General features: G+C 34.2%; 2 protein-coding genes across 3 annotated transcripts; one reads left to right on the forward strand and one right to left on the reverse strand.

Annotated features, from left to right (window-relative positions):
- The first annotated feature begins 6974 nt into the window (after positions 1–6974).
- LOC149530437 (sulfate adenylyltransferase subunit) lies at positions 6975–31343 on the forward strand. 2 transcript variants are annotated; one of them, XM_089810330.1, is made up of 3 exons: positions 6975–7303; positions 30200–30424; positions 30581–31343. In XM_089810330.1, the coding sequence occupies exons 1-3, from the start codon at positions 7109–7111 to the stop codon at positions 30986–30988; spliced, it is 828 nt and encodes a 275-aa protein (XP_089666456.1). In that variant the 5' UTR covers positions 6975–7108; the 3' UTR covers positions 30989–31343. The 2 variants fall into 2 exon arrangements, with proteins under 2 accessions (XP_089666456.1, XP_089666457.1); XM_089810331.1 differs by having other exon boundaries at positions 6981–7303; positions 30193–30424.
- Positions 31344–44348: 13005 nt separating this feature from the next.
- Positions 44349–45477, reverse strand: LOC149530438 (ATP-dependent DNA helicase PIF1-like). Its single transcript, XM_089808199.1, has 3 exons — positions 45390–45477; positions 44646–45277; positions 44349–44558 (listed from the first exon to the last, which is right to left on the reverse strand). Exons 1-3 carry the CDS (start codon positions 45475–45477, stop codon positions 44349–44351), a joined length of 930 nt encoding a protein of 309 aa, XP_089664325.1.
- Positions 45478–72089: the final 26612 nt, after the last annotated feature.

Genomic DNA, 72089 nt, shown 5'->3' on the forward strand with positions numbered 1-72089 from the left:
AAAATTCTCTTTGAGAAGAGGCTTGGTGAATATATTTGCAATCTTCTCTTTAGTGCTCACATACTCCAATCTGATTTTCTTTTCTGCAACTTTCTCTCTCAACATGTGATACTTAATAGAAATGTGCTTGGTCTTAGAATGCAACATTGGATTCTTAGACATATTTACTATGCTTGTGTTGTCACAATGTATGACAACAGGTTCATTGATTTCTATCCTTATATCCTTTAGCATCTACTTTATCCAAATAACTTGATTGCAATTATTTGCTGCTACAACATACTCTACTTCCACTGTACTTTGTGATGTGCAATCCTATTTCTTGCTTAACCACGAAACCAATCTACCTCAAGAAAGAAGGTTCCACCACTGGTGCTTTTTTTGTCATCCATACTGCCTGCCCAATCTGCATCAATATAAGCACTTAGAGTAAAATCATTAGATCTTTCATACGATAATTTGAACTTAGATGTTCCCTTCAGATATCTAAATATCCTTTTTATTGCTGCATAATGTGCTTCTCTAGGATCAGCCTGGAATCTTGCAATAATTCCAACTGCATCTGCTATATCCGACCTTGTGTGAGTTAGATATTGCAATCCTCTGATCATAGATCTATACCTTTTCTACTCAACAATAGGTGTCTCATCCTTTGTAGATAACTTGTGTGCAATTACCATAAGTGTTCCAATGGGTTTGCATGTTTCCAAACTAAACCTTTTCAGTAAATCCTTCAAGTACTTAGTCTGAGAAATAAAGATTCCTTCTTTATTCTATGCAATTTGTAATCCTAGGAAATATTTCATCTCTCCTATCATACTCATCTTGAATTCTTTCTTCATCTCTTCAATAAAATTTTTACTTTCCTCATCATTACCTCCAAATATGATATCATTAAGAAATATTATCAAAATCATTAAACCATCATCAATTTCTTTCTAATACAAATTGTTGTCTGCCATACCTTTACTATATCCAAGCTTTGTCAAATGTTTGTCTAACCTTGCATACTAGGTTCTAGGTGCTTTCTTTAATCCATATAATGCTTTCCTTAGTCTACATAATATGTCCCTGTCATTTGTAAAAGGACATCCTTCAGGCTACTCAATGTATACCTCTTCTTCAAGTTCTCCATTCAGAAATGCTAACTTGTCATCCATCTGATATACTTTGAATTTCTTCTATGCTACATAGGCTAAGAATAATCTTACTACTTCTATTCTAGCCACTAGAGCAGAAGTCTCCTCATAATCTATCCCTTCTTGTTGTGAGTAACCTTTACATACTAATTTTGCTTTGTTTCTTACAACTTCACCTTGTTCATTCATTTTGTTTCTAAATACCCATTTAATTCCTATCACATTCTTGTTTGCTGGTCTGGGGATCAATTCCCACATCTCATTCTTTACTATTTGATCCAAGTCCTCTTTCATGGCTTGTTTCCAATAATCGTCTTTATATGCTTCATATGCATTCTTAGGCTCAACTTGAGATATCAAACACAATTCTTCATTGACTCTACTTCTTATCATCACACCTTTGTCTTTTCTTTTGATGATTTGCTTAGATGGGTGATTCTTTATCATATTCTTTCCTGAAATAGGAGTTGCTATCTCAACTCTTGGCTCTACTGAAGGTTCTGAGCTTTGTTCTTGCATTGTCTCTCCTTCATTCTACAAATCATTGTTAGTCTCAAGAAATATCTCATCATTCCTTGGCTTAGTGACAACATCATCATCTAAATTGTAATAAACTATTCTCTCTTGTATCCTAAATTTCTCATCAATTCTCACATTTGCACTTTCTGTAATAGTTTTAGTTCTCTGATTATAACATCTATAAGTCTTGTTTTTCAATGAATAACCAAGAAACATACCTTCATCACTTCTAGCATCAAACTTACCAATGTCATCATCTCTTTTGATATAACACTTACTTCCAAAAGTTCTGAAATACTTAACTGCAAGTGAGTTGTCCAAACCATAGTTCATAAGGGGTATTGTTTGTGTCTTTCTTGACTTGCACTCTATTCATAGTATAGACTGATGTATTCATAGCTTCTCTCCAAAATGTTTTGGATACATCATTCTCTCCTAACATAGCTCTTGTAGCTTTTGTGACTGACTTGTTCCTTCTTTCTACAATGCCGCTCTATTCAGGGGTTCTTGAAGCTGATAGTTGTCTTTTAATTCCATTTTCTTCACAAAACATGTTAAACTCATTTGAAGTAAATTCTCCTCCTCAATTTGATCTTAGACATTTAATCTTCATACTAGATTCATTCTTAACCCTATTCTTAAATATCTTAAACTTATCAAATGCCTCAAAATTTTGTTTAAGAAATGCAACCCACATCATTCTAGAAAAGTCATCAATAAGAATCATAAAATACCTTTCACCATAGAATCCTTTAGTCTTTGTAGTACTGTTGAGATCTGTGTGTACAATCTCCAATTTTGTTGTAGTGGTGAACTTCTTGTTGGGAAAAGAAGTTCTATTATGCTTAACCAAAACACACTCCTTGCAAATTGTGTTAGTAGGCTTTACAATCTTCAACAAATCTCTAACTGCAAACATTCTACTGGTCCTCACAATACTATCAAAGTTTATATGACAAAATCTCTTATGCCATAACCAATTGTCATCTAGCTTTGCAACCAAACATGTTATTTCATTAGAATTCAACTGAAATACATTACCTCTAGATTTGGTTCCTATTCCAATTACCTTTCCATAATTATCTTTGATCATGCATGTCTTTTCTATGAACTGAAACTGATAACCTTTGTCCACTAGTTGTCTAACACTCAAAAGATTGTACTTCAAATCATCAACAAAGTATACATCCTCAGTGTTAGTTTTACCATCAGGAGTTATAGATCCAATACCTTTAACTTGGCATGCTGCATTGTTTCCAACTCTAACAATTCCTCCATCCTAACTTTTAAAGTCAACAACTTGTTCATATCACCAGTCATATGATGTGAACAACCACTATCAATTATCCAATTAGATTTCTTCTCAACCTGTGATGCTAAAACTACCTTTCTGGACTTTCTTCTTTAATGGCCACAAATCCAATTTCATCATCACTAGCACTTAATGCTTGTTCATTAGAATCATTATCTTCATTTGCATACAAACACTCTCTATGTTTTCTAGGTTTGTAATTCCTCTTATACTTTTTCTCTCTTTTAGGACACTTAGAGATGCATAATGACCATATTCATCACAAGTGCAACATTAAAAAATTTTCTTACCTCATTTTTCTCTTCTTACTAGGAGGGCTACTCCTTCAATCCTTTTGTCTTCCTTAGATTTGTTGCTACTAGCAAAATCTCCTCTAGCACTTGTGCTCCTTGATAGGATAGGTCAAATATTCAAGGCACTGAAAGCTGTCTTTGTTATGGTCAATTCTCCAAATTGTCTAAGTTCGTTCTCAACTACTTCAAGTCTTCCAAGCAATGTCCCCTTTGTGAAATCTTTGGTACAAGATATCAATAATTGTATTATCTAAACTGCTGACTTAAATGGTGGTGTTTGAGTCTTTAGTATCTTCCATATAACCTCATCATCTTCTTTGGTTCCTCCTTGAGCTTTGATAACTATAGTAATTTATGATATTCTACCTATATATGTTCTTACATATTCATCTTCCATCATTTTAGCATCTTGAAACACACAAATCAAACTTTGTAGTCTCAACTTCTTGGAATGTGCATCACCTTCAAAACTATTTTCCAAAGCTTTCCAAATCAAATGTGAAGTAGAAAGTGATTTTACTTGATTGTACTCAATTTTAGGAAGTGTAGTCAATAGTGCTTCTTTAGCTCTCATATCACACATGAAAAGATCTCTTTCTGCCTATGTGCAAATTTCCAAATCCTTTTCAGCAATGATTATCTTCTCTGATTTTGTCAAGATCCAATATCTTGGACCTATACACAACAAATCTGTTCTCATCTTTTCTTTCTAGTTACCATAATTTGTTCCATCAAACTTTGAACTATCTTTCTTGAACATGTTTGCCATGGATCTCCCAAAGTTGTAAAGCATTTCCTTCAAGAACCTAGCTCTGATACCAACTGTTAGAAACAATAATCCACTAAGATAACTAAGGGGGAGGGGGTGTGAATCAGTTATCTGATTAGTAAAACATTTATCATCTTTAAACAAACTTAACCATTCAACCAAAGTAAACAAAAATCATAATAAAATGCACATAGACAATTACACCAAATATGTTGACTAGGGAAACCATTGATTAGAGGGAAAACCCTGATGGGAATGATGCCCACAAGATCAGTACTAATATAAATATTCCTTGTTAGAGGATGGACTCTATTAGGAGTCTATTACAACATTTAGTACACAGAGTCCTTGTTAGGAGACTTTGAATCCCCGTTAGGAGTTGTAATACAATGTATGCAAGATGAGCCCACTGCCCAAACATGCAATTTCAAGTACAAGAAGAGCTCATTGCTCAAACAAGTAATTTACTATTATCTTCCTCTTTCTTTTGTTCTGTCAATTGAACCAATCACAATCAAACCTTGTAGACTAGGTCACGAACCTCAGATCCAAATATCAAACCTCAGATCACTCAGCAAGGAAGTTTCCTTCACTTCCACACTGCTCTACTCAACTTCACATTCCTCTCTCTCTCTCTCTCTCTCTCTCTCTCTCTCTCTCTCTCTCTCTCTCTCTCTGTGCTTACAATATGTTTGCATCGATATACTTCATGTCATACTTGATAAAGGAAAATATCCTTCCTTTATACCAAGTCCTTAAAATGATTCCCTGAGTTGGCTGTTAGACCTTCCCAATTAATTATTATAGGACCACATTAAGAACACGTTACACTTAGCGATAACATAAATCTTTCACCTTTCAACTTGAATAACTTTTCATACACACAATATTATGACGAGCAAACTTAGTCACATCATCATCAACATGTCTTCTTCATGTCCTCAACCTCGACCCTCAGAATATCAACTCTGCTAAGAGATATAACAAGTTTACCAGAACATGTCTCTGTAAACTCTATGTCAGAACAAACATCACCAAAAATTACATAACTTCTTCTAGACTTATCCTTTCTTCTTCTGACATTAACAACATATATCAGATACTCAAAAGTATCTCCCATAACCTTAGATGGTTAGAATGCTCAACTATATGTTCGTACCAACTTGATCTTTTCGCTATTCTTCTGTTAGATACCACATAAAACCGTTATGTTGACATCAATGACAAACTTAGTCATGAATGTAACATATCATCATAGTGACATATCTACAATACTCCCCCATAGGAATATCATCAGCATTCATGCTTGTAACCAAACTTCTAACACTTTAATCATTTTGGAAATTCAATAATCTCTGGGATGCCTATTCACCACATAGGTCCTTTGCTATAGTCCTATTGATCTTTAAGTTCCATATCTCAAATTACTTTTCTTGAATGCTCCAAAAGTCCTCCATCAAGTCTCGCTTTTGCTATTATGATAGAGAGACCCCAATTTTTGACATTTTGTTTGCTATTTCATATGTGTATGTGCTTGTTTAGGTATTAAACTCCATATTCACCTTTGATAATATTATTTATTATGATTTGCGAATCCCCTTCTAGATGAACCTTCCTTACATCTTCAATGCAATCCCAATAGCTAACAAAGCCACCATACTTTATGCCTCATTATTGGTTCACATTATTAATCTTTTCACTTCTATTATTTGGATATTGCCTCTATCATCCCTAGTAATATATTATACACTAGATGGCCTAGGATTGCCCTTTGAGGCATCGTCAAAATTAACTTTCATCCGCTCTTCCTGTGAAGCCTTCCGAGAGACCTCCTTTTTAAAAGACGATGGATGTTCAACATTCAAAGGCCCATTTCATGTCATTTTTCTATCAAAATATCATTTGCGTGCGTTTTAGATATTAAAAAAAAACTTCTTCGATAATTTTAATTCAACATACATTTTGTAAAACTTTGAGAAGTCTGATGTTGTCTTCCAACCATTCAATTTTGATTAAGTTTTGCCTACAATTTGTCATTTACTTTTTCACCAATTTTTTATTTTTCAAATCTTTATGAAAAGGCAATTAAATTGTTTCTATGCTTTTTTCCTTTTTTTTGGAAAGTTATTATTTATTACAAAATATTTCTTTAGTATTTAAAAGATTTAAATTAATCAAACATATATTATTTTTTCTTAATATATTAGACTATTGATTGAGTAATCATAGATATTTAATAATTTGTTTTGCTAAATACATGATTTTTAAAAGTACAAACTTCTTTTAAAATAAATCTCTCTCCACAAACTTTATGTTTTTTAAATATAAAATTACTAACAATATACTAATAATATATATTAATTATAATTAATTAAATTTTTAAACCTAATTATTCTTAAAATACAATTTTTTTTATTGGATAAAAACATATAGAGATTACATCAAATGTGTTATTATTACTTGTTGTAGGCAATGTACTATTGTATTCAACACAATTACTGAATCAAGTTCAAAATGTATCTACCAATCACAAGTAATGATTTTTGAATAATTTTTTTTTTTTTGAAGTTTATTTATTCATTTACAAATTTAATATTTCATACAAATTATATGATTGGGTGAACTTATTTTGTGTTATAAGAGCCATTTTTTTGAAAGATCTAATAATGCAATATTTTTGGTTAGATGCAAGTTTTAGTTTCTCTCGAATACTCCAACAAATGTACTTAATAAATTTAATAACATGATCAATTTTTAATCTTGTAACGATCATTTTATGAATATATATAAGTGAAATAGTACAATTATACTTAAGAATTTATGAATTATAATTTTTTTTCAACTTTTCATAATAACTTTTATTGAATTACATTAAATTAAATTTATTTTAAAAAATTATAATTTGTATTTGACAAATACAAATACAATTAATTACAATAAGGAAGCAGTGGCAGTTGTTATTTACTCCCACAGCTCTTTCGATCACATTTTCCGACCATTTGTATTAGTTTGTGCATCCGTTTTGCCCGAAAGCAAATTTGTCTGAAACTTCCATCGAAACGAAAAGTAGGGCGTCATGGAAAGAGCCTTGTTGCCCAAAATTAATCCTCCGATCCTTAATAGTCGTCATTCTTTAGTTTTGGCTTCCCCTTCTCTGCCCACTCGAATCTCACAGGCTCGTCTAGCACATTCATGGAAGCAGATGAAGGCTACCTCCCATTCCAAGACGAGGATTGTGTGCCTGTTTGGGAATAAAGGAGAAAATGATAAGGTGTGTACACAAATTTGTTTTATGAATGTTTTTCTGTAGCATTTCATTTGAATCACATTTAGTCAACATGGGCTGGTAAACTACATTAATTTTCAGTCTCTGGTCCGTTGGACATTTTTGTTGTTGTTGTCACGAAGTTCAAGCATTTCTTTGAGGTTCAAATATAGAGAGAACTTGAACCCCAATTAAGTATGGCAACGCCAAGCAAGTTGTGCATAACCACACGAATCGGGTCCGAACACTAATTCATGGGGCTCCTTGTAGTATATATCTCGTGATTTTAAGAATTCTTGATCCATTTCATTTCCCAATATTCTTCCACATATCAAAGATTTGTCCTTTAAGGTCTTGCTCTTGCGAGGAGATGCCAAATTGGCCTATGTGAGGAACTACGCGCGAATTTCTTTCAAGTTGCCCATTCTTCAATTTGCCATTCCATTGTTTTGACCGTCCTGCCAGGCTTGGGGGTAAACAACAATGTTGTAATTGTATGCCATCTGTTCTATTCATCGGCATTGCACGTACTGAAACCTTTGGCAATCTGGAGGTTGGCTTTGGAAGTCAAGGCTTCGGGTTGATATGTTAACGTTTTCCTCCTTTCCTCTACTGATATTGCCGATGCTTTTAGATCCTTTCTGTATGGTTATCTCAATCTTGCAGTTGCTATCTATGTGATGCTTGCGACTTTCAAGAGCTTATTGTGGTGGATAACCCTGCAATGGGAATCTTTTCCACATTAATATTCTTGTTGGCAGAGTTTGACCTACTTATTGAAGCTTTATTTTTTAGGCATTGTGAACAATTCAATGTGTTTAAATCTGAGCTTTAATGCTGTAGAAAGATATCGAGGTGGCCAGTTTCTCATTTCTTATCACACATGGGTTCATGAAAATCATATCGATCCGAGACTCACCAAGACTTGGCAAGTCATGAGCCCGGTGACCCATAGCGAGTCTGAGGGGCTTTAACTTGGACTCAGCTGAGTCTTAAGCAAGACTCACCAAATTTGTCGAGTGTGAGGAACTTTGGATGCTCAAACTCGGTGAAAACCTTCTTTCTTTTTTCTGTTTGTTCGCAAAATTTTAATGTATTTGGGTTTATGATTCCAAAATATACATGAAATGTAATATTTAACTCCCCATCTTTGCCTTCAAGCGAATCTCATTCTCTTCAATAGAATATGTACATGAAATATAACATTTAATGCTAGGTTTTAGTAGATCTAATAACTGCTCAAACTTAGTTCAATCAACAGGCTCCTATCAGCATTCTCTGACTCTCTCTATTCGACTCTCTTTTTCTGACTTGAACTCTAGACCTATCTCTCTCCCTCTTCTTCTATCTCGCACTCTCCTCTCTTCAAGATCTACACCTATCTATCTATCTCTGTCTCACACTCAAACCCCCACAAGTGGTGCTACCCTCAACTTTGTTTTGGTGTTCCCCCAAATCCCGATCAAACTATAAGTCTAAGCAAGTAAATGGTCAAAGATATATCATGATTATATAAATCTATATAATACATATCCCTTGCAGCAAATTTTCTCATATTCGTAGTCAAACAAATATTTTAGCTGCTAAATCATCGAGTACCTATATTAGATGCCTTTTTAGGAATGATTTTGCTTCTCTGAGAAGACGAGCCATAGACTTGTAATTTTCATTTTGATATTTGTTTGGAACATTTGAAGCTAGGGATTTCATATTCCATATTCCATAAGTTTTGTATATATTTAAGAATATTTATATATCAGATGTGCTGTTTCCTAAAGCTACAGTTTGTGTTTATAGTTTATACTTATGTGATTTACTTGTATATATGATCAAATTAGCTTATATTTGACGATGTTATTATGTTTTAAAGGTTTATTTAATCTAAGTCATAGGATACGTCAAATTTCGTCCATGGAATTCTGAGTTCTAGCAAATTTTAACCCTTTCTAAACTTCATCCAAATTTTAATGATATTCAATATAATATTATTATTTAATATAATGTTATTTTATTTTAAAGTAATATTGATTTATTTAGTTTAATTATTTAGCAATGTCAAACTATTTGGATAATCTTGTGGATATATCAGTTATATTTAAAAATAAATAAAGTTATATAAGCTAAATTTAATGTCAATTTTTTTTTGAATTTTTACCTTTATCTAATTTTGCCCTGATCGATGAACCTGAATTCTTATTCAAACCTTGTGACATGGTATATAATAAAGGGTGCATGAAACAAGTTTTAAATTCTTAAAGATCACTAACTTTCTTGGGTTTTCCACTTTGCCAAGTCTTGCTGAATCCCGAGTCCTGAGCCGGGTAACCAAGTTTGAGTCCGAGCCAAGACCGAGTCCCCAAAGTATGCAATATTGTTAATGGGTATGACTGCAATATGACAAAGGGGTATGACTGCAATATGACAAAGCATGAAATATTATGAATGAGGGTGTTTTATTTTCAAAAACAATATAGGGGAGCGGATGGAAATGTCATTTCACAATATCAATATGATGGAGAGTAATTTACCTATCAATATAATAATGTTAATATTCCTTAATCCCTTGAAAATATATAATTTAAGTGATTTTCTCTGACACCATTGTAATGTTCTGAGCTAAATTTGAGGCAGATTTTTTATTTATTGGTGAATGAGTCATATGTTTAGCATTATAGTATTGAATAAAACCAGGTGAATCTTTGGACTGAGACCAAATCTGTAAACTCTAAATAGTTTTGACTAGCTTTGTTGAGAATATAGCTGCGAAAGAGATCTTATACTTGTCTTGGTTCTGAATCTCTATGTTCCTAAGAGATTTTTCTATTCCAATCAGTCTCTGGCAGTTCCGTCTGTGATGGTTCTGCAGCTCAGTTACGGTTGAACCTGCTCTCTATTTTTGGTGTCATAATTCCTATGTTTGTGATTTCTGGTTGCTTATTTTGTCCGTCTTGAGCATCTCCTTTTGGCGCGTAATTATTGTTGATCATTCTCATTACTGTCGATGTGTAATGTCCTCTCGTCATATGACATGGTATTCTTGCTGGCGGTTCTCTCCTACTCATCAGTTCCTATATTCTATTGTGTTGGGTTTGTTATTCTCTCACGACTCTTCTTTTATGTATTGATTGGAGTGTTTTTGTTTGTCGAGTTAGTTGCCTTGTCTTGTAACATAAAATAAATGTTTCATCTTCTTTTTTTCTTGGTGGAAGTAGGATATTATTATTGGTTGTTAAAATAATAGAGCACGGGTAAAAGCGTGTGTGTATGGTGAAAAATTAAGGTATCTCTCTACAAGCATTTTTTGTTGTGAATGACAAGCAATTTGAGAATGGCATTCTCTGAGTTTTTAATTCAGATGTGCATGCAAGTTAAGAGACGAGTAGTTACTTTCTTCAGTAATTCATTATCTCTGTTTTATGCTTCAAAACTGTTTTACAGATGATGATTTATATATTCATATTGATTGATTCAATCATATGTCAAAAACATTGTAATAATTTTTCTAAGGTTCGAAATAAAGGTGCTATTCAGTGGGTTGGGTTGTTTCCTTCGTTGAGGAGGGTTTTCCCTAGGGTAATTGTAAAGTTTATTACCAGATTTAAACTGATTGCAGATTTTTGTTGCAGGTACAAACAATAACACCAATGTTTTGAATCGCTTTCAGAATCTGCAAACGTTAGTGCAGTAATAACAAAAATGAAGTATTATCGAACTCAGAATTATCTTCGATCCTTTTGGAGTGCTTGCATCAATAGATTTCGATGCCAAGATTACATCAGGCAGATTGGATAAATATCAACGGAAGGGGTGTGGGGATGAATGGCCATGTCTCCAATTGGAGACATGGACATTTATTTGCACACCCGTTCATTGTTAATTAATACTCATGATTATTTATTGTCATAAACACAGTGATTAAATGTATAACCAATCATTACATCTGCGGCCCAATATAAAGGATAGATTGATCATGATCCAAACATCAAACGAACCAAAAATAATCTCGATCATACCTTAATGATCTTGGAATGTATATATATCTTGGAACATATATATATCTCATTGGCTTCAGACTGTGGAAGATACAACAGCATGTACATAAGCATATATGTATAACGGTGTGTACATCACGTTGTTGTACATATATACATACGTTGTGCTTACCATAGTAATGTCAGAGCGAAGCTACATGCATTAATACTCCCTCTTAGCCAGGGAAGACAAAGTGTATATATATAAGTTCTTCTTTATATGAAAAGTAATATCCTCAAGATACAGATTAGAAAATCAAGTCTCATGATATTCTTTCTAGTTATGGTGTGTATACAGATATCAAGTCACATGATATCCACCATAAAAGATCATGGTGCATCCATAGATATTAAGTCACATAATATCAATCATGAATTTGAACATATTGATCTTCAACAGATATCAAGTCACTTGATATCCATCAGTATGCTCTTTTAACTATCATGATTTTTTCTTTGAATATCAAGTCACATGATATTCATCATGATAGTAGTCTGATAATTATAAAGTCGTCAAAAGCAATATTTCATTATAAAAGATTATCACCTAAAATAATGAACATAGGGTAGGCCCATGAATCGTAGAGTCACACATATGACAAAAGAGTTTACTCTTCAAACATCTTTATTTAAATAATACAAATTTACAAAGTTGAGACTCAATCTTACAAACTTACATTTCAATCAAGCCAGGTTTCTTTTTGAAATGATCAACCTTCACTTTAGGGAGAGCCTTGGTGAGAATGTCAGTTGTTTGATCACCTGTATTAATATATTCTAATTGAATATCTCTTCTTTCCACCATGTCTCTTACATAGTGGTAAGAAATTTCTATATGCTTAGATCTATCATGAAATACCGGATTCACAAATAACTTGATGCAACTTTGGTTATCACAATGAATAATGGTAGGTTTCATGGGTTCACCAAACAAGTTAGAAAGCAACTTCCGAAGCCATACTGCTTCTCTAGCTCCCATAGTTGCTGCAATATACTCTGCGCCATTAGAACTTTGAGCAACAGAGGCTTGCTTTCTGCAGATCCAAGAAATCATGGCTGATCCTAAACTGAAACAACATCCTGATGTGCTTTTTCGGTCTTTTACACTTTCAACCCAATCAGAATCAGTATATTGATGTAACTCCAAGCTAGTATTCTCATATTTAAGTTCATACCCAATAGTACCTTGGAGATACCTCAATATATGCTTCAAAGCAACAAGATGAATCTCATGAGGTTCACACACGAACTTGACTTAATGCATAGCAAATATCAAGTCGAGTATTTACAAGATACATGAAGAACCCAATTATGTCTGTATAAGGTGGGATCAACTAGTCTGGATTCAACACTTGCTTCCTTTATCTTGTGAAGGTTGGTTTCCATAGGTGTAGACATAGTTTGACAGTCTCACATTCCAAATCTTTTCAAAATATCAATAGTATACTTCTTTTGATGTAGAAAGATATTACTAGACTTCTGACGTACTTCCAAACTAAGAAAGTACTTAAGAATTCCTAAATCCTTCATTTTGAATTCAGAAGCCAAATCTTTCTTACACTGATTAATGAGATGTTCTTCCCTCGTAATCATAAGATCATCAACATAAAAAATTAGAATTAGCATATCACCTTTAGTTATCTTGAAGTAGAGATTTGGATCAACCACGTTCTTGGTGAATCCAAGACTTAACAGGTATTTGTCAATCCTTTCATACTAGGCCCGGGGAGCCTGTTTGAGTTCATATAGAGCCCTCTTCAATTTACAAACATGAGAGGCAGCATCATGAGTTATAAACCCTTATAGTTGTTCTAGGTATACTTCTTCCTCTATTTTTCCATTAAGCAAAACAATTTTTACATCCATTTGATGGATTTTCCAACCTTTGGCTGCTGCGATGGCTATTATAGTTCTAACAAAAGTGTACTTGGCAACTGGTGCAAAAGTTTCTTCAAAGTCAATTCCTTCCTTTTGAGAAAAACCTCTAGCCCCAAAACAAGCTTTATGTTTTTCAATGCTGCCATCTACAACATACTTAACTTTGAAGAGCCATTTTGAAGACAACAAATTTTTCCTTAGGTCTTGAAACTATCCCAAACATCAATTTTTAGTAGAGACTGGTATTCTTTCACCATGGCATCTTTCCAAGCTTGATGTTTAAGTGTTTCAAAAGTACTAGAAGGTTCAGGATTCGAGTTCTCACATAAGAAGGCATTATATGTCAATTTTCTAGGTCTCGTGCTTTTTCGGAAGGTTCCTAAAGGGGTTGCGAATACATCTCCTTCCTATACTATTTTTCTTGCCCAAAGTGGCCTTTTAGAGTGATCAAGACTCTCTTCTTGAGTCTCAGGAAGGATTTCAGTTTTAGTTGAAGTCTCTTCAAGGAACTCCCTCTGAATCTTAGGAGTAGGAGTCTCTTCTGGAGATACATCAAATGTATCTAGTTCATCGGAGGTTTTGGCTCTTTTGAAAGCAATGTCCTCCTCAAAGATGACATCTCTGCTTAGTTCTATTTGTTTCTGTCCAGGTATGTAGACTTTGTATCCTTAAATTGTTTCACTAAAACCAATGAGAATACCCTTTCTTCCAGAAGGTTCTAACTTAGTCCTCTTCTCCTTAGGTACATGAACATACACAGGTCATCCAAATATCCTTAGGTGATTGATGTCAGGTTTCTTTCCAGAAAATGCTTCTTCAGGAGTCTTATTGCGCAAATGTGAGTGAGGACATCTATTCTGAATATAGACTGCTGTGTTGGATGCTTCAACCTAGAAGGACATACTCAAATTTTGATCAAAAATCATAGCCCGAGAAGCTTCTACAATAGTTCTGTTCATCCTTTCAGCAACCCCATTTTGTTGAGGATTGTGAACTCCCTCTTAATCCCAATGAGTTTGTAGAACTCTTTAAATATTTCAGAAGTATACTCCTTCCCATTATCTGTTCTCAGAACTTTAATGTTCTTATCAGAGTTCTCAATTATAGTTTTGGATTATTTAAACTTACAGAGAATCTCTTTAGATTCTTTGCATTTAAGGAAGTATATCCTTGTCTTCCTTGAAAAATCATCAACAAATATCAAATAGTACAAGAATCCTCCTATAGAAGGTATAGACATGGGCCCACATAGATTAGAATGTACTAGTTCCAACAGTTCTTTAGTTTTGCTCAAATTATGAGGAAATGGCTTTTTAGTGTTTTTCCCTAAGGCACAACTTTACATGATTCATTGTGAATATGGTTTAACTTGGGCATTCTGATTACTACCTTCTCCATTGATATTAGAGCGTGGAAGTTGATATGACCTAGTCTTCTATGCCATATTTCATTTGAATTTGAGGTCTCATGTACAAGTGCAAGGTTTGTCTTAGCACATAGCTCATAAATAAGTCCTTGTCATACCTCTATTGTTAAAGCCCTTTTAATGGTTGAATTTTTAGGCCATGCTAGTACTTTCCCTCCCATGAATGCAATTCTAAAACCATCATCTTCAAGTGCGGATATACATATTAAATTCCTCTTAATACCTGGTATATAAAGAACTCCAGAAAGTTGAATAGAATTTTTAGATTTCAATTTTATGTTGTAGGTCCCAATTCCTTTTATGGAGTTTGTAGAATCATCACCAATTGTAACTTCTTCATTTGTTTCTATTTGCATGCTTTCTAGGTTACCTAATATCCAGTGATGTGTCTAGAAGACCCACTATCAACTATCCATGTATTCCTTTTGGTTGATATTTGGCTGGATAATGTTGAATAGAAGGCATATTTCTCATATTCATTGCCTTCATTTGACTTCTCAGATTTTGCAAAAGATGCTTGAGGTTTAGATCTATTGGGACAATTTATTGCATAACGTCCATATAGATCACATTTGAAGCATTGGATTTTGGACAAGTCTTTCACTAGTTTGGATTGTCCTTTTCCATGAAGATTTCTTTTCCTTTTGTTGTTTTTCTTCTTTCCCTTCTTATGAGCATATTTATTAAGAACTTGAACATCTTCATCTAGGGTTTTGTGTTTTCCCTTAATCATAAATCTCGATTCTTCTTGAAGACAATATGATCTTAAACGATCTAGTTTAGGGATTTTAGACCTAGCACTTATACCTTGTGCAAAGGATTCCTAGGAGTTTGGAAGTCCCCCTAATGCTATTAAGGATAATTCTTGATTTTCAATCTCATAACCAATTGCAGATAATTGATCTCTCAAATTTGTGATTCTCATAAAGAAAGCATTTATAGTTTCTCCTTTATTCATGCTTACACTATTCATCTGCCTTTTAAGAGCAAGTTTTCTACCTGTATTATTGATTATAAATGCATTTTCAAGAGCTCGAAACATACGATATGCTATGTTATGTTTTTCCACAATAGGTACTATGTGGTTTCGAACAACATCTACAATTATCTTCATAGCCTTTTCATTTTTCTCAATCCATTCTGATTTCTCAGAATCATCTTTAGGTTCCTCTTTGTCTTCTCTTACAAATGATTCCAATTTGTTTTCTTTTAACAACATAATTAATCAAAGTTTCTGGAATTCGAAGTTATTAGCACTTCCTAAGTGATGTTCGAATCTCATTGTGTTTGTCATCTTTGTAGAGAGAGGGAGGACTGTTGTTTGAAGTAAACTCCGATCCTTATAAACTTAGTGTGATCTTTCCTTAGCCAAGCTTTGATACCATGTAAAGTTTATTACCAGATTTAAACTGATTGCATATTTTTGTTGCAGGTACAAACAATAACACCAATGTTTTGAATCGCTTCCAGAATCTGCAAACGTTAGTGTAGTAATAACAAAAATGAAGTATTATCAAACTTAGAATTATCTTCGATCCTTTTGGATTGCTTGCATTAATAAATTTCGATGCCAAGATTACATTGGGCAGATTGGATTAATAGCAATGGAAGGGGTGTGGGGATGAATGGCCATGTCTACAATTGGAGACATGGACATTCATTCTCACACCCGTTCATTGTTAACTAATACTTATGACTAGTTACTGTCATAAACACAGTGATTAAATGTATAACCAATCATTACATGTGCGGCCCAATATAAAGGATAGATCGATCATGATCTAAACATCAAAGGAACCAAAAAAAATGTTGACCATGCCTTAATGATCTCGGAACATATATATATCTCATCGGTTTCAGACTGTGGAAGATACAACAACATGTACATATGCATATATGTATAACAGTGTGTGCATCACGCTGTTGTACATATATACATACATATATGCACCACAGTAATGTCAAGCCGAAGCTACATGCATTAATAGTAATCTCTAATGTTTTTTTGATGGTTGCTCATTTATTGTATTTTCTGGCTCAAAATTTAACATGGTACGAGAGCCATGTTTGAAGCATTTCGATCTTGAACTAGAAGTTCTTTCATTCTGTTTATTCTTCTTGATTATTCTTTTCTTCATTATCAGTGTGTGAAGATGGTAAATCGTTTGAAAGTTGAGGACAACTTAGAGGGATCTCCAAGCTTTGCTTCTTGGAAGCCAAGAGTTCTGATTGCTCTCGAGGAAAATGATCTTCTAGACTATTTAAACTCTGATGTTATATAGCCATTCGATGATATTGGTAAACCTAAGTGGAAGAAGAATAAAATAATGGCCAAAAAGATCATGATTGGCTCTGTCAAGACCATCTGATTCCAATAATTTCAAAATTGGAATCAGCTAGGGAATTGTTCAATACTCTGAAGGATCTATATGAATTTAATAATACCAGTAGAGCTCTTGCTTTAAGGCGTAGATTGCTGCACATAAATATGTCAAGAGGAGAATTTGTGGTCTCCTACTTCATGAAAATTATAGAACTCAAAGATCAATTTGCTTCTATTGGTGAAACTTTAGTGACAAAGATCTTGCTATGTTGGCAATGAATGGTCTTCCTCACTCCTGGGAGTCATTCATTTAAGGCATTAGTGGAAGAGATGAACTTCCAAAATTTGACTGGTTAATAGCAGATTGCATTCAAGGAGAATGCAGGTTGGAAGCAAGAGAAAGTAGTAGGTTATACATGTTGTAGGTGCACAATTAAAAGGTTTTGTTGCAGCAGTGGATACATAATGGTCAATTACAATTGAGTAGGCATTAACCCAGGGTAAAATTGGGATTTTCAACATGTGAGTCAATTTATTTTTGGAGAATTGACCTAGGTTAGAACTTGGAACCATGCCCATGGATTTGACCTTAGAAGAGAGATTCAATAGTTTGTGATTTGGAATATTTTTTGAGATGTAATTTCTGTTTCTGAAGGTTCAGATAAAGATATATGTTATGGGACTTGGGTTCAAGGGTTCATCCATACATGTTAAAAGATTTAGAAAATTATCAGCTGAACCCAGCTGTACAACATGAGGAAAAACTAGAAATTATAATTTGTATGTGTATGTTGGCTTGTCTTTAGCTCCCCAACTTTTAAACTTTGAAAATTGCTGCCATTGAAAGAATTCTTAAACTGTTTTAGTTTCTTGTTGGTTTTTATTACAGACGATTCTTTTGTAAAGCTTAATTTGCAAAGAGGCAATGTTCCAAGAGTGTGTTGAACTTGAACTTTGAACTATGAAGTTCAATGTTCAAAGTTTGAAATGCAAATTGGTCAGTTCTAGAGTTCAGTTCAAAGTTCAAAGTTCAACTTCACATCTACCAATTCAAAAATGTAGTTTAGTGCAAATTCAATAGTTCAAAGTTCAATGGTTCAAGCTCAAAGGTTTAAACTTCAGGTCTAGAACCAGAATTCAACAGTTCAGAGTTCAAAGTTCTGATGCAATTCAGAAATTCAAAGTCGAATTTCAAAATGACAGTCTCAGAAAAACAGTCTTGGTGTGGGGTCAATATCTCCAAATTTGACAGTTGGATTTATCTCAATTTTGGATATGTTGAGAGGCAAATTTCCTAGATTCTCACCAAAGCGATTGACAAAAGTTTATCAGATGTAAAAGTTATTAATCTCTGAGAACAAGACAATCGAAACAGACCGACAACCACAAGTTATCATATCAAACTTGAACCTTGAACCACCTAGTTCAAGTTCACTATTTCAGAAGTGCAGGTCCAAGTTCAAAGTCAAAATCCAAATGTGACTCAAGATCCCCAAACCATGAATGCAATTCATAATCATTATAGTTCAAAAGTTTAGGTTTGTAGGTTCAAAATGTTGTCCTGCATTTTGTCATCGGTGCAGGTAACAGTACAAAACTTTTTCTAGCTAGTTTTGCATTTCTCTATGTTGGATTTATTTTTCAATTGGTTAATATTGATCAATTCTCCAAGTCACGTAACTAATTTTTTTATTGAAGGTTTTCATCAAGTCTTTTCTGTCTGTTCGTCAAGTCTATGCTTGAATTTTTGAGGCCTTTAACGTCAGTTTTTTCATTTTTGAGTGTGTTTGTTGGTATTTAGTCCTTTGGTTTTGCTCAAGTCATTGCTTTTTGGTTTTCCTTTTGATTTGATCTATCTTAGGGCTTAATCGGAGTTGGCAATCAAAAGATATGACCAATTTAGTGCCGAAAAAGTGGACTTTTTAATGCAATTGCACGAATTAAAAATATCATGTTATATTTTTAATTTGACATTCACTTTTTGAAAAATGTAACTTAATTTTTGATTTTTAAATCAAATGCTCTAGCAAATATTACTTTTAAAATGATATTTGCACATTATATTTTTAATATGAGTGTAAATATTATTTATGGCCCATTTAAGTAATATTTCATCTAAAATCAAATTAACATGTGCTTAATTCATTACTTAAGTTGTTTTCAACATGTCTATAAGCATATTTTGTAAAAAATATGCAATTGTGCGATTTTGAAAGGGAATGCATATAAGTGCATAAAAAACATGCAAAGGCATCAAAAAGTTGAGATATGCATGTTATATGCAAAGGCACCTAAAAAGTGTATTTTGCCTTGGAGGTTGTCATTGCAAGTTTTTAAAACATGTCTTTGCACCTAAAAAGTGTGTTTTACCTATGGAACATGTATACGCATCCCAAAAACCCGTTTTTGGTCAAAAGGTATATTTTTAGAATATGTAAAGGCACCTAAAAGGTGCGTTTTGGCCTTGGATGCATATTTAAAACATGCAATCACACCAAAAAGGTGTGATTTGCTTTCAAGAACACGCATTTGCCTCTCTAGGACCCTTTTTTGAAGATTGAAAGCAAAACTAAATGCATTTGCCCTCCAAGAACATACTTTTGCTCGGAATCCTTAAATCTCTCCATTTCATGGCATGGAATTTGTTCTACAAGGGGTGTTTTAGTATTTCTAAGTGTTTCCATGCATCAAACGTTGAAATCTCATGCAAAAACCGTCTTCTTACACTCCACTCTAGGGCACGTTTTGGCAAAAAATGCGCAAATTTTGCCATTCTTAGCTTACATTTTTGCATTTTGAAGAAGCGTTTGGTGGTATGAATCCATGTCTTGGTCATTGGAAAATATGTTTTTGCTCCTCAATCGCAAAAATGACTTAAGTGATGATAGTTTGAAATCACGTTTTTGGTGAAAAACGTCCCATTTTCTTGCATTGAATGAAAACGTTGGAGTTGCGAGGATTTCTAGGGCACGTTTTTGGGATTGGGCAAGGAAAATGCTTCATTTGCTGCTCATTATGAATTCCTCTTTGTAAGGTTGAAGATGTCCAAGTTGTTTGAAGATTTTCAAATTTAGAGTTTCTTTCTCCTTCATTTTTTGTATATAATCATCAAGTAAGTGGACATTTTCTTTCTTGCTAATTAAATTCATGCTTATCTTGCCGATTTTATGTATGTTTTAGCTTGATGCTTTACACTTGTTGATTTAGTGCCATGGAAAGTACATTTTTCCTTTAAAAATGATGAAATGTTTCATTTTCATGTTTTTGGTTTTTTCCCAAACTCCAAATTCAAATTTGCATATTGAAGTAGCTTGCTTGTTAACATTTTTGATTCTTTTGCCAAAGGTACGTTTTTCTTTTGTGTTTGTTTTGGTGTTTTGCTTGTTTGCATTTCGATTTTTCTTCATTTTGAAGAAGTTGCAAGTTCTTTTCCAAGAACTTGAGCATGTTTCATTTTACTCCACCTTCCATTTCATGCAAGACCATCATTTCATTCCATTTTCCATCTTTCCATGTCATAACACTTCGCATCTCATTCTTCACATGCGATTACATGTATTTTTATCCATCTTCCGCACATACATGTAATCTCATTTTCCATTTCTAGTTTCACTCATCTCACTTTTCACACCCAAACGCATGTCATGATTACATGAAAAGTCCTTTACATGTAATTGCATCTTGAGAACCTATTTTTGACTGAAAGTTAGTTTTAAAAGGTCAAAAAATGTCATGTGCATGTTTTCCCATGTACTTGGACTTCCCCTTTTCTCAAAGACATCTATAACAGCTCACTTTGCCTCAAGGCATATTGCATTCATTCCTTCCATATGTACTTACACTTCATGAGAAAAATACATGTAATTCCATTTTCCTTGTCATGATGCATTTCATCTCATCCTTCACACGTACTTACATGTAAGCTCATCCTCCATCCACATTTGCATGTCATCTCACTTTACTTTCCATTCCTCATTACATGTTGCATATACATGCAATCCACTTTCCATGCAATGACATCTTGAAAGCCCAAGTCACTTTTTAAAAAGTCAAGAGTTTTTATTTACACGCATTCTCATGCATTCCACTTTCATGTCTCAAAGCATATCCATCTCCTTTCATTCTCACTTCATGGTTTCTCTCTCCACCTACTGTTTTCCATCCTCTACATGTGCATGATGTCTCTTTTTGAGATCATCTCATCTGGTCCTCGAAGTATCTAATCCATACTTGAACCTTTGTTATTTATCAAGAATCAACCTTTTATGACAATATCCTCCGATGATGTGTTCACATTTTGGAATTTTTGTGTTGCAACGACACAAGAGATTCCCTCACCATCAAAATCTAAGGGTAAAATGAAATACCAATTTGATAAAGAGTTGGCTCATGCAACTCAATCTCACATCATGTCCATTCTTGACAATGTGTTAGATACAAAGATCGGACATGTAGACATGATTGATTTCTTGCGAAGGGTAGAAGCTCCTATTAGTCATAAAATGAAACGTATCAAAAGGAGTCATATTTACTTGGTGTCTATGTTTCCCATGGCTGTCTTGGAACCAGAGTTTGTTCTTGGATATGCAAGCGTTTCAGTCCAAAGTCAAAGATGATTAAAGATACTGATGGCAATGTTATTGTAAGTCTTGATCCAGAGGTTATTGAGCAGATTTTCAAAGTGCTGTAGAGTGCAGAGTGCATAGATCTGACTAAAGAGTCATCTCTAGAGATATGGAATGATGTTACATCCCAATTTTTGCTCTAAAATTTTTAAGCTGTTTATAGTCGTTGAACCAAATTAATTTTTTTCATGTTCATGTGAAATCCAGTTAGTTCATTATAGCCGTTGTTATATCATGTTAGCTATAGTCGTTATTTAATTCTTCATGTTCATGTGAAATTGAATCAGTTAATTATAGTTGTTGTATCAATTTGATTATCAAATGAAACTAGTGAGTTAAATCTAGTCATTGTGTTCATATGAATTGGAATTAGTTAATTTTAACTGTTGTACAATGAAATTTCCTAATGATCACTTGATGATTTTGCTTAACAAATTATGAATCTTGAATTGATGTTTTGGCAAGAATGTTGTTTAAAATGTTTACAGGATGAAGACTGGAGAGAGAAGGGAAGCATTACAAAACGAGGTCATTCGGAATGGGATGATCATATGATTCAGTCATCAGGAATGATAAGGTTATTAGGGTTTGACAATAAATTTTTTAGTGGAAAATGGCATGAGCTAAAATTAAAAATTAAAAACAATATAATTATTAAAATAAACAAAGTTCTTACCTTTATTGAATTTATTAAATAATAATATCACTTAATATTATTTTACTCTCTCGATTAAAATCATAAATAAATATATGCAAAGTGGCAGTATTACATTAGAATCATTAATCCAATAATTCCACCTTGCAAATACGTATTTATAAACTTAACCAAGATGATAAAATAATATAAAATAATATTATTATTAAATAAACTTTTCATCTTTCCTTTTTCCTTTCATTTTTCCCTCTTTCTTTTCGTTCTTTCAAATTGATCGAGTTAAAGAATTTGAATATAAATCTTTTAATGGCAGGAAGTCGTAAGGACAACTCTAAATTTATAAATATGATAGCCTTGTCATGTATCGGCATATATAAAAGTCCGACTTCCTATTTCCAAACGACTTCTCTGAGTACTGTCTTTTTCTGCTACGGTGTCGTCAGTACCCGATTTTCATCATTTTGCATTCCATAATCTCTTGTATGCCTGTGGGAGTCTGAGAAGGAAGCGTTGAACCCGAGGATAGCAAATCAACTGCAGAGCTGTGTGTCACGTAAGTTAACTATTTGCAAACCCTTTTATTCTTCCTTTTATCATGTTTGTGCCGAGTTGGCATTGAACTATTTTTTATACCTTCCAAATAAATTACAACAAGCCGTCTTCCATATGTATTTTTTTTGAGCAGTCATAATCTTATTTAGAGTCTTTATTTTCATCCACATGAACAACAAAAAAGACAAAAACCTTAGTTGAGTATAAACGTATGTCTAGAGCAATACATTCCAATCGTTTGTCTAGTATAATTAACTATGCCAATTCTTGTGAATAAAGTCTGAAGATTCATCTTTTAACACTTTACTTTGATCTCTGAAAAAGTGATATAATAACCGATAAACAGTAATGAGAGCACCAAGGATATCACCCGGCTAATGCCAGAATGAGGTGATGAGGGTGCAAGCTACAAAATAAGGATAACTGTTCAGGCACCAAAGAGTCACCGGCCTGATGCCCTGTTATGGTGAGGAGGTGTAGATGAACCTATTAAAAAGAAACACATGAATGAAATCGGTAACCATTTTTATATAAATAAAATCTAATGAAATTAGCTCATGCAAAATCCATTTTCGAAATTAGTTGTCAAGCTTGAGTGGTGGAGATTGGGTTATACCCACATCTTGAAATCCTTGGCCAGGGTGGTAAAAAGGCATACTTGCCACAACAAATTGATTGTGTTGTTGTCCTGATGCTTCAGTTATTCTTCCGAATAGTTGTTGGGACTTCGACCCACCTGATTACTCCGATGGCTGGATCAATGAACATCCCGTGCCTGACCTCGGGGTAGGGAGGGCCGTTTTAATAAATTTAGAACTTGTGGGGATAAGTAAAAAGGTCCGCGGTTGGGAGGTTAAGCCTATGATAATGCTTCTACTCTCACCAAAGTCAAAGCTTGGACAACCAATTAGAAAGATTCTTAACTAAAAACAATATGTTCTTTCTTACTTGAAAGTTTAGTAATTTTCTTTTTAAGTTGTAAGTTTCTTTTACTGAAAGGTTAGATATTATCTGAAAATCTTGTTAGTTGTTCATGAGCAAATTAATTGCATTTTCATTTTCAGTAATCTATAATTAGTTTAGATTTATTTTCAGCTAATTATATCAATTAATAGTTAATGATAAACTTGTTCGAATAGAAAAGCAATGTAGACTTAATTTTAGTTTTTAAACTGAAACTGTTTTTGAGTTCTATGTCATGTGAATATGAAATATAAATCAGTTAGTAAAATGATGAAATTAGTTTATAGAAAACCAGCTGTTACAAATGAGATTAAGGGAAATTATCAGAAGTATGTGAATCTATATTGGTTGGATTTCAAGAGAAACAACTTCTCGAGATGGCCAAAGACCATTCATAGATCTAATTTCAAGTAGGAGCACAAAGACCTTATTATCATTTTTAGTAGGATTTGTGGTCTCAAAGATTCCAGTGATTTTGAACCATGGACGTATAAGTTTATTTTCCAGATTATGGATAATAAGGAACATATCTTTTGGGGAGAACTAATCAGCACTACACGTTGTTAGCAGTTGTCTAATGTAGGGACTTATGGACTTTTCTATATGAATTCTTGCCTTCTTTATATTGTTGCTGCCATGGCATCTTTTTCTAGACTTTCAACCAAAGGAGATCGTCTTCAAATTCCAGTTTGGGATTATTATGATCACATTGGTCTGACTAATAGTAAGTACCATTATAGAAGAGTTCAAGATGCTTTCTTTGGGCATTTTCGATGTCTGTTTGATAGATTGTTGTCTATTAAAAGGGTATTCGATGAAAGCTTGGGAGAGGGTAAATCAATATGGTTGTATCTTTATTCAGTTTCCAACCTTTACTTACTTGAGGGTTGGGTACTTTAAAGGAGAGGCATATACCTTACCTAGGTATGCTAGTGACATGATCGTTTTGGTGGAATTGGTTAGACAACTCATGGAAGTTGAATCTGATCAACATGCTTTGCATAGACTAGGTTTTGGTATTTCTTTTGCTAAACCCTTGGTAATTGATAATTATATGATCAATTATGTACACAAAGCAAAAACTATGGAAGCAAAACTTTAGTTGATCACATTGAAGAGATTCAAAGTCAGATGTGACTTTGATTATAGAGAAATGAATTCTTAGATTAAGAGGGCCTTTACACATTTTCATTGTATAGAAGATATTTGGATCGACATGCAGACAAAATTGAATATAATGAAAATGGACTACTACAGATTGACTTTGCACCAGAGTATTGATCTTAACATGCATGAGATCTCGTTAGATTTTCAAATTGAAGATGATGACAACATTCTTGATCCAGAATATCATCAAGCTGGTTTTGATAAATGACGCCCTTTCCCTATTCAATAATAGCAAAAGGAAGGAACATCTATTCTTGATAGATTTCAATCCATTTTGGAAAACACCAACAAGTGGTTGAAAATTAGATGCCTAAAAAAGGTAAATCCGAAGTTGGGTTTGGATTGTGGAAGTTTTGGTCCTCCTGGAAGGAAGTCACAGTTGGAAATCACAGGTAAAGATGGTGCTTCTTCTTTTGATGTAAAGAAATCTCTCAAATTCAAGTTAAAGGGTGGAAAGAGACTTAAATCATCTGAGATCCTTGAACCAGTTCAAAAGTCAGAGGAAGAATCAGACGAAGAACTTGACGAATAAGATGAGGAAGAAGGGGAAGTTATGATCATATCTCCCTCAAGACTTGCACAAACTCATGAACCATCCATGTAGGAATCACCTTTTGTGGATGAGATAGATGATGATGTGGATTCATTTTCCACTATTTTCACACCTTCCATCCTGACTTCAAAAGTCAATACATTGGTTCTTACTATATCTTCAACAACTCCTCCCATTTTAACAAATGAACAATGAAATGTGTTTGAGGATTTTTCAACTCTCACAAAAGGTCAAGTTTCTCAACTTGATACATCCTTAATAGGTTTTGAATTGTTCATGATAGAATTCTCTTGTCATGTACCTACGAATTCATTTGTGCAAACCGAATCTTGCTCAGTTACACCAAAGATACAATCAGGATCAATGTCAATGGTCTCCATTGTACCTGCTTCCACATATGAAAGTTTCAGCTTGCCCGCATGGTTAAGCAGGATCACATGAAGAGAAGGAAAGTGGTCGTACCTCTAGATAATCTTCTTGTAAAGAAAACTAGAAGGAAAGTGGTCGTAGCCCTAGATAACCTTACTGTAAAGAAAACTAAGTCCAAATCTTTGAAAAATAAGGTTGTTTCAAGGATCTTAGTTGATTAAGAAAAAACCAAGTTTGTAGAAGTTGCTGAGCCATTGGTGGACAAACCTGTTGAAGAACTTACTCGTTTTGATTACAAGTTCATCAAGGTAGAGATCGGAAAGCAGTCGCGACTTAGTTGCTAACGATGCTCAAGATGCACTTGCCAATGTATCAAAGAGCAACCATGAATTATGGGAAAAGAAAAATCAGTTCAAACATGAGGTTGCTTGCCTAAATGAAGTTATTCAACAACAATCTTCTCAAAATGCTATTGTTGTGTCTATGACATCTAGGGAGAAAAGGATAGTTGAAGCTGCTAAGTCTTGGATAGGAGAAGTCATTTATGAAGGAGTTCAAGCTATTACAGATATGGTTAAAGTTCATAGGCGTATCAAAGACATGGATGAAATGGAACAAGATTTGATTTCTTCTTTGACTCAAGAAGCTGACACCTTGAAAGGGATTCTTAATGATTGGGATGGAATTGCTAAGTCCGATCGAGATGCCATGGTTACATGTGACATTCTCCCATCCTGTGAAATGTTTTTCAGATATCAAGGACTTATGGGCTACAAAGAAGAAACACTGAGAAAACTGATAACAAAGTTGTAGGTAGCTCTTGGAGATTGCCAGGCAATAGAAATAGGGATCACATGTGATTTAGAGCAAATGGGATGTGAGATTCTTGATGAACATGGTAATTTGAATGCAGTTGGAAGAATGACTTCAGAATATACAATTAGTGTCAATACTGATTTAGATTCTGAGGATTTTAGTTCTCACACAATGAACAAATTTGCTTTGCATAGATCTTTGGCTAAACACTTGCAAGATTCTCTGGTGGCAAATTCCAAGGTTGTGCAATCAACATATGCAGATGCAGTAAGAATAGAGGCAATATCAAAGACAATGGAGATTTTTGATCTTCCTACAGTGCGTGACGTTATCATCAAATTCAAGGCACTAAAGAACAATCTTTAAGATTGTTATTTTGTTTTTATTTCTAATTGTAGATCTAAGAGGATGCATTGATGAAATTATGTAATTACATGTAATGCAAGTTGCATGTGCAATTGCATGTAACCCAATAATTTTTCTTCTAGTTAGATTCAGTCAAAGTTGGTTGAGTTTCTCCCACTTTTTCCTCCATCTTTTTCTCAACTTTTGTGCCTATATAAAGGAGTACCCTCTTATTTTAAAATCATATCTTTTATTTGTATGCAAGAAAGCTCTGGAGAAATTGTGCTAGCAGATCTTTGATTGTGTAGCACTGTTTTGATAGAAGCTTTGTCTGCGATAACCATATTTTATCTTTAATTCATTTGATCTTGTGTTCTTGATAATTGAGTTTAAAAAGAGTTAAGAAGCAATTGGAGCTAGAGCTTGGACTAGGAACAATTGTAGACATACATAGGCTAGAAGCTTTGTGTGTAGCTTATATCTCTTTCTTGATTCACAAAATAATTAGGATATCTTTACTTCTGGAAGTCTTTGTGCCCCAATAGTAAAGTTTTTTCATATAGAATTACAACCGGACTTAGAGTCAAATCAGTACACTTTTAGCTAGCCTTTGAGTTAGTGTTGGTTTATCGGTATCACCATTTTCAGCTTTTAGATAGAAGTGTAGTTAGAGATTTCACCCTGCCCATTACTCGCTCCACGAGGAGGTGGATTCGAATATTGATAACACTCCTTACAAAATTTCTCAACTTCTTGCTTACTTCGAAGTGATCCAAAAAACGGTAAGAAAGGGAAGCCTTCTCTTTAAGGTAGGAGAGACTGTCTCACATGCTGTGGCTGGTCATCCTATTTTGCGACTGGATTTTACCCAAAATTGTCGGTTGCAAAATATCCACCCAACACAAAATATGCAGGTTCAGCTTCACAGGTTCAAACTATTTAGTTTTAACAGTAGCAACTTGTAACAACAGATTTCTTAAAGACTGGAAAAATAGGTCTTAGTGTGGGGGGAATATCTTTTAGCTCCACTATTGAATCTTTTCGATTTTTGGATCTGTTGTCCAAAATCAAGTTTTCTAAATAATCAACAGTGCAATTTTCAAAACATGGTCAGATTCAAAAGTTATAATGGACTGTATGCAGGTATATCAAACAGACCAACAATCATGTTGCGGGGGGCATAACTTTTAATCCTACTGTTAGATTGAGCTATATTTCGGATATGTTTTGGAAAACCTAACTCTCCAAATTCCCACCAAACGATTTTACAAATTTATTGACAGATCAAAAGTTACAAGCGATTGAGTGCAACAATATCAAAACTGTCAATGACAGCTATAAGATGTTAACAACACTTTGTCATTAGCATGTGCCACCTGTCCAAGAATACATATGGGCTTCTTTTTAATTTGGTAAATGTATTTGTTATTAACTTTAGTAGCTTTAAAATGGGTGAAATATTAAAGTGATAAGGAGATGATTCATGGGAATAATTAAAAAGATTTTCAAGAAACGGTTACCAAAATCGAAATGTAAGTGAGAGATGTTATTTATTGTGAATCTTTCTACACAATCAGGGTTCTTTTTCTACCGAAGGATCGTGTGGCTATAGAAAGGAGGGGGAGTACATTTTTAGTATGCTTATTGTAACAGAGAAATGAGGGCATTAGTTTATTTTTCTCCATTTTCTTATTGTAATGGCAGGGCACTAAATGACCTTGTGACCATTTTGTTTTATTCAGGAATAAAGATGAGTCCTTGTAACATATCATGTGGTCTGTATGTTCACTTTTCTGATGAAGATCATTCATTTGGTTGCCTTTCTAATGTTCCTAGATATCTTCCTCCACTATGGTATCAAATATATGTTGTGTGTAATCATGCAGTTGGCATAATCATGTTTTGAAGAATTAGACATTTATCTTATTTTCTGTGTCATGAGAAGAGATGTATAGGTAGTCAGTCATATAGATGTTTGTTCATCTTTTCCTTCTTTAAGTTAGTAAATTTCGTGATCACATTCATTCCATGCTCATGGGTGGATGTTAGTAAGCCTTTCTATCTTGTGGTAAAATACATAACCAGTTATTTAATTCATTGCGAATCTTTTTCGGAGGGAGGTGTACCTCACAATTCAGAGGAAAGCTATCAATGTCATGACAGCCGTTCTAACTATTGGTGGCTCTTGTTCTTCTATTTGGGCATTTTGAGTCATTTTTAATATCTCTCTGAAGGACAAATCTGTTTACCAACAGTGTATAATGTATAGAAGTAAAATTTTTGGGATTTCGGTTCAAGGGTTTTCCAGTTTCTTTAACATGTTCAGTACCGCTACGTTCAACCGATATTTTCCCAATCCACTCACACACACATATACCAAGGGTTCTACACTATATGTATAAAAGATTGAAAAAATTATCAGCCGAACTCAGCTGTACAATATGGAGAAAAGCTGGAAATTATAATTTGTATGTGTTTAATTATAATATATATAAATAAATATATTGCAATTTCGGTTCAAGGGTTTTTCAGGTTCTTTAACATGTTCAGTATCGATAGGTCTACGTGCACACACACATGATACAGAAAAATCTAATCTTGAGCAGCAATTTAGTCTTTTGGATTTATGGTTAATGATGTATGCAAGTGGTATGAGTTTGCTTGCTAGAATTTGTCCGAGTTTAACTTTTTCCATTCAGAGAAATTTCTATGTTTCTTAAATGCACAATTGACTGATTTCCATGAACTACTTCCACTGCTCATTAGGGAATTATATTTCATGAGCAAAGAATCCTATTATTACTTTGGAATTAATGTTGTAACCAATGGATGAGGTAGTTGACAAAGGATAAATATCTCATTTTCCTGTCTTCAGGGAGAAATCTCGTAGATAACATCTGTTCTCAACTTCTGAGACCATGTAAAACTCATGGCTTCAGTTCTTAATTTGTCTGTAGAAGCAGTGTGGGTGACGGCTGAGACAAATTTTTGGCCAGTTTGAAACGAAGTCTCCCCACAGAGCAAATGCATGTTCTTTTAATTATGGATGACTGATGGCTTACCCTACTTAGAATAAAGATTTCTAAACTGAACTTTTGGATTCTTTATGCAGACATTAAGAGATGAGCAGAGCAAAGATTAAGTGGGCATCCCACAGTTCAAACATTTATGTACTTGTTTAATGTGTTTTAGCATGCAGGAGGCCGCCATCAGAGCACTACAAAGTGCTCTCGGAGGGAAGAAGGATGCATTTAGTAGATGGGATGAAGAAATTAAGAAGAGGGAGGAGGCAGCTGGAGCCAGAGGTGGAAACAGTGGTGGAGGGTGGTTTGGGGGTGGAGGTTGGTTTGGTGGCTTTGGAAATGAGGATTCCTGGAAGGAAATCCAGCAAGCAATGTATGCGGTGGGTGGGTTGGTTCTTATGGTGAGTCACTCATTTCTTTTTAGTACTTATTAATTTCAACTCCCTCAAGGGATCTGGACTACAATAGCATTGCCTCCATATTTCTATTTCAATATCCTAATAATTAATTTTTGGGAAGAAATTGTTTTCTTTAGCTGTGATCTGTTGCCTGGGCAGTATCTTCTGCTTGTCAAAGGAGAGGCAATGATTTCAGTTGTATTGAACGCCATGGTGTTTCTGTTGCGTGGACCTAGAGATGTTTTCAGGTACATTACTACAGGGGAATTTGAAACGGAACCTGCACCAGATTCTGATAATGAATCTAGCTTAAAAGGTGCAGATGCCACACCTGTTTCTGCACAAACTAATGTGATCAGGAAGTCAGGGCGAGATATAATCTCAGTTTTATTGAACCCCATAGTGTTTATGTCACGTGGACCTAGATATCTTTTCAGGTCTATTACTACAGGTAAATTCAGAAGGGTACCTACACTAAACTCTGCTGATGAATCTAGCTTCAAAGGTGTAGATGCCACACTTAGTGCTGCACAAGCTAATGTACTCAGGAAGTGGGGGCGAGACTGACAGTAGCAGATGAAGATTGTCTGTAATTAATTCAAGGAAGATTGTGTGTAGATTCTGCATGTATACGGTTTGGAGCTCATATTTGCCTCTTCTGTGCTCAACCTTCAAAATTATCATAGTAATTTATGGTAGGATATAACAGGCATGTAATTTGGACGATGTTTTTTTAGTTGCTCCTAATTTCTGAAAAGGATGAGCAAAAGAATGGTTGATCCTCAAGCACTGCAGGAGTTCTTAGTTTAACTTTGTCCATGAAGAGGGATGATTGATCTCTGAGAAGTCTCTCTCTGTATACTTGCACAGAGTAGATAGTTTTGCAGTATTAAATGGAAAATTCAAGTTGCTCTTTACAAAATTTCTTTGTTTCCATTCTCTTTTTAATTTTTGTTCTGTATGTCAGAGTTTAAATTTCAAAAGCTGTGAGTAGTGCAATGGACTTCAGACTCCAAAGGAAGGATTAGTTGTTGTGTCTGTCATCCAAGTAATTCAAATACTCTATTCAACACATTAGAAAGCTCCTGCCATCAGTTTGTGAGAATTCTCATATCGTTAGAAAATTCGCTCACCTTTTGAGAGGTGATTTATTAGGCCATTTCTTTTCTCATCTAGGAGATGTCTTAGTGATTTGACGTGTTTCTTAGATCATCAGGGTTTTCTTGTTGACTGTTAATGGTATTTTTCCAAGCTACCCTTAAAAGAGGAGAACCTTTGAGCCCTAGGATCATACAGCCTAAAGTCGAATTCCAACTTAAAAGACTAGTCAATTTTTTTTTCTCAGATCACTTGATAAAGATCTATGAATGTTTTGGATTTTAGCCTTAAAATTTGGTCAACTGAATTTATGTGCAAGTGGGCTAGATAATTAATATGCTCTAATAATTTGGATCCAGCAATTCAATGGGACTTGAATTTTTCTGTCCCCCGGGAGTATGATTCAGGGGGATCACCTATTTCAAAGCATTTCACATTTTCAGATGAAACATGCATTATAAATGTTTATCTTTTCACGATGAATGTAATGGTTTGGGTGAAGTTTTAGTATTTTGATGGTTTTGGGTTACATCTTAATAGTCATAGATATAATAAATAAAAAGTTTGTAAAATCGTACTCAACAATTCATTAGTAGTTTATTTAGTATCTATCAAATTACAATTCGGGAGTTGGTTAGAAGTTAGTAATTAGTTATAGGAGGGAGTTATTCAGTTTTTGCAAAGTTATAAATAATGTAAGGCAAGCCGATAAGGAATATGGTAGAGAGGGTAGATTAGGAGAATGGTATGGAGAATCGATGAAGAATAATGAGGCAATGTATTGGAGGATCGAACAATGAAAAGAAAGATTGAATTTTCTTTAAAGAACTTTGGTTACGTAATTTCTTAGCTGTGATTCTATGTTTATAATTTAGCTTCAAAAGAGCTTTGTTTTTGGGACTGTTTGTGTTTGGAATCGATGGTGTTTGCCAATCAAGGTATCACGTTTTAATATTATTTTGTGCTTATTCACCCTTCTGTTGTGCGCTCCGCATCATCTTGTTAAGCTTATAGCTACAGTCGGATTGATTTAATCTTAAGATTCCACGTTGATATATATATATAATTTATTATACATATATATTATATATAATACATATCTTATATTGTGATTTATATTGTTAATATATATTAACTAATAATGATTATTCATAGAGACATGTCTCCTACTCTTATATTTATTATAAGAGTTTGGGATCTGTATTTGAAAAATATTAATTATAACGGTAATATTATTACATTTGCAGAGATTCAAACCTTAACATAGTATCAGAGCCAAACTGCGAATGTAATAAAGCAATCAAAGTCATGGTAGTAAGATTTTATGCCTATAATAAAATATACGGAGTTAGCATATAGAGTCAAACAATAAGAAAATTCATCAATTAAGGAAGAGCAATTGTATATAACTCTTAAATGAGCCAGATCCTTAGTTGCTTCTATTGTTTGATTTAGTTCGGTTGGTCAACATATATGAATCTTTTTGAATTTGGCTTGACAGTGAAGCTTGGAGAACCCCACAATACGTGTGTGTGTGTGTGTGTGTTTTTCGCACTAGATATATTTATGGGCGGAATACCTAAAGTAGCAACACTTGTGTTACATCTCCTTATTGTGAGTTTGGAGTATGTGGCAGGCAAGCATTTCAAGCAAGGATAATAAGTTAGATTTGAGTGCCTAGCATGCATAATGGGTGGCAACAAATATATTATCAAACTGACATCGAGAGAGCAAATGACATGTTGGTTCCCAAAACTGCAGATTGGAATTCTACAAGCCTTGCTTACTTGATGCTGGGATATCCAACTGGTTAAGGCCAACTTGATAGAATTGATCGATGTGATCCAAGTCCCGTGCACTTCTGATACAAAACCAAGGTGGGTGTACCTAATCCTGGACAAAACACTTAGATCCAAGATGCTTATAGCAGATTGATTATAACACGAATGCAATGAAAGTCTTCCTAACGACAAGAATTACAAAAAACTTTAAACGTCAAAATATAAATGTATTTGAAATAAGTATGAATTAATGCAACAAATGAATATATTAACTCTTTAGAAGAAAAAAATGAAATAATTGCTAGCATATGGATTGTGAATTATGAAAAATGTAAAGATCAGGAGGGCGATAAAGTCAATATTATAAGTTTAAAACATACAACTTTATAAAATTCTACGCACATTAATTATAAACAATCTAGTAATCAAGATGGGACAAATCAAATAAATAGACGCAATTTTAAAATAGTTTGGAATGTATGTTAACTCCTGTGGTTTGAGACAAACCAAACATAGATTCAGAAACAATTAAGTATTTCTCAATATCTATGATGTTCGATTTTAAAATGCTATAATTGATCCTGTCCACTTATCTATCATATAAATTATTTATAAAATTGAAATAATAATTATAAAGTACAAATTTATATAATATTTTAACTCCAGAGCTTCAAGCAAATAAAATAAATATTTCTTATTGATCATGCCAAAAATAAAATTGCACTGGAGACACTCCTTACGGATGATCTTTCCAATATAGTCCAATTCCATAATCAATAAGAATTTATTCAATAATCCACAATCCATGGGTTTGGTTCAAAAACTCATTTAGTTGCCAATGAAAAAATATAATACATCAAATGGGCATGTATATCTTGAGTATGTAAAATTTGTACGAATATGAATTGTTATTTGATTTTACATCTATATTTATAGCCAATGGAAGGGTACTAAATTCTCCTCATAACAAGGTGACCCTTCATAACAAATAACTAATTGGCAAATCTATTTCAAGCTATGCTTAGGGATAAAATTTATAATATAGTTTGTAAAACACATAACTTATAATATCACCCGATTCACTTAATCTTGGGTATAAGTTATGGAGTGGCTTTGAAAAATACTCGCAGTCTGTCCGTGGAAATCTGGAGATTGCTCGTGTGTCTTTTCCCATATGCAAGATATTTGTTCTTCATTCCTTTATTCACATTCTTAATTTTTGACGCCTCACTCTTCCCTTGCAGATAACCGTATTGGAGCAGAAGCTTCTAACACTGGGGATGGATACACAAAATGTTGTTAGATTTTGTACTAGCTTATATATATATATATAAAATGCCGAGAGTCATCCTTCTCGAAGCACCTATTTTAATTTAAATCGTAATGGTTTTTTTTGTGTTGGATACGATTTGAATTAAAATAGGTGCCTCGAGAAGGATGACTCTCGGCATTATATATATATATATATATATATATATATATATATATATATATATATATATATATATATATATATATATATATATATATATATATATATATATATATATATATATAAGCTAGTAGCAGTCGTCGCGAATATGGAAGATATGATAATAATTTTAATATTATATATATATATATATATATTCTAATTTTTTATTTTTGATAAAATTAGTATCGATTTATTTGTTTATATATATATATATATATATATAAGTTTAACCCTAACCCTAACTCTAACTCTAACTCTAACTCTATCTCTAACTTTAATTCTCCCCTTAACCCTAACCTTAACCCTTTATAATCCTAAATCTAATGCTAATTCTAACCCTAACCCTAATTCTAGCCCTAACCCTAAGCCTTCCTATAACTCTAATCCTAACTCTAATTCTAACTCTAATGCTAATTCTAACCCTAAATCTAACCCTAATTTAAACCCATATTCTAACTCTAACCCTAACTCTAACTCCAACTCTATCTCTAACCCTAACCCTACCCCTACCCCTAATTCTAACCCTAACTCAAACTCAAACTCTAACCCTCACTATAATTATAACTCTAACTCTAATTGTAACCCTAACACTAACCCTAACTCTAACCCTAATCCTACTCATAATCCTAATCCTAACATTATATATAATGCTAATACTAACCCTAACACTATATGTAACTCTAACTATAATCCTAACCCTAATTATAATCGTAAACCCAATCCTAATTCTAACCCTAACTCTAACTCTAAACCTAAATCTTACCCTAAAGCTAACCCCAACTCCAGCCCTAACCCTAAATCTAACCCTAACCCCAACTCTATCTCCAACTTTAACTCTAGCTTGATCTTAACTCTAACCCTAACCCTAACCCTAACCCTAACCCTAGCCTCAATTCTAGCCCCAATTATAACCCTAACACTAACACTAAAACTAACAGTAATTATAACCCTAACTCTAACCATAACCCTTATGCTAACCATAATCCTAGCCCTAATTCTAACCCTACCTCTAACTCCAACTCTTGTTCTAATTCTAATTCTATCTCTAAATCTAGCTCAAATCCTACCTCTAAATCTAACCCTAACCCTAACCCTAACTTTATTTGTAACCCTAATTCTTGCCCTAACCCTAATTATTACCCTTACCCTAACTCTAGCTCTAACTCAATATGTAACCCTAATTCTAACACTAACTCTAATTGTAACTCTAATTCTACCCCTAATCTTAACCCAAACCTATATAACCCTAACTCTAACCCTAATTCTAACCCTAACCCCAATTCTAGCTCTAACCCTAACCTAATTGTAACCCTAACTATAACTCTGTTCCTAACTCTAACCCTAACTATAACTCTAACTCTAATTCTTACCCTAACCCTAACCCTAACCCTAACCCTAACCGTAGCTCTAACTCTAATGCTAATTCTAATCCTAACCCTGATTCTTACCTTAAATCTAACTCTAACTCTAACTCTAACCCTAACTCCAACTCTAACTTTATCCCTAATTCTAACCCTACCTCTAATTCTAACCCTAACTCTAACTTTGACACTTTTTGTATCCCTAACCCCACTATTAACCCTCACCCTAACTTTGACTATAAACCTACCCCTAATCCTAACCCTAACACTATATATAACTCTAACTCTAACACTAACCCTAATTCTAATCCTAATCCTAGCCCTAACTCTTACCCTAACCCTAAATCTAATAAGGTAACTTTAACCCTAACCCTAATCTAACCCTAATCACAATTCTATCTCTAACTTTAACTCTAACTCTAACTTGAACCCTAACTCTAATTCTAATTCTAACTCTAGCTCTAATTCTAATTCTAACTCTAACTCTAATTCTAATTCTAATTCTAATTCTAATTCTAATTCTAACTCTAACTCTAACTCTAACTCTAATTCTAATTCTAACTCTAATTCTAATTCTAACTCTAATTCTAACTCTAATTCTAACTCTAATTCTAACTCTAATTCTAACTCTAATTCTAATTCTAATTCTAATTCTAACTCTAACCCTAACTCTAATTCTAACCCTAACCCTAATCTAACCCTGATCACAATTCTATCTCTAACTTTAACTCTACCTCTAACTTGAACCCTAACTCTAACTCTAATTCTAACTCTAACTCTAACTTTAATTCTAATTCTAACTCTAACTCTAATTCTAATTCTAACTCTAACTCTAATTCTAATTCTAATTCTAATTCTAATTCTAACTCTAACTCTATTTCTAACTCTATTTCTAACTCTAACTCTAACTCTAACTCTAACTCTAACTCTAATTCTAATTCTAATTCTAATTCTAATTCTAATTCTAATTCTAATTCTAATTCTAACTCTAACTCTAACGCTAATTCTAACTCTAACTCTAATTCTAATGCTAACTCTAATTATTTCTCCATGATGATGTGAGAACATTATATATTGTTGAATTTTTAATAATGCTAATGCAATTTTTATTGCAATGATTAAGAATTGTAATCAATAAATCTCCCTATCATTCTAACCCTTACCCTAATTTAACCCTAATTTAACTCTAATTCTAAGCCTAACCCTAATTTAACCCTGATCACAATTCTATCTCTAACTTTAACTCTAACTCTAACTTGAACCCTAACTCTAACTCTAATTCTAACTCTAACTCTAATTCTAATTCTAACTCTAACTCTAACTCTAATTCTAATTCTAATTTTAATTCTAATTCTAACTCTAATTCTAATTCTAACTCTAATTCTAACTCTAATTCTAATTCTAACTCTAATTCTAATTCTAATTCTAACCCTGACTCTAATTCTAATTCTAACTCTAACTCTAACTCTAACTCTAATTTTAACTTTAACTCTAATTCTTACTCTAACTCTAATTCTAACTCTAATTCTAACTCTAACTCTAACTTTAATTCTAACTCTAATTATTTCTCCATGATGATGTGAGAACATTATATATTGTTGAATTTTTAATAATGCTAATCCAATTTTTATTGCGATGATTAAGAATTGTAATCAATAAATCTCCCTATCATTAAGGAATCTATTTAGACTTATGATTTTCTTTCTTAATTAATATATTTAGTAGCCACATATATAATCTAATTAAATAATGACAATATAAACTAAATATATGATTCGTTTATTTTAAATTAATCACTAACTTTAATAAAATACAAATTTTATTGATAAGGTGAACTTCTTGTCCGCATCAACGATTAAATTTAATTATGAAACATTAAAAATATAAATATTTTGAAACATGCAAATATAAAACTATTATGAAACATACAAATCTAAACATGGAAACCAAAAGTATTTTGAAATATGCAAATCTAAAACTAATTCTTACCCTAACCCTAACCCTAACCCTAATTCTAACCCTAGCTCTAACTCTAATGCTAATTCTAATCCTCACCCTGATTCTTACCCTAAATCTAACTCTAACTCTAACTCTAACCCTAACTCCAACTCTAACTTTATCCCTGATTCTAACCCTACCTCTAATTCTAACCCTAACTCTAACTTTGACACTTTTTGTAACCCTAACCCCAATATTAACCCTCACCCTAACTTTGACTATAAACCTACCCCTAATCCTAACCCTAAAACTATATATAACTCTAACTTTAACACTAACCCTAATTCTAATCCTAATCCTAGCCCTAACTCTTACCCTAACCCTAAATCTAATAAGGTAACTTTAACCCTAACCCTAATCTAACCCTGATCACAATTCTATCTCTAACTTTAACTCTAACTCTAACTTGAACCCTAACTCTAACTCTAACTCTAATTCTAACACTAATTCTAATTTTAACTCTAACTCTAATTCTAATTCTAACTCTAACTCTAACTCTAATTCTAATTCTAATTCTAACTCTAATTTTAATTCTAATTCTAGTTCTAATTCTAATTCTAATTCTAACTCTAACTCTAACTCTAACTCTAATTCTAATTCTAACTCTAATTCTAATTCTAATTCTAATTGTAACTCTAACCCTAACTCTAATTCTAACCCTAACCCTAATCTAACCCTGATCACGATTCTACCTCTAACTTTAACTCTAACTCTAACTTGAACCCTAACTCTAACTCTAATTCTAACTCTAACTCTAACTCTAATTCTAATTCTAACTCTAACTCTAACTCTAATTCTAATTCTAACTCTAATTCTAATTCTAATTTTAATTCTAACTCTAATTCTAACTCTAATTCTAATTCGAACTCTAATTCTAATTCTAACTCTAACTCTAATTCTAATTCTAATTCTAATTCTAACCCTAATTCTAATTCTAATTCTAACTCTAACTCTAACTCTAACTCTAACTCTAATTCTAACTCTAATTATTTCTCCATGATGATGTGAGAACATTATATATTGTTGAATTTTTAATAATGCTAATGCAATTTTTATTGCAATGATTAAGAATTGTAATCAATAAATCTCCCTATCATTCTAACCCTAACCCTAATTTAACTCTAATTCTAACCCTAACCCTAATTTAACCCTGATAACAATTCTATCTCTAACTTTAACTCTAACTCTAACTTGAACCCTAACTCTAACTCTAATTCTAACTCTAACTCTAATTCTAAGTCTAATTCTAATTCTAATTCTAATTCTAACTCTAATTCTAATTCTAAGTCTAACTCTAACTCTAATTCTAACTCTAATTCTAACTCTAATTCTGATTTTAACCCTAACTCTAATTCTAATTCTAACTCTAACTCTAACTCTAACTCTAACTCTAATTATTTCTCCATGATGATGTGAGAACATTATATATTGTTGAATTTTTAATAATGCTAATGCAATTTTTATTGCAATGATTAAGAATGGTAATCAATAAATCTCCCTATCATTAAGGAATCTATTTAGACTTATGATTTTTTTTCTTAATTAATATATTTAGTAGCCACATATATAATCTAATTAAATAATGACAATATAAACTAAATATATGATTCGTTTATTTTAAATTAATCACTAACTTTAATAAAATACAAATTTTATTGATAAGGTGAACTTCTTGTCCGCATCAACGATTAAAAAATATAAATATTTTGAAACATGCAAATATAAAACTATTATGAAACATACAAATCTAAACATGGAAACCAAAAGTATTTTGAAATATGCAAATCTAAAACTAATGTAAAACATGCAAATGTAAAACTAAATTAAAACATGCACATTAAAAATCTGCAAAAGAAATGTATTATCAAATATCTAAATCAAAAAGTTTTTGAATCATAAATCTAAATCAAACATACAAGGCTAAACTATATGAAACTTTAATCTACTCCTGTTAAAAAATTCTAATTGCTCCAATAATCTCCATCTTTTCTTCTCTACAAAAACACAAAATGAAAATGAAATGAGGAGCATTTGTTTTATAATTTATGAGAGAACCCTCATATCTTCCAATAGATGTCTTTTGACATTCCATGAATTTGTTTCAAATTCCCCCACTGCTCAAAAAAAATAAGTATGAATGTGCATGCAAAAATATATTTAACAAAAAGAAAATGTTTTATATTTAAAATTTTAATTAAGTTATTTCAGCTTTATTTTTTTGCATTCTATTTTTTTGGCCTTATTTTTTCAATTTCTATTATTTCAGCATCCATTTGGCTTAATATTATTTTGGCTAGCTATTATTTTGAAAATTTTATTTTATTTTATAATTCAATAATGTTAAAATATATACTAAATATATGATTTATCTACTTTAAATAAATCATTAACTTTAATAAACTATAAATTGTATTGATATGGTGACATTCTCATCCAGATTAATGATAAAATTATGTTTTGAAATATGAAAATATAAATACTTAGAAACATGCAAATGTAAAACTATTGTGAAACATTCAAATCTAAAACATGCAAACCAAAACTATTTTGAAATATGAAAATCTAAAACTAATATGAAACATGGAAATATAAAACTAATTTGAAACATGCACTTTTAAAATATGTAAATGAGAAGTATTATAAAATATATAAATCAAATAGATTTTGAATACAAATTTAAATCTAAATCAAACATGCAAGACTAAACTATTAAATGCAAGCCTAAATAGTTATGAACAGAATTCTAAATCTAAATGAAATTAACTAGCTTATATATACTTATATATATATATATATAAAATGCCGAGAGTCATCCTTCTCGAGGCACCTATTTTAATTTAAATCGTAAAAGTTTTTTTTGTGTTGGATACAATTTGAATTAAAATAGGTGCCTCGAGAAGGATGACTCTCGGCATTATATATATATATATATATATATATATATATATATATATATATATAAGCTAGTAGCAGTCGCCGCGAATATGAAACATATAATAATAATTTTAATATTATATATATATATATATTCTAATTTTTTATTTTTGATAAAATTAGTATCGATTTATTTGTTTATATATATATATATATACTTGTATATATAAGTATATATATATCTAAGTTTAACCCTAACTCTAACTCTAACTCTAACTCTATCTCTAACTTTAATTCTCCCCCTAACCCTAACCTTAACCCTTTATAATCCTAAATCTAATGCTAATTCTAACCGTAACCCTAATTCTATCCCTAACCCTAAGCCTTACTATAACTCTAATCCTAACTCTAATTCTAACTCTAATGCTAATTCTAACCCTAAATCTAACCCTAAAGCTAACACTAACTCCAGCCCTAAACCTAAATCTAACCCTAACCCCAACTCTATATCCAACTTTAACTCTAACTTGATTCCTAACTCTAACTCTAATTCTAACCCTAACCCTAACCCTAACCCTAACCCTAGCCTTAATTCTAGCCCCAATTATAACCCTAACACTAACATTAATTATAACCCTAACCCTAATGCTAACCCTAACTTTATTTGTAACCCTAATTCTAGCCCTAACCCTAATTATTACCCTTACCCTAACTCTAGCTCTAACTCAATCTATAACCCTAATTATATTTGTAACCCTAATTCTAACCCTAACCCTAATTCTAACTCTAACTCTAATTGTAACTCTAATTATACCCCTAATCTTAACCCGAACCTATATAACCCTAACTCTAACCCTAATTCTAACCCTAACCCCAATTCTAGCTCTAACCCTAACCTAATTCTAACCCTAACTATAACTCTATTCCTAACTCTAACCCTAACTATGAATCTAACTCTAATTCTTACCCTAACCCTAACCCTAACCCTAATTCTAACCATAGCGCTAACTCTAATGCTAATTCTAATCGTAACCCTGATTCTTACCCTAAATCTAACTCTAACTCTAACTCTAACCCTAACCCTACCCCTACCCCTAATTCTAACCCTAACTCTAACTCTAACTCTAACCCTCACTATAATTATAACTCTAACTCTAATTGCATCCCTAACACTAACCCTAACTAGAACCCTAATCCTACTCATAATCCTTATCCTAACACTATATATAATGCTAATACTAACCCTAACACTATATGTAACTCTGACTCTAATCGTAACCCTAATTCTAATCGTAAACCCAATCCTAATTCTAACCCTAACTCTAACTCTAAACCTAAATCTAACCCTAAATCTAACCCTAACTCCAGCCCTAACCCTAACCCTAACACTATATATAACTCTAAGTCTAACACTAACCCTAATTCTAATCCTAATCTGAGCCCTAACTCTTACCCTAACCCTAATCTAACCTTGATCACAATTCTATCTCTAATTTTAACTCTTACTGTAATTGTAACCCTAATCCTAATGCTAACCCTAACCCTAACCCTAATGCAAACCCTAACCATAACCCTAACACTAATCATAACCCTAACTCTAACACTAATTCTAATCCTAACCTTAATTTAAATCTTAATGGTTTTTTTTTTGTGTTGGATACGATTTGAATTAAAATAGGTGCCTCGAGAAGGATGACTCTCGGCATTATATATATATATATATATATATATATATATATATATATATATATATATATAAGCTAGTAGCAGTCGTCGCGCATATGGAGGATATGATAATATTTTTTATTTAAGAAATATATATATATATTCTAATTTTTTATTTTTGATAAAATTAGTATCGATTTATTTGTTTAGTTTTATGGTTAGGGTTAGGATTAGGGTTAGAGTAAGAGTTAGGGTTAGGGTTAGGGTTAGGATTATAGTTGCAGTCAGGATCAATGTTAAGGTTATGGTTAGAAGTAGAGATACAATTAGGATTAGGGTCATGATTATGATTAGAGTTAGAGTTAAAATATTAATTTATTAAATTAAAAAATTAATTTACACACACACACACACACACACACACACACACACACACACATATATATATTTATATTTATAAATAAGTATTTTTCTAAATATATATGTATATTTTTAAGTTAGTATCGATGTATTTGTTTATTATATGGTTAGGGTTAGGATTAGGTTTAGAGTAGAGTTGGAGTTAGTGTGAATGTTAGGGTTAGGGTTAGAATTAGAGATAGAGTTAGGATTAGGGTTAGGATTATGATTAGCATTAGATTTAAAAACAGGGTTAGATTTGGGGTTATAATCAAGGTTAGGGTTATTAATAGGGTTAGAGTTGGGGTTAGAGTTAGAGTTAGAGTTAGAATTAGTGCTAGAGTTAGGGTTAAAATTAGGGTTAGGGTTAGAGTTAGAATTAGAGTTAGGGTCAGAGTTAGAATTACAATCAAGCTTAGGGTTAGAGGCATTATTCTCATAGTACAAATATATAGATAAAGTAAAATGACAAAATTATATCTCATAGTAAAATTATATAGATTAAATAAAATGATAATTATATCTCAAGGTACAATTATTTAGATAAAGTAAAATGACAAAATTGGAAGATCTGAATTCACTACATGGAGAACATTTCTCCATAATGATGTAAGTACATGACATATTTTTCAGAGATATAATTTCTATTGCGGCCTTCATTTGTTAATTTATCATAGTACACTTCTTTCATCATGGATGGAAACACATCTACTTTTGCAGATGCATTACGAACAAATCTCGCAATATCTTCCATGTCAATAATGTCAACTTCTTGTACATCATCAATTGCCAGAGCTGCATTCTCAAGAGCTATGAGCATAGTTATACAGGACTCTTTAATTATCTGCTTGCAGCTATCAAACTCTGTCTCAATAAAATGGTTCGAGCCTGTGGAAGCTGTTGGGCTCATGTCAACTATCCTTGACTCTCTGTTAGAAGGTGCCATTGCTAAAAGAAAATATGGTATATATTTAAAATTAGAATCATGTGAATAATAGTTAATTTGAGGGATATAAATTTGAAATCAAAATATTTTGCATAACATAATAAGTTAAGTAACATTATGAAGTGTAGAGTATATCAATGTAAAAATCATATTGCATTGAAAAATGCAATGAGTTTTAGTGTATGAAAACATAACATTATAATGACCATTCATATACATTAAAGAATAAGAAAACATAATTTTGTAGCATCTAGTACCAATGTATTGTTTGAAAGTAATAAAGCAAAAATTTGACATTAAAAAGAAGAACAATTAATTACAAACTATTACATCATTGATGTTCAAGGTTTCTCAATCTGATTTCCTCTGCCTTCCTAATTGAAAGTTGCTTCCCACTTTTCATTTTTTCATAGCGGTCATATGTAAATGGTGGCATTATTCTCAATCCTTCAATAGATTTTACACGGGAAATAGCCACAAATGTTAATCCATCTCTTTCCTTTGGACCTATATCAATTGTTGCTTTTTGAAGAGTTAGTCCCTGTGATTTGTGAATTGTCAATGCCCATGCCAATCTTAATGGTAGTTGGAAGGAACTTCCCCTCTATAATGGAGCTATAGGAACTACTTTTGGATGGTGGTCATCAAATGGTATTCCAGAGTAATTATCAAATTCAACAGTGACATAGGCTGGTGGTTCAGTAGGACTGGTTCCAGGTCTATACACAATTTCTTGAATATATCCTAAAGCTCCATTGACAAGGCCAGCTTCTATCCAAAGATTTGCAGTCAACATGACCCTGGAATCTTTACTAATTAATAACTCTAGATCAAGTTCATCAGTTGAACCATCTTGAACTATGTTACCATTCCGTGTCTTAGTTGCAAGACTACATGCAATAGGATACCCCAAAGAGTGCAACATTCTCCTATTGTGATTGTGGACATTATCATTGGTTGAGAACAAATGTACTTCTTTGTTAAAGTCATCATTTGTTGGAGCATCAAGTCGTAGAGGGATCCTCATCATAAGAAGATTCCAATCATCTATCTTAGGATTGGCATCTCTCAAATTTGTTAGGAGCTCACGAAATCTTTCTTGATCTTTGTCCTGACCATCTTGCCTAAATATTTTATCTAATGTAACTATTGTTTTGAATTCTTGCCACAATAATTTAGCTCTCCTTTCGCTAGCATATGCTGGTTTATCACTGACTGGAGGTAATTGACCAAGATCACCAACCAAAATAATAGATAGACCTGAAAGAAAGAAAACAAAGGTTGAAAAATGTATTAGGAATACTACATATGGGTTGTAATATGTACAAATATTAGTTCACAACAATAGAGTTAACTACAACAAAAGCTTTACCTGCATAACTTCTATTAGCATTTTCTGGGAATGCTTGTCTGAGACGGGAATCAATATTTTCTAGCAAGTTTTGCCCAATGAAACTCATTTCATCAATCAAAATATATCTAATGTGAGCCATTTCTTCTTGAAAACTTGTAAGTCGTGTCCCCTCCAATTGAGTAAAATCTTTTATTGGTATTCACAGTTTTGAATGAATTGTTGAAGCTCCTATATTGAAAGCTGCTACTCCAGTCGGTGCAAGTAATAGAAGTGGAGAAGGATTTGGCATTGCAGCCATACAAAGAGATTGACTGATGGCATTGATTAGATAAGATTTTCCTGTTCCTGCAGTTCCTTGAATTATCATACATAGAGGGTTCCCCACCTGATTGCTATGGTAATGTGTCATAATAATGTCAATGGCCTTTTGTTGCTTTCCACTAAGAGTTGAAAAGTTGATGCATTGTGGAATGTCATCATACATGAGACATCCATGCTTCTTCATTTCATCAATGAAGTTGATAGCTGCAACAGTATTGTCTTCACATTGATATCCAATAGACCAGTTTGTATTCCTATCAATATCCCTTCTTCCCAACATGTCTATTTCAGAAACTTGCATATGTTGACCATGATGCAACCTAGATATGATTTCCCATTCATGCTCTGTAGTATTCTCTTGAGCACGTACAATATCTTCTACATCTGAGTCGCTTGCAACTTCATTATTTTCTGTTGGTTCTACTCGGTGAACATGCCAAGGAGTATAATGGAGTGACTCCCAATTGGCCACTATAGTAGCATCACTATCACCAATGTCCCTTTCAATGTCACGAAAAGGTTTGTAGAGCAACAATTTCGATGAACAAAATTCAACCCATTTGTTGGAGTCTCACAGAGGAATCGATATAAACCTTGGGAAAACTCTAACTATAGCTGCTATTTCTCTTGGCCCCCATTTGTTATCTCTTCTTTTTTTAGGATTGTAAATCCAAGATCTTGCTGCATCAATTAATGTTATACCTTCCATACAAAGGGGTCTTGATTTATAACCTTGTATAAAAGATTTTGTATGATCTTCCTCATTATTCTCTATATTAATTGTTACAGGCTTGAAAACTTCACGTGAAACATTTAGATTAACAAACTTTCTGCTACACTCAACCAATGGAAGCTCTAACAACATATGACATGTTTCTTGAGCGCCAATGTCTCTTTCTATAACTGTTTCTATGAGAAGCTTTCTATATGCCCTTGTTGCAAGATCATTCGGATTTTCCAAGTTTGATAAATGCATCAACATTTGATGATATGTTTGAGAACTTCTTTCAGCTTTTGAAGCATACTTTGCAATATAGTTGATTACTGCATGTCTAGAAAGTACGGGTTGCCAATCAAAATTAGCTCTCTAGAACTGCAAGATGTGTCGATTATGTGTGTTAACTCTGTCATCATTTCTTACTGGCTCAAATTTTTTTTCACCAGTTTCTGCATCCTCATATAATCTAGACCCATCCAAATTGACTAGCCAAGGAGCATTATACCTAGGAGGGATCAAGTTATAAGTTTGTAATGATGCACCTAAATAGTTTATGTATTATATGGACAAAAAAAATTAAATTCACACAACAATTACCTACAAACCATTCTTCCTCTCTTTTTACGTAAGCATGCACCCTCCTTGCAGACAGTGTGTCTTTCGACACAATTCAATATCTCTTCATAGTCTTGATCAACATCCATCTATGCTAGTTGTGAAGTATCTTTGAGAGATGGATGTAGACCAAAATGTTGAAAAGCCTAAAAATAGTTGTAGACATTATCGTTAGTTATTAATAAAATTTGTGCTTAAATAAAGTTTTAAGAATCATAACATAGTGAGATATGGCATCATATAATTGAAAACATACTTGTATATTTCTTTGGTGCACATCATGTCTAGGATTCCATGCATGAATAATAGAATGAAAATATCTTTCAACACTTTTTCTCTCTTCCTCATTTGCCCAATCAATAGTGTCCATGTTCGGTGCTCCTTCCAACCATAGGAATCCATGCAGATGAGGTGAACCTCGATGTTGCCACTCATATCTACACCAAAATTCTTTTACTTTCATACCCTTTTGAAGAATTTCTTTTCTAAACATTGTATGTCTGAGATGCATGTAATGTGCAACAATGTGAGGATAGTCAATGATATTTTTTCTTCTCCATTTTTGAGCCTCCCGTGGATCACTCGGTGGTGTCCCAGGCATTAATGCATGTAAGTCAGGCCATTGCATGTCTGCTACACTTAATGTGAAAAAAATTGTTGGAGTTCCTACTTGGTCAAGCAAGTCTATTAATTCACCTTTGCATTTAGCCCAATACGACCTTGTGCCTCGTAGACTTGTTCCAAACCTCATCAACCTATCAGCCAAATTACTACGTGGCATAGTCTCCATATGTTCACGTAACTCATTGATTGTAATTGGAAAATCTTGTAAATTCCTTTTTACAAATACACGTGATGAACTTTGCGCACGATGTCGCATTATCATGTTTGTCATAAAATACCTGAAACGTGGATGTTTACCAAAACGATGATCCCTATACCGAATCAAATGCTTAGCAAATTCATGAAGATAAACTCGCTTTATTCTTGGTTCTAACCAATCACATCTTCCATCAGGAAACAATGTTGGAAAAGCCATATCTAGCAATCCCGACGTAACATATTCATTGATAGGAGATGCACCTATAGCTGGCCATTCAATTAATTGAGATGGAATTGAATCAGGATTGTTCACCCATGCATGAATTAATTCCATTTCTCTTTGAGCATTGGGTGGTTGAGAGGCCATAGATGTAGTATGCTGAAGTATATTACCTTCATCTACCTCCATGAGTGGACCAACAAAAATTACCTCATTTGCATCAGAATCAAACTCCATCTGCACTGTCTTCAACCTATTAAAAATATTATCATCAGAATTTTGGGTCAACTCATTGAGAGCACCTTCATCGATTGTAACATCTGCATAAAAGGGGTCATTTTCTATTTTTTACCTTAATGCTCTATACACACGGTCCTTATTTACAGTAAAGTTATAACTGGTGCCACGTTGATCCTGTCTACGAACAATAATTATGGGCAACTTGTCAATTGAATGTGGTAAAACTTTGGATACTTCTTCTACATGTTGGGGAAAACATATAGTGTGTCCCTTGTACTTGTATTGACCACCAGTTGCATGTGTAACTTGAAGTATAGGACTAACACATGCAATCAACATCTCTTCAACTTGGGTCAAATTTGTAAACACTTGTGGCTGAGACCCAGGATCCATATGGTTTAGAGAAGAAAATCTATGAATACCTGTCTCTTGTTGACACCTGTTACATATAGGACCTTCATAAGTACGATAAAATTTCATAAAAAGATATGATTCTTGACAAACATGACACATATTCGGAGTCTTCAAACTATCTAGTTGATGTCTAAACTGCATCTGAAATCTTCTAAATTCACTATCAAGAAGACCATTTGGGTTTGCAACATTTTCCATAGTTCCTTCAACACCATCATTCATTCTCAAACAATTTCCATGCTGTGGGGTTGCAGGAACTCTTTCTACTGAGCTAGAATTTCCATGTTCAACATCTAACTGAATATTTCCATGACATTGTTGGTTGTAACTTTTAGTTCCTTGGGCATCATTTACTTGATGGTCATGTTCTGGTTCATTTTGAAGGAGGATTTGTGGACTATTTTGACGCCGTCTATTTCTTTCTACATTTCTTCCATCTCTATGTTGGATTTCCAATTCTTCCACTGTTTCTTGAGCCCTTCTCCTAGCATGTCTCTCTCTATCAACTTGGTTACGCATTGTCCTTTGTTCGTCTATCTGAGCTTCTGTCATTTGTTCTCTTTGACGTCTACGATAGTCTCTTTGGTATCGTCTATTATATTCTCTTTGGTATTCTATTCTCTCTTCCTCTGATTGAAAGTTCAACCTCGGTCTCACCATAGCTAATTATATTTAAAAAATGAGTTAAGTTAGAAAAATAAATGAAAAATACAGTAAAAAATCTATCATTATATTAAGAAAGAATTTATTAACATTAATATAATATAAATATGGCGGCATTGCCATCCATATGTAAAATTCGAAAATGTAAGCTAACATTTTAATTAAAAATAATAATATATTAACATTAAAATATTATGTTTGATATGGCGGCATTGCCTTCCATATATAAAAATTTAAAAACTTAAACTAACTTTAATTTATACACATTATATTCTAAGCAAGTTGGAAAGTTGTGAACTTTTAAAACTTCGTCACCAAAGTAGTCATATTGTGGAATCTAAATTTTAAGTCACCTTAGATAATGGAACAAATATTAAATATAAAATATTTTAGATACAGAAGAAACATTAATATAATATAAATATGGTGGCATTGCCATCCATATTTAAAATTAGAAAATGTAAACTAACATTTTAATAAAAATAACAAAAGTTAGTATAACATTAATATGGCTGAATTGCCATCCATATGAAAAATTAGAAAATGTAAGCTAACATTTTAATTAAAATATAATAATATATCAACATTAATATATTATATTTGATATGGCGGCATTGCCTTCCATATATAAAATTTAAAAAATACATTTTTACAAAATTTAAAAAATGGTAAACTTATTATTAACACCTACATAAAAACAAACATGGAAATATAACAACTCCATTAAAATATCACCAACAAAGTATTTGAATACCTCTCTAAATATATTATTACAAATATGTATATAATTTAATTTTTTAAAACAATAAATTAAAGCTTTATAAACAATTATTCTCGTTAGACAAATATTTACACCTTCTTCAAAAACAAAGAGAAGTCAAAATTTAAAATAAATTTAAATTAAAAACAAATACAATACCAACAGAAAGGAAACTTTTATAAACAGGAATTTTCATCATAAATAAACCCGTTATAGCAAATATGAGTCCCTATTATATATTGAATATGGACATGCAAGATCATTCTTTGGGCAGGCAAAATGGCATAAATCGGCAGATTATTATTCTCTGTGCAGGCAAAATGGCATAAATCGACAGATTTAAAACGAAGCATGTGCCGATTTATACGGGAAATACAACAATATTTTGTAGTTTTATTTTTGTTTTCAATCGTTTTAGCAGCAAAAAATTCAGTACAAAGAACACTTGGTAAACAGCAGGCCATTGAAATTTTAAGATCCGAGTATCAATTGCATGCTAATTGACAAAACCTTCCAAGCAGCTAATTAGATACTCATTGAGTATAGATTCTTAAATTTGATTTAGGCTAACAACTTCAGGTAAACAACATATACTCATCAACTATATATCCTCCAATTTGTTTCACCTAATCCCAAGATCGATAAAAATTTAGACGAGAAATCCAAGGAAATTTTATAATTTTATTTTGTTTTCAATGGTTTTAGCAGTACAAAATTTAGTAGAAAGAACACCTGTTAAGGACGGATTTCCTGCACTTATGTACATACCTTGATCGAATCCACTCCACACAAATTCAAGTGCTTCTAACAGCAAATACTCTGCTCGCCCAGAAAATACTCCGCAAATACTCTGCTCGCCCAACAAATACTCCGCTCCGCTCGATCAGATGTTCAGTAAAAAGGAGGTTTGGGCACGTATAAATAAAATAATTTGCTATCGTTCCACTTCTGAAAACTGAAATGTATGACAGCCTGGTCTTTAATTTTTGCATGGCATGATATTTGAAACGATTCTAATACCATTTTGATTGCCAGTTACAAATTTCAAACGATTTCGACAGGTGGTGATGAATATTTAATTTAAATCATCTGTAACTCCCGTAAAATCTTTTTTCCTTACACGGGAATATTCGTCGGTATATTATTGTGCTGGGAGGTGTTGCTGCGATTGTATATGCCTTTCGGCATAATTAAAATTGAAATTTAAATCAAAGTAGAATATTATAACTAATTTTGAATTTCAATTTACATTTACATCTAAATCTAAATGAAAATGTAAATAAAAAATAGAAATTTCACCTACAAAAATGTTACTCCAAAACTTCAATCTACTCTTATTCGAAAACTCCAATCTAATCTTCCAATAACCTCCACCTCTTCCTTCCTGCAAGAACATAAAATGAAAATGAAATGGCGAGCCTTGGTTTTATTACTTTGAGAGGCTCCTCATATCCCCCAACAGACGTCTCTTCACATTCCACGAATTTGTTTCAAATTCCCCCACTCCCCACAAAAAACAAGTATGAATGTGCATGCAAAATTATATTTAACAAAAAAAAAATCATATTGAAATTATTTCGCTCCTACTTTTTCGAGCCTATTATTTCGTTTGTAACTCTCACCAAATCTTTTTGATTTCCAAATGGCATTCCATATTTTACTTTCATTTGTAACTCTCACCAAATATTTTTGATTGCCAAATGACATTCCATATTTTAATTTCGTTTGTAACTCTCACCAAATCTTTTTTCCTTACACGAATTATTCCTTAGAATATTTTTTGTGCTGGGAAGTGTTGCTGCCATTGTATATGCCTCTCGGCATAATTATTAAAACTGTTATTTCCAACACATAAATGTGGTTTGTGGATCCCTTTGCCATCGGATCTTTTGGGGGCTCTGATATGGACGATTACTTTCACCCATCTAACTCCTGACACCATTCGCTTTCACAAAAAAAAAAAAAAAAAAATCCTTTCACATAATTAAATCTTTAGTATCTGAGGCGTTCCAATACGCCCTTGTGATGATATTTTGACATCTGTATAACTCAATGTTGACTTTTTCTGACTCGGGGGTCTTTAGTATTCATCGTGTGCATTAGCGGCATGCAATATCTGTTCTGTTTCATATTTAATCCAGACTTTGCACATAATAATCCCGTCAAATTCAATTTCCTTTATTTCTTCATGGCATGCTATCAATTCCAGAATACTTATTGTCGCTGGCTATCTTCAAACATTTGGAGATTCCTTTTCATTTACTGGATATTGTACGTTTAATAATGATTGCCAATGCTAATTGATACTATTCGCTGATGAACACAACATTGATGTTGACATGATTGGAAAACCAAGTCACTTTCCTTTACGATCGGGTTTCTTTCTTGCTAGTGGATTAGTGATTTTTTCTTTATATAATATATATATATTGCGGACCAAATCTCAACTTCATCAATAATGTCCATGTGGCTTCCCTAGTTGCTTAGCTGCATCTATATTGGCACTATGGTGATAATGCTGAAGCTAATCATTACCAGGAGAAGACGTCAGAAGGCCTGTTCATTTAACTTCATGCATTTTTCTTTGGCTGAGCTTTTCTGATAGTGTGGCTCCATGATAGTGAAACTTATTGGAAGAGAACATTAGAATTCAAGTACTCAGTTGATGTTGTTACTTTCACATTCTTGATCTGTGATTTTTCTAAGGCTGGGAGACTTGCAGATCCTCATGAATTATATAACCAGATGTGCAATAGTGGTGTGGTTCAAATCTGCTATAAAGTTCTAATGGATGGCTTTTGTAGAGCTCGATATATATAAGCAACTGAGCAAATATTTGTCAAGATATGCATAGTGCAGGCTTTGATCCTGTTATGGTTTCTTTCAACATTCTAATAAACTTCTTGTGTAGATCCGATCTTGTTCATTTAGCTTCTGACCTCTTCATAAAATGTTGGAATCTGGATTTGTTCCTAAAAATAACTTATGGGTTATTTGTTGATGGTTAGCCCTCATCAATGCATTCATGTGGTGTTGGAGAATAATTCCAACTCATTAGATTTCTTGTGTTCTTCTGTAAGTCTCCATAGTTTCATATCTTGGAGTTTGTAGGAATCAAAACTTTATGCAAGTTATTTTTGTATGCAACCTTCATCAGTAGCTTGAAAATTGAAAAATGTGTACAAATGGAGGGCTAGAATTTAGAGCTCCATCATGGCTAAGACCTATTACGGGGAATCATTTTTGGCATCTCCTCAACATTCCAATATTAAGACGTCTGCGAATGGTAACTACGAGGAAGTTGTTAGCTAGTGACACAATATTCTCCAACATTAACATCCAAAGTGAAAAGCTTAGGCTATGGGGTTGTAACCAAATACTGTCAAGAATATGCGTTATGTGAGCATTTGATGATAAGTGTTATATTTGGGTTCGATACTGCATCATCTGTTAATACCAACATGCATCATAGATAATACCAACTGAAAATGTTTTTGAGTCTCCAGATTTTTTGGTGATGATACATTAGCATGGAGCGAATTTCATGGGTTAGGTGTTTACATATGGAATAAAATGACAATTATAAATAAGACTGCACAATGATATCTGTGACAATGACATTCATTTTTTCCTGAGGATGTGGCTATCCACATTGAATGATTCTCAACTTCAAGGAACATGGAGGATTGGGAGATTGGTGGTTATAACTTTCCTTGTAGGTGCCATATTATTGTGAACGTATCGACGGACAAGTAAACTGAACATAAGTGAGACAAGACCACACTCAATTCGTCATGTTCCCATGAAATTACTATAAGGCACAACTTGACATTAAATCGAGATGGTTCTTGAGACAAGGAAAGCACATGGGTGTCACAGGGTATGTGGAGTACATCCCTGCCATGTGCTTATATTGTGACGTAAGCAGAAGGGTCCTCGAGTAATAATAAAGTGTAAGCACACACACACATAACCAAGGCAATTAATTAGGACATGGAAAGTGATTATGTAGTTTCATACCAGCAAAGAGTCATCACAACACAAATTAGAGGGCCTATAAAATATCCTTGGTTGGAGGCAATATTCCAAATCCGGTCGTCTCAGATTCGTATGCACGATGGGTTGTCAACAAGATATATATGGACCCAGACATTATGAAATAAGCCATTATCCAGTAATAGCTATATCCGTCTCTACAATTCTTGACACAATGATATATCATGAGAAAACCCATTGATATTGTATGTTGTTCTATTGATAATATTTCAATCGAAGGAGAAGTCGGTGAATATAAAAGAAAATAGAAAAGAGATAGTAAATTCAACAACGAAAGACGGTCCTACGTGCCACCAAAAAGGACAATAAAAAGAGGGGAGTGTAGTATAAAAGACGAAGGGTTATGTGAGAAAAAAGGAACCGACCAAAAGGTGGGCACATCAAACAACATTGTGGAATCATGGAAACATGTGGACACTATGTATCAGGTGAGCAATATTACGGTCAAAGACACAAATGAAAATGAGCAACATCCTCGCAAGATATCTTACGTGGAGACTAAAAGGAAAGTGACGTCAGTTGTTTGAGGTATATGAACAATATTCATCCAAGTGAAGTGGAACAGGTAAAAAATTGTAATAAGTTTGAATGAGATAATTAAGGCTCACCGACATTTATAGCATGGAACAAGGAACCTCAAATAAATGGTAAAGAACATCGAGTCCCACATGGTAAAACAGGTAAGTGTAAGTTGAATATTTAATTCATCAGAATATATGCAATAAAAGGGATTAGTAAAATAAAAAAATTACTTCTAAGGCAAAGACTAAGCTAATGACCAATGGGGCTCAATAAGGTATGAAAAGTTATTAAATTACTTAACTTTATGAAAATGATATGATATGTTTATATGTAGGAACATATTTATATGTAGACACTTGTGCATATATATATATAGGATGACATTATGTTACTATAATTTGTGTTTTCGATTACAATATTAATGTCTAAAAGAATGAAAGATTTATTAAAGATATTTGCATATTGTGGACCTATACTAAATCAAGATATTGGCATATTGTGGACAAGTTTGAGAAAATGGAAGGATATGTTCACTTCTACTATTATGTTACTATAATTTGTGTTTTCGATTACAATATTAATGTCTAAAAGAATGAAAGATTTATTAAAGATATTTGCATATTGTGGACCTATACTAAATCAAGATATTAGCATATTGTGGACAAGTTTGAGAAAATGGAAGGACATGTTCACTTCTACTATTAAGTTAAATAAATGTTTGACCTTCAATGGACGAAAAGAACAAGTTGGAACTTAGAAAGAAGTTGTTATAATTGATACAAAATTATTCAACAATATAAGAATGAGTGGAAATATTACATTGTGGGGGGAATAATAGTCAATCCGCCATTCCCACTTGAACTTTATTTAGAAGGGAGATGTTTCATTCTCAAATAACTAAAAAGACAATTTTTGAATTTTCATGTGCAAATAAGTATTCTTATCATTTACATTTCTCTATTTGTGTTTCTACACATACTAGCTATTTGCCTTGATCTTTTCCTTTATGTTTGAGGATGTTCTTACAGGAAAAGAAAGCTGGTATTTGTGCAAAATGATAGTAGCTCCAAAGACCTTGATGATCAAGATGGATAAAATGAGGTTTTTGAAGAAAACATCCTTAATGATTAAGATTATGAGATTCTTCTACATGAAGAGGGAGTATGACACTTCTTCGAAGGCAACATAGGAACTTAGAAGATTGATACTTAGAGGGAGTCCATAAATACATGTGTGCGACTGCATAATTTTGATGGGCTTACTCCTATGTATATCATGAGGAAGTGATGACTTATCACTAGAAAATCAGAAAATTGATATCAGATTTACAGTGAGTTTGACAGGCATCCTTGGGTGAAGAGAGTTTCTGAGGAAGTAATTAGATGACCTGACTTCTTAGGATCAATGTTCAGAGGGAGAAATTTTGAGATGCAATCCTTTGTGGATGATATCTTCTCTATGAGGAGACCTTCCTCTATGAGAGAGAAGTCTGAGGTGAAAACCCTTGTTCCACCCTCTAGTAGTAGCTATGGTGGGTCCACCCTCTAACTTGGTTCATGGTGGATATCATGTTAGTTACTAAATGATGCTGTTGTGATTATGTCATTAAATGTGATGATCTTTCATTGATGTATATATTTAGAGGGGAGTTATTGAAAGGTGACGATTTTATCAATATCTAGACTTGTTGTCATAAAAGAATTTATTAAGTTGTTGTCCCAGAGTGCCATAAGTTATGATAATCAATAAAAGGTAACTATTGTAAGGTGACAATCTTATTAATAGTTGACCTGTCTCCTAACACCAAAATGTGTTGGAGCAAGTGTTATCTTAGTTCTTCAGGCCAGATTTTGCTGGACACCTTGATAACCAACTCATCATGGTTCTTCAGGCTGAATTTTGCCAGAGACCTTGATAATCAACTCATCACGGTTCTTCGGGCCGAATTTTGTCGGACACCATGAAAATTAATTTGTTGTAATGGAAACCCTTGGATGTCCCAACTAACTAAACCAAATTGCTGAAAGGAATTATGTCAAACAGTTTGCATTCAACTTCTTAAAACCCCTTATAACTCCGGAAATCAAACATTTATTTGTTTGTTGTGTTTCATGCATGGAATTGGTATCATACAACATAAACAAGAAAGGAACTACAATAATATGCAAAGTGGAAATAAACTGCTGCTAATAAAATGTTATTTTCAGAATTCATAAAACCAAATACATGGCAGATTTATCAACTCACTAATTACTTCAGCAATATTGTCATAATACTCCAGCCCATGCTTACGAACTTGCTGCTACAATACTTTGTCCTTCAATCAGTCCACTACCTTCGTAATACCATTCCCTCAAAGCGGCATAAGCGTCGAACAAGTAGTGAAGAAGATATGAGCAAAATACCAAATCTGCCTGTAGCCGAAAATGCAACTAAACTGCCTGATAATGAAGCCAAAAACAAAGAATTCCAAAGGCCAAACCCCAAGGGAATGGCGTCTAGAATGTTACAAGAGAGGATAGACGTCCTCAAATGCCAAGAACTGAGCTGCAACTCACATACCAATTTCTTCTCATATTCAACCTGCCTAATGAAGCCACAGATGCTTCCTTTTATTCTATTCCCACAGGTCCGCTCAACTCATATGGGCAATGTGGGATAAAAGATGTGTAATATAAAACATATATTAAAATACCCCTTATGTCTCCCTTGGGTACACATCACCATAAAATAAATATTAAAGTAACACTTTAATATTTTACAATTAAATTAGACGTTACTTTAATAAAACTTCAGGCATTAAAATGTATTAGCAATCGAACTCCGAATAATGCGAGTGATAGCTCATCGGAAAGCTCTCACCGAGGAGTATCGAATCCAATCACCAAAATTGACCTGCACTGTGTCCTGCCGACTTACTAAAAATAGTAAGTATGCCTGAAACTGAGTAAATCAACTTCGTTTTGGCCCAAACTGGAAATGACTAGGCCAAAACACTCCAAGATCCCATTAAACCCTTCGTTAGCCCTCGGGACCATGTAGAACAAGGCTAACGCACACACACTTGGTCAACTGCTAAAATGGGGACATTACAGTCCGCCCCCCTTGAAATTGCTTGTCCTCAAGCAATCTCAGTCCAGCCTGCTGAATAACCTGCTCACTCTCCCATGTAGAATCTTCCTTCGGCAGGTCTTTCCATCTGACCAAATACTCCTTCACTATCCTGCTTCTAAGCTTCCTCTCTCTGGTATCCAAAATAGCCTCAGGTACTAACACAAGCTTCCCCTCCTCATCCAAAGGGGGTAAATCTGCATAAGGCACTACACTCTATCCAATGGCTTTCTTAAGCCTAGACACATGAAACACATTGTGCACTCGATTGCCTTCTGGAAGCTCAAGCTCATAGGCGACTTTGCCCACTTTGCGAATCACCCTGTATAGACCATAAAATCTAGGTTTCAACTTTTCAGCTCCGCTCTTCTTGAGCGATGACTGTCTATATGGTTGTAGCCTCAAGTAAACCATATCCCCTACCTCGAAGCTGCGCTCTATTCGGTGCTGATCAACATACAATTTCTGTTGATTCTGGGCTTGTTGTATATTCTCTTTGAGCACTTTCAGGATGTCCTGACTATCCTGCAATAAGTTTTTGGCTTTGGGCACTCTACTGTCCCCCAAAACTAAATCCATGAAGCTAGGTGCTTCATAACCATAGAGTGCCATGAAAGGAGTCATCTTGATGGACATATGATAAGTGGTGTTATAACAATACTCTCCCATATGCAACCATCTGATCCAAGCCTTTTGTTGTGTAGTTACATAGTTCCTCAAATATCCTTCCGCCCATTTATTCACAATCTCTGTTTGCCCATCTGTTTGCGGATGATAACTAGTGCTAGGTGTAAGATCTGTACCACACAACCTAAACAACTCTTGCCAAAAAACACTCATAAACTTACTATCCCGGTCGCTGACAATGAATCTGGGCAACCCATGTAACCTGAATATCTCTTTAAAGAAAAGCTCTGCCACCTGTGCTGCTGTGTAAGTTGACGGAATAGCAATGAAGTGAGCAAACTTCATCAAGCGGTCCACCACCACATAGATGCAATCCCTTCCCTGTACTCGTGGTAAACCAGTGATGAAGTCCATCGAAATACTTTCCCATTTCCTATCAGGAATGGGCAAGGGCTGTAATAAACCTGCAGGAAATGTGTGTTCTCCCTTATTCTGTTGACAAACCACACACTCCCTGACATACCTCTGAACATCATCCTTGAGCCCTTTCCATGAAAACTGCTCTCGGATCTGCCTGTAGGTCTTGAAGACCCCCGGATGTCCAGCTGTGGGTGCATCATGAAATGCCTTCAGTATTGCCTCTCTCAAATGTGATGATGGAATCAAATAAACCCTGTCCTGAACTCTGATCAATCCATCTATCACCTCATAGCGATCATCCTGTATGGTACCTGAAATCAATCCAGAAGCCCAAGCATCTTCGACATACTCTGCTATAATCTGATCTCTCCAATCTCCTGAAATCTCTGCCAGAGCACATAAGTGAGGTCTCCGAGATAAGGCATCAGCCACCACATTTTTCTTACCTTTGACAAACTCTATGTCAAAGTCATAAGCCTGCAATTTAGTCACCCATTTTTGTTGCCGGTCATTAAGATCACGCTGGCTCATGAAGTATTTAATACTGTTGTGATCAGTCTTGATCACAAAACGTCCACCTACCAAATATGATCAAAATTTGGCCAATGCATGCATTATGGCCAACATCTCCCGGTCATAGACAGAATAACTTTTCTCAACTCCTCGGAGCTTCCTACTCTCGAATGCAATGGGATGCTTCTCCTGCATCAATACTGCTCCAATCCCATCACCAGATGCATCACAATGAAGCTCAAAAGGCTTCGTGAAATCCGGTAGAGCTAGAACTGGACATGAAGACATTACCTGCTTGAAATGCTCAAAACACCTCTGTGCTGCCCCTGTCCACACGAAGGCTCCTTTCCTGGTAAGATCTGTTAAGGGTGTAGCAATCTGTGAGAATCCCTTAACAAACCTCCTATGAAAACCACATAAACCAAAGAATCCCTTAAGCTGTGTAAGGTTTGTTGGAGTAGGCCATTCTACAATAGCTCTAATCTTTTCGGGATCAACCCGAACGCCATCTGCACTAATGATATGCCCCAGGTAAAGGAGCTCAGTCATGCCAAACTCACATTTAGATTCCTTGGAATACAATGACTCTCTCTCCAGAATAGATAACACCTCCTCTAGATGATGTAAGTGCTCCTCCCAGGTCTTACTGAAGACCAAGATGTCATCAAAGAAGATCAAGACAAATCTCCTCAGCTGCTTCCTGAATACTTGGTTCATACAACTTTGAAATGTAGCAGGTGCATTGGTTAGACCAAATGGCATAACCATGAACTCAAAGTGGCCATAGTGACATCGGAAGGCTATTTTCTCAATGTCTTTGCTCTCATCCTGATCTGATGGTATCCGGATCGCAAATCAATTTTGGTGAAGAAGCATGCCCCATGCAACTCATCAATCAGCTCATCAATCCTAGGAATGGGATACCTGTTTTTAATTGTTTTCTTATTCAGTGCCCTGTAGTCGATGCACATGCGCATCGTCCCATCCTTCTTCTTTACCAATACTACTGCTGAAGCAAAAGGGCTCTTACTGGGCCTGATATGCCCCATCTCCAACAAATCCTTAATCGCCTTCTCTATCTCATCCTTGTGTTTCTTAGGATGACGATAGGGAGTAATCATAACTGGTTTGGCTCCCTCCTCGAGCTCAATAACATGTTCCATCCCTCTGTCAGGAGGAACCCCATGAGGAATATCGCTAAATACTTTAGCGTGTCTATCGAGTATCTTTTGGACATCTAGTGGATGACTCTTTTCTTGTGGCTCTGGTGAAGTTGGCATAATGTGGCACTCTGCCGCCCACTCTATGTCATCATGACGAAAAAGTCTCTGCATTCTCCTCAAGGACACTATTCTGCAACCTCCATCTGAAAGCCCTCTAAGTACCACAGTTCTCCCCTCATGCTGGAATCTCATCTCCAATTTCGCTAGATTGAGTGTGAACTCAACTAGTGAAGCCATCCATGTCATGCCGAGGATGACATCATAATCTCCCATGTCCACAACATAGAACTCATCCTCCAACTCGTAGCCATCTCCAAACCTGATGCAAAGATTAGATATCTTCCGAGTGCATAATAACTTATCACCGTTAGCCACCATGACTCTAAACCCATCATGCTCCTCTGTCTGTAACCCTCTCCTGGCTACCAACTGTGCATCTATGAAGTTATGTGTAGCCCCAGTGTCAATAAGAGATATCACTTTCTGCCCCTGGATAGTACCCCTGACCTTAAATGTGATTGCCTTTTGGGCCCCTGTCAAGCGTGCCAACGATCTATCATCCTTAGGAATGTTGCTCTCCTCTATAGTGTTACCCTCATCTGAATCGAAGTGCTGATCCTCCCCTTCTGACTCTGACTCTTCTGCTGAAAAATACTCCATTTGATTTGCCTTAGCCTTGAGAGAACATTTATGAGATAAGTCCCAAGGCTCTCTACAATGGAAGCACAACTTCTTCTTTCGAAGTTCATTCAAGGTTTCATTGTCTAGTCCTTTTGATCCTTCTTTGGGTTTGCTATACTCTTTCTGAAATGATTTTTTGTCTTTGTCCTTGCGGTAGGAAGAATCTGTTGAATGGTTTTTTCCTTTGTATACCGAAAGGGCTAAATCTCGTGCCTTTTTAGTTGCTTCAGCTAACGTGAGTGGATCATGTCCCTTCACCCAACCTCGTAATGGATCAGCAAGACCATCACAAAATGACACCACCAATCTCCTAGGAGAGATATCAGTAACAAGTACAGACAAGCGCTGAAACTCGGCAATGTAAGCATCCACAAAACCTTACTGTTTTAACTGTGCTAGCTCCTTGAAATGTAACTCGGGATCCTTAGTGTCAAATCTCCCAATCAATGTTTCAGTGAATTCCTCATAGGATGTAATCTGATTATGCCCCAAAGTCACCATGCCATGATGCCACCATTCATGTGCAATGCCATCCAAGTGCATAGCCGCATACTTGATAGCCTCCTCCTCAGGCATAGGATTTAGCTGCAAGTATGTATCTACCTTCTGCACCCAAGCTCGTGCAGTCATCTTCCCTGAAGCATCATAATAAGGTAAAGAAAGTTTTCCAACTTTCTTCCTCAGCTCAAAGTTTTGATTCCTCCCTCCTGCTTTAGGCATGTGTCTCATCCTCAAGTCCATATAATCTCTAAGAGAAATATCCGCCTGAAACTCTGGTCCACTAGCCTCCCAGTCCCTCCTGAACTGATCCTGTAACTCGGTAATCTACGGTTCATTTACTGGATGAACCGGATCTCTGGGTGGAAAAGTGGGTAGAAGAGGTCTCGAGCTCGTAGTCCGTGCTGGGCGTGCAACGTGTCTAAAGTTATCAGCCTCATTCCCATTATTGCCGTGTCCATTATTACCATTAATGTTATTCTCAGGACCATTGTTGTTGCCTTGGCCTTCATGGTTATTGTTTCCCCCGTTGTTATTGTTTCCCTCGTTGTTATTGTTTCTGTTGTTGGCATCACCTGGATTAATATTGACACCCATCTGTCTAGCCATGAGCTGCAACATCATGTCCATTCGCCTATTCTGCTCCTGCTGCATACGCTACCCCTGCTCTAATGTATCCAGTAACTGTCGGAACAATACCTCCTCCTGATCTGGACCAGCATTTCTGCCTCCGCCTAATCCTGTATTCCTGTCATCTCAATCACCCATATTATTGTCCTGATCACAGAATATCTCCTCTGTGTCTGTATGGTTGAATTCAATGTCCCCCTGCACGGATGTACTAGACTGTTTGCTTTGCAAGTCTAAAATCCTATTTTGTCTTGCTCTGGTATCGCGGAAATTATAAGACCCCTGTTGCATGCTCAAACATAAATGCTTAGCCTGTGTTTTTTACTTACTTTTTCCCTCTATCCGGCTGTTCCAAATTCCCTATAAGACCTCCACAGGATGGCAGGACTTATAGCTCTGATACCACTGTAATGGACACCCTTGGATGTCCCAACTAACTAAACCAAATTGCTGAAAGGAATTATGTCAAACAGTTTGCATTCAACTTCTTAAAACCCCTTATAACTCCGGAAATCAAACGTTTATTTGTTTGTTGTGTTTCATGCATGGAATTGGTATCATACAACATAAACAAGAAAGGAACTACAATAATATGCAAAGTGGAAATAAACTGCTGCTAATAAAATGTTATTTTCAGAATTCATAAAACCAAATACATGGCAGATTTATCAACTCACTAATTACTTCAGCAATATTGTCATAATACTCCAGCCCATGCTTACGAACTTGCTGCTACAATACTTTGTCCTTCAATCAGTCCACTACCTTCGTAATACCATTCCCTCAAAGCGGCATAAGCGTCGGACAAGTAGTGAAGAAGATATGAGCAAAATACCAAATCTGCCTGTAGCCGAAAATGCAACTAAACTGCCTGATAATGAAGCCAAAAACAAAGAATTCCAAAGGCCAAACCCCAAGGGAATGACGTCTAGAATGTTACAAGAGAGGATAGACGTCCTCAAATGCCAAGAACTGAGCTGCAACTCACATACCAATTTCTTCTCATATTCAACCTGCCTAATGAAGCCACAGATGCTTCCTTTTATTCTATTCCCACAGGTCCGCTCAACTCATATGGGCAATGTGGGATAAAAGATGTGTAATATAAAACATATATTAAAATACCCCTTATGTCTCCCTTGGGTACACATCACCATAAAATAAATATTAAAGTAACACTTTAATATTTTACAATTAAATTAGACGTTACTTTAATAAAACTTCAGGCATTAAAATGTATTAGCAATCGAACTCCGAATAATGCGAGTGATAGCTCATCGGAAAGCTCTCACCGAGGAGTATCGAATCCAATCACCAAAATTGACCTGCACTGTGTCCTGCCGACTTACTAAAAATAGTAAGTATGCCTGAAACTGAGTAAATCAACTTCGTTTTGGCCTAAACTGGAAATGACTAGGCCAAAACACTCCAAGATCCCATTAAACCCTTCGTTAGCCCTCGGGACCATGTAGAACAAGGCTAACACACACACACTTGGTCAACTGCTAAAATGGGGACATTACATTTGTTATGGTTCTTTGGGCTGGATCTTGCCAGACACCTCAACTTAAATCTATCTTAGACCACACTTAAGGTGGTGTTCAAATCTTGTATTATAATTGCTTTAATTCTCTCCTTGTTAAAGAGGGAGTGTTAAGTTGAAACAAATTTCATATGTAATATATGTTAATATATATATGTGTGTGTTGATGGATTTATGTTGATATCCATAAATATGTCATTTGAAGAATATCAGTTTGAGATGATATATCTCCATATTCTTGAGAGCATATTATGTTCTGGAACAAATCCTCCTTAGCTAAGAGGGAGTGTTAAGATTATACCTACAGTTGGATTGATTTAATCTTAAGATTCTCTCTCTCTCTCTCTCTCTCTCTCTCTCTCTCTCTCTCTCTTTCTATATATATATAATATAATATAATATAATATTGTGATTTATAATGTTATTATATATTAACTAATAATGATTATTCATAGAGACATGTCTTCTCCTCTTATATTTATTATAAGAGTTTGGGATCTCCATTTGAAAAATATCAATTATAATGACAATATTATTACATTTGTAGAGATCCAAACCCTAACAATTCTAGAATATTTTGTTTGATTATTATAGTAGTCTAGTAAGAGGGCTGACCCTTACAACACCACAACCCAAGGGCAGTCCAGTACAACTATTTACAACAAGGTAAAAAAAGACCATTAACAATAGACTAGTAGCACAACATATACTACTTATTCTAGAAAATTGTTGAATATGTTGACATGCAATAAAATTTTCCTTGTGATTGTGGTTTTAGCTTAGGGCTTTGACCTATATTACCTTGAGTTTCTTGGATAGGGGGATAGGGGCACGAGTTTCTGAGAATTTTTTTGGTTGGAGTGGGAGATGGCTATATATATATAGTCATGAATTTCAGAGTTTTGTAACATTTTAAGTGTAACATTCACCATAACAATATAATTTGAAATGTCGATGTTTGGTTGTTAAGATGAACATTTAGAATTTTGGACCTATGTTATCATTAATTCTCATCAAGTGCCTATCTTTTGTCCAAAATTTTTTCCTCAACATTGGAAAAAATAAATTCAAAATTCAAATTCTCTATTTTTTCTATATTTGTTAAATTAAATTTGTCTAATAAACATTTCTTAGAGGAATGACACAAAGTTGAAGTGATTGAAGCAAAGGTAGATATTAGTTGTCAAATTCATTGCGTATTGGAAGTGCAAAGCCTTAGGGAATTGGAGAAAGTGATAAGTGCTGCTCAGAAACATAATAAGGTGGTGTGCTATTACTTTTCTAATGTCCTTTTCATTTTAACATTCCTGGATTTCCATGTAGTATTTGTAAATGTATTTATATCTCTGATAGAGAACAATAGTATTGTATTCTCAATCACTAATAATTCATATATGATATTTATATATATAATCCAATTCTAATCTAGCAGGCTGAATATATATAAGATTGTATAGATTCACTAACTTCCAAAATGTATTAAAAAAATAAATAAATATAGATATGACTACCAAAATAGTATGTATAGATTATTGTTGATGAAAGACACATTACTGTTGTTATTGATGACCTTCCTCAGTCGACGATCTTATATAAATAAGGAGATATGTTCATGTCCCTATAGGGACATGACTCTATGTGGCTAATGGCTATGTAGAGTCATGTCCCTACATGGAACATGATACATAGTCAAACCTTTAACTAATGTGCCGTCAATTTAGTTAATGTATTTCAAGCCTGATAGATATGGGAGAAATATGAGTCTTTAAGGATCATTAGGTATGTATATACTATATATATGTACATATATATATATATATGTGTGTGTGTGTGTGTGTGTGTATGTATGTATGTATATATAGATACATATATGTACATACGTATATATACATATATATATATATATATATATATATATATATATATATATATATATATATATATATATATATATATATATGTACACACACACACACACACACAGACACACACACATGTACAATGTATATATATATGAGAATCAAAAATTCATGTACTTAACATAATGTGTACTTTACTTCTACTAAAGCTACACTTTAACACTCCCTCATAAAGAGGGAGAAGTGAGACACAAAGGTTTCTCATATTCTCTTGATATGTGCATTGGTATCAACTTCATTAATACTTATTGGGAGAATAGGTTGTCTGATTTTCGACACTTCGGAACAGTAATCTAGGGTAGTCTATTAGATAATTGAAATCACAATGTTATGAACTCTATCATGACAATTATTATGATTTTCAACACTCTGAGATAACAACTTAATGACTTCTGACCATAATACATTTGATATCATGACTTCCAACACTCCAAGACAACAATTTAATGAAGTTTGCTACAATAATAGGTCTACCATTTATAAGATCGTCACCTTACAATGGTTAACTTCTGTTTATATATGTCAATGAAAAATCGTCACCTTTCATTACATATCACATGCAACTATGAGATAGTAACATTTTAATCAAGAATTTATATGATCATACATATATATTTTAAAAACAAGATTTGATTTTAGTAATTACAATCATAGTTGATTCATTCCAATTTTATCTATGAAATACTCCAATTTGGGCTTGGAGAAGGTTTACTGAGTACATCAACTATTTCTTAATTTGTGCTTATGCATTCTAGCTTGAGAACATCTCAATCTACCATATCTCTAACATAATGATAAGGGATTTCATATGCTTAGATCGATTTTGGAAAATTGGATTCAGAGACAACGTGATGTAACTTTGACACAGTGGTTGGTAGACTCAGGACTACAAAGGACCTCTCCAACCCTATCTAGAGCACCATTGGAGTGTAGCAGGGCTGCCCTCTCTTGCTCACTTTGTTCGGGATCTACATTGATGATCTCGAGGCTTTTCTCAATGACTCCTTGTTTCCGGGTGATGGTTGTCATCTACACCAGGTATTGATCTCCATCCTTCTCTTTGCTGACGATGTGGTTCTTCTTGCTTCTTCTCTTGAGGGTCTTCAGAGGCTTCTGGATAGACTTGCATCTTTTTGCAAGATGAGACAACTGGTCATGAACCTTGAGAAGACTTGTGTTATGGTCTTCAATGGTTTGAAGACCTCACATCTCCATTTTCACTTCCAGGGTTGGGAAGTTGAGATTACATCATCTTACCCATACCTTGGGGTTAAGTCTTCCAGATCTCATTTCAACTTGAGATCAACCATTTAGCCTCAGATCCGTAAAGAGTTGGGTTCCCTTGCCATGCTCGAGAGATAGTGCTTTAGACACCACTTTCAGGACACATCGTCTAAGCTATCCCTCCTAGATTCCTTAGTAAGACTCATAGTGCTCTATGGTTTATTGGTGTGGGGTCCTTCCCTTTTAGACTCGAATTGGACCATGATCGGGCACATCAAGACTTTACTCCTCCGTCAGATTATCAGATGTCATAGATCTACCCCCAATAATGTTATTTTGGCTGAGTTTGAGGCTCACCCATTCAGACTTGCAGCCATTTTAAACTTGATGTGGTTTCTTCACCATCTTCATGGCTTTGCAGATTCAGCTAAAGGCCAACACAAATACCCTTATTCAGCCTATTGCTCTTCAGTTGCTATTGTAGAATCCAATCTAGCCACTAGAGCCTGCTGTTGGTATGCTTAGGCTACTAACATACTAAGTTTAGTTGGGATTGACATCAACCATCGCCCTCCCTACCAATTCTCATTGGACGCTCCTACTTATCTCCTCCCTTCTCAGTAGGAGTTGAACGAGCATGTCAAACTTGACATGTACAGGAAATATATTATACAGACTTAGGTTGATCCTCTAGGGGGACTACGTCTGAGGATAGCTTTCTACACTGAGTACTTCTTAGATATTCGGGATGGGATTATTGTACGCCTTGAGTACTTAAATAAACATTGGACATACACCCTGTGTATCTCCCTTGGTTCCTTCAGGGTGGGCTCATACTGACTCCAGATCTAGGTCGATTACCATATTGCTAGAGAGGATCGGGTGTGTAGACTTTGTACCTTAGAAGAGGCAAAATATGAGATCCATTTCCTTTTCAGATGCCCCATATACTATGAGATTAGAGGAAGATTTTATTTCTTGTTTAGAGATTACAGATCCCTCTTAGATTTTTTTTGGTATATAGATCAACGTTGCATTGCTCTCTATCTCTGTGAGTCCTTACAACTTCACGGCCATACTTTATAGCTATCATTTCTTAGGAGTCAGACCCAAACACAACTTATTATGAACTTCTTCTTGCTCTTAGATTTGACTTGGGATGTGAAGCGACCGTGCAGTTTCCCTAACAGAGACCATTCCAGATCCGTGAGACCCTGCAGGGGACCTCTTCGCTAGTGACACTCCTCTCGTAGCACTCAACCGCACCATAGGGCCTCTGGTAGCTGCCATCCATATCAGTTGCTGTTGGAATTTTTTCCTTTGAGGATGGATACCTAATCTTTTCCGTGATGTCTCCAACCTTCTTCATTTATTTTACTTGTTCTTTTGTGGACATCGTTTGGTGCTCTATTTGTCAACTATCTTCTTGGTGTAAGCTTCCAGTCCCATAGACCCAGTTGTGGTATTTTGTTGGATATTAACAAAAATATCTTATCTTAACTTATCTTATCAGTAGAACTTAAGGTGACTGATGAATTTTTTTGCTAAATCAAGAGATCATTGCTAAACCAAGAATGACATAACATCATGTAGTACTTTTACGATCAATAGAGTGGCCTGCGCAATCATAATCAAAATATCAATGAAGATTAATCTCAACTCGATCTATTTGAGGCCTAGACCAATTGTACCACATAAGTATTGTAAAATGTGCTTGGCTGCCATGAGATGAATCTTCTTACACATGAATTGACTTAAGACATTGGTTGTGTAACAAATATCAAGATGAGTGTTCACCAAGTACATTAGTAATCCAATAATTTTCCGATAGTAAGTGGGATTAGTGGATTCTGATTTCAAATTCGTCATTCTTTAGTTTTTGTAGATTTGCTTCCATAGAATAGTTAAGGGTTTGAAGTCCATCATCACAAACTTAGTCAGAATGTCAGTAGTGTATTTTCATTGATTTAGAAAGATGTAGTTCTTCTTTGCCATACTTCTAGGCTTAGGAAGTAGTGAAGAAGTTCTAGATCTTTCTTGTCAAATTCTGCTACCAGAGCTTGTTTGCATTTTTCTATAAGATGTTCTTCACCTATTATTAGTATGTCATTAACATAAAATACAAGAATAATGATGAAGGGTGCTCCCCTTAATACCATAAAAACATAACATAAACAAAGAAAACAATAACAAATGGAATAAAAATATGGACTTCTTATTATTGTCGCAAATGCGGAATTATAGAATTCACAAGTACAATATGCTAACCCACATGGGTGCCTTCATTATAGTAATCTGCAAGACTAAGCTGCAAACTACCACCCAGAGCTGTATTAGACAATGTTCAAGTCTTTCTTAAATAGATAATTTTATGCTGCCCGAGAAGGTTCTAGACATTCAAAATAAATACCTAGGGTTGATCGAGCCTAAAAATACATATAGAGCTGACCAAATACATCTTTGACAATTATTTTAGAAATTTTGGGTAGCCCAACTTTGGAAGGTGATAACTCTCAAACCATTGCTCCGATTGGCTATTATAACCACCTTTTGGAAATGCCAGCTCCTGATCTACATGCTCAATGTGGCACAAGTGCTCTCCTATCGATTCTTCAGACCTCATTCAGGCACTCTAAGACCTCCCAAGGTGAGTTTGAAGATTTTTCTACTAATTTTTTCACCAAAAATCTGTAATAAATTCTCTGATACTTAAGCTAGACCAATGAGATTTTTATGGTAGGCTTATAACTCAAATGAACCTTCATGTAGAAAATGAGAACATTTCGAGCTTGTATGACAAACTTACTAAAAATAGAAAGTTCCTAGAAATAGCAACCCCCCAATCTACTTGTCCTTATTAAAATAAAGGATGCTCCTGCATCAGACACCTAGGGTAACTTGAGAAGTGACCCTGTCACATCTCAGGTGTTCAGAGGAAAACCAAGATGGTTAACCTCCTCCCTTGCTAGCCATGATGAATCCTCTACTTACCTCCCTTTCCATTTGACTAGTTATTCTTCATAAGTTCTGTTCCTTGTAATTTTGCCAACATGACTGTCCAGTATCTCCTTTGTAGCCAAACTAGCTGCTAGAATACTCCAATGCACTTCTGTAACTTCATCTCCATCACCTCTTTCATAATACTCTATTAAATCTAAAATATTAAATACTGGTGAAATATTCAATTTAGCAGACAACTGCATTTCATAAGCATTTCCAAAATTATGCCTTTTCACTATCTTGCATGGTCCAAACTTCTTCATCTTTAGCTTATTATATGTACCCATTTGAAAACACTCCTTTCTCAAATGAACCATGACTTCATCACTAAGCTGAAATTCCTTATACCTCCTTTTCACATCTGCCTTAGCCTTGTACTGTGTATTCATCTTTATGATGTGCTTCCTCACCTCCTCATGGATGTTCTTCAAATGTTCAATAAATTCTTCAGCTTCAACACTAATCTCTCCTTTATCCAACTACCACAATTCAGAAGCATTTATGAGACTACTCCCATATACAATTTGGAATGGTGATTTACTGATGCGCCTATTGACAAAATTATTATATGCAAATTTTGTCTGTGGAAAAAATCATATCCCATCCTTTTGGCTTGACTCCAACCAAACATCTTAGTAAATTTTCCAAACTCTTATTCACCACTTCAGTTTGTCCATCCATCTGTGGATGATGTAATGAACTAAACTTCAAATTCGTCTTCAACTTCTTCCACAATGTATGCCAAAAATACCCAACAAATTTGGTATCTCGATATGAAACTACACTCTTTGGCAGACCATGTAGTCTCACTTCTTTGAAAAAAAACTTTTCCACATGAACAACATCCCTAGTCTTCTTGCAATGAATAAAATGTGCCATCTCTGAAAACCTGTCAACCACCACAAAAATATAATCATGCCCATGCTGCGTCCTCGGTAATCTAAGAATAAAATCCATATTGACATCCTCCCACAACTTCTTTGGTACAGGTAATGGCTGATACAACCTTGTATTTGGCTTCATTTCTTTCGCCATCTGACATATTCTACAACTTCGTACAAACTTCTTCACATCTTGCTACAATTGTGACCAGTAATAATTCTCAGAAACCAAAGTAATAGTCTTATCTCTGCCAAAATGTCCAACCAATCCTCCACTATGCTTCTCCTTGATGAGATTCTCTCTCATTGAACTTTTGGGAATGCACAACTGGCTTCCTTTGAACAACATACTATCCTGATCATGAAATCCAACCACTTTGTCCTGTCAAGTGTAACCTTCTGTACAAGCCTTCCATGCTTCACCAAAATTAGGATCATCTAGATACAAAGTACTGAGTTCCTTGAACCCAACCACCTCTATTTGCATTTCTGTCAGCAAAAGTTGTCTTCTACTAAGAGCATCTACAACTTTGTTAAGCTTCCCACTCTTGTGTTTCAAAACAAATGTATAACTCTGCAAAAACTCAACCCATGTCAAATGCCTTTGGTTTAATTTTCCTTGACTATTCAAATATTGCAAAGCTTGATGATCAGTTTACAAAACAAACTCCTTAGGAAGATGATAGTGTCTCCACTTCTTCAATGCTTGAACTATAGCATAAAATTCCTGATTATAAACAAAATATTTACCTTCTTGGTTCAAAACAACTTCTATTGCGATGCTAGAGCATCACAATCTACTTGAAACACTTTGATAAAATCTGAAAGTGCTAAAACAAGCTGCTTAGTAACTTTATGTTGCAACAGATTAAAACTCTTATATGCTCCTACAATCCACTTAAATTATTTCCCATCCGCTCTCATTGTTTTAGTCAGGGGTCCACAAATACTAGTAAAACCTCTTATGAACTTTCTATAAAAACTAGCTAGTCCATGAAAAGATCTTACCTCTGTCACACTTCTTGGAGTAGGCCATTCAAGGATAGCCTTCACTTTCTCTAAGTCCATTTCCATACCTTCTACTGAGACAAAAAATC

Source organism: Cupressus sempervirens, chromosome 11, assembly GCF_028749045.1.
Source record: "Cupressus sempervirens isolate cs-2001-9-10 chromosome 11, ASM2874904v1, whole genome shotgun sequence".
NCBI classification, from domain to species: domain Eukaryota; kingdom Viridiplantae; phylum Streptophyta; class Pinopsida; order Cupressales; family Cupressaceae; genus Cupressus; species Cupressus sempervirens.

Bases quoted from the DNA above. Each gene is read 5' to 3' on its own strand.
- LOC149530437 (XM_089810330.1), top strand. From the start codon at position 7,109: ATGGAAAGAGCCTTGTTGCCCAAAATTAATCCTCCGATCCTTAATAGT. The intron at 7,304-30,199 runs GTGTGTACACAA...TTTAGCATGCAG, and splicing joins ATAAAGGAGAAAATGATAAG to GAGGCCGCCATCAGAGCACT. The intron at 30,425-30,580 runs GTGAGTCACTCA...TTGCCTGGGCAG, and splicing joins TGGGTGGGTTGGTTCTTATG to TATCTTCTGCTTGTCAAAGG.
- LOC149530438 (XM_089808199.1), bottom strand. From the start codon at position 45,477: ATGAGTTTCATTGGGCAAAACTTGCTAGAAAATATTGATTCCCGTCTC. The intron at 45,278-45,389 runs GTAAAGCTTTTG...TCTTTCTTTCAG, and splicing joins TGCTAATAGAAGTTATGCAG to GTCTATCTATTATTTTGGTT. The intron at 44,559-44,645 runs GTAGTTCCTATA...CACAAATCACAG, and splicing joins TTGATGACCACCATCCAAAA to GGACTAACTCTTCAAAAAGC.